The sequence below is a fragment of the Mugil cephalus genome, chromosome 5 (genome assembly GCF_022458985.1).
Source record: "Mugil cephalus isolate CIBA_MC_2020 chromosome 5, CIBA_Mcephalus_1.1, whole genome shotgun sequence".
Classification (NCBI taxonomy): domain Eukaryota; kingdom Metazoa; phylum Chordata; class Actinopteri; order Mugiliformes; family Mugilidae; genus Mugil; species Mugil cephalus.
This window is the reverse complement of record NC_061774.1, coordinates 22,680,069-22,752,157: the sequence shown is the minus strand read 5'-3', so window position 1 is coordinate 22,752,157 and position 72,089 is coordinate 22,680,069. Positions and strand designations below refer to the sequence as shown.

The window sequence follows — 72,089 nt, the reverse complement described above, 5'->3', positions numbered from 1 at the left end:
GGTTTTGGAGGAACTAGAGTCTTATGTGAAATTAGTGATTTAGGCAGTGAATAATAATTAATTTGTGGTTAAACTTTCATCCTTATTTCGTTGTAAATTTCTTGTTCAGCAGACGTGTAATCAGACTTTAAATGGCTTGGTTCTTGGACCACAGGACATTAAACCCAATGGCCCTCATATGACAAGTATGACTGTGTCACTGTTGCTCTTCTGTCCATTGCCATATAGGATTCAATTGGCGTGACCAATCTTTATCTTAATCAGTTCTCAACAAAGGAGTTCCAGAGCAAGTAAAGTCTGACATCATGTATAATATTTATTCAACGTACACTTATCAAAACAATTCATACACACAGAGACATATAACTGCCAGAAACTGCATTACTAGTATGTCCATGTAAAGCACCTTAGGAGGGACTGTGATGTTTTTAGCATTTCTAAGCATAATCTGTGGTATTGAACTGTCATCAAATAAGGTGCAGATGTGTTTTTGTCTTCAGTTGAAATACTAATAGATTCACCCCAATAATCACCTTAAAAATAATAAATAACTTACAGTTAAACTACTTCTGAGTCGGCTTGGATCAGCATCCATTGGAACTACAAATGTGTTGTTCTTTGTCACACAAGGTTGCGTAACCCACATCCATCACAACAAAGTGACCTTTTTCCTAGCCAAAGGTAAAGATGACCAAGTGGCTGGTTTCACAAGCAAAACTTAATTCCACAAAATTAGGTAAGGCAATTTGCACAAAAACTTTGTTGCAGCTTTAAAGCGGAAACACTTTTAAATGTCGCTTGCGCCATTTGCTCTCGGCTGTGTATCTCTGAATGGGTTATCGTTGGCGTCAGTTGCAAACCCCGAAAGTGTCCTTTGGCACTGTTGCATAATCGCCAAAGGACATCTAGCGTGTACATCTGTGAAGCCAGGGGGTTTGACAAAATGTCAGTAATTGACGCCCTGGGAGTGGGAAAGTGTTGGCATTTGGAGCATTTTTGGCTTGTGAGAGCTAAAGATTGAGCTGGAAACTGGAAACCTTCTGAATTCTGCATCATGTTTGACAGAATTCATATTCTACTGAGGCACATCTTTGACCAGCTTTGTCTACACAGCAGCGGTGCTACAGGTAAATGATTACTGTATAGACCTATTCATTAAGACTAAATGTGACATCTCAGTAACATAGCTGAATTAATTAAAGGTTGATGGAATCTGTTTCTTTGTCTATTAACCTTAAAAATATTAATAAAAAGTCTGAATGACAACACAGAGACGGGGAAAACAAACTTTCCCAACTCTATCCTCTCAAGACCTGGTAGTTCATTTTCTTCCCCTGTGCAGGGAATGCATCTCCAATTCATATTGTGGAAAACTATATAAATGTCAGAGCTGAAACCTGTTGCACAATAATACTATGAAGGTGAAATGTAATAGTTTAACTATTTAAATGCAATGTATTGCTTTAAATGTGTTATTGACACTGTATTGTACTGTAAGTATTTAAGATAAATAATTATTGAACCTATAAATTACTATAGATTTTAGTGAAGCAATGTTTTACTGTCTTACTTAATGTCTAACCTAGAATATATTACTACAACTTTCAAAAAAAAAAGGTTTACATTCAAAGAGGTTTTATTCATATGCATAAGATTCTAACCACTTACCAATATACTTTTTGTTTATGTCCCTGTGGAGGACATGTGGACTTTATACATCTGTTTTTATTTAAAATGTGTGGTATCAGAGGTGACAGTTATTTAAAAGAAGCGAAGAGGGTTTTACTCAGAATTGCAGATGGAAATTGAATCTTGCCCCATGTGACTTGATGCTCTACACATGAAAAGCCAAAGACTTGGAAAAGTTGGAACTTGGTTTCTGTACGGGACACATTCTGCCATTCGAAGCAGCTACTGCATTTCCTCCGAGAGTAACTTCTTCCTGTGAGTGACAAATCCAGAAAACTGCTTTTTGGGCCCACTACTCAGAACCAGACATTGTTACAACTCTTAATTAGCTTCATAATTGCAGAATGGATTGGTGGTTAGCATGGACGCATCACAGAGAGAATATCTGTGTTTGAATCCGACTAGGGCCTTTCTGTGTGGAGATTGCATGATCTCCCTGTATCTGTGTGGGTTTTCTCCAGGTACTCCGGCTTCCTCCCATCATCCAAAGACGTGCTTGTTAGGTTAATTGGTGAGTCCGTGAGTGTGAATGGTTGTCTGTATTTCTGTGTTAGCCCTGCATTAGACAGCTGGGACAGGCTCCAGCTCCCCTGGCAACCCTCCAGAGGACATGTGGAAATCACAAAAAATCTTAAAGTTAATCAAAGTCCTGCTGTCCATCATGCATCAGTTTCTGCATCCAAATACTTTGAAATCAAATCTCCACCAAGCATTGTACACTGTACTTTAGCAGGTGTTGTCACACTGAACTCCCCAATCAAGACACAAATGAATTGTTTGTGTCACATAATGTCACAGCTCCGAGTTCATGGTTGAGTCTATCACGCTATGTTTTTTGGGCATTTCCTGTTTTACTTTGAAAGTTACATACTTCATTTTAGATGACTTCACTTCCAGCCACCTTGTGGGTTGCCGCCCCTGATCGTTAGCCCCGCCCTGATGTATTTCACCTGTGCCTCATTGTTCCCCTGGTACCTAGCCTTTGTGTGCCCTTCCCACTTTGTCAGTTCATCTTTCTTCTTTGTATCAGAAACATACCAGCCTGTTCCAAGTCTGCTTATGTGCTTTTTTACCTGTTCCTTGTGGCTTTTGGACTTTGTCTTTGCCAGTGTTTTTTTTTTTTTTTGTTGTATTTTTCCACCAACTGTGTCTTGGATTGTGCTTTTGAGCCCTGATCCACCAGTTCTTTCTTTTAGTTATACGTCCAAAAACATAACCTCACAGAGCACCTAACTTAGCTCCAGACAGACATTCCTCTTTCAGTCAGACAACTTCCTTGTCCTCTAGAGTCGCACGATCTCATGACATGAAATTATGAACACTAGGTGGTTGTGTCTACTTCATAGGAGCAGTGTGGGGGAGAAAAAAGAACAATGGGTGCTTCTTGGCCCCTTTGACCCGCACTAGTTTTACTTTGAGATTTACTTTTAATGAAAGACGAATTCGATTATATTCGTTCTTGTGTAATAGAGTGAACAAACAAGACAATTCAGCTGAATAAAGGCTACTGGTTGAGTCTTACAAGCATCAGCAATCACCAATAAAAAGTGTCTGACTCACAATTGTTTGCTTATTATGAATCTAATGGGCTGCACACAGAGTTCAGAGCTCACTCTCATGTGAATGTCATTCTTGTTTTATTTACCCATAAAGCACTTGGGCTGGCGTTCTCATTTCCTCGCTGCTAACTGGCCCTAACTGTCTTAATGTAATAGACCATACTGACACAATGCTCTTCAAGACACTGTGTATACATGGTGTCTAAATGCCAGCCATGTGTGGCAGTATTTTCCAAAACACACACACATGGCTAAACACACTTCTCTGCAGCGTCGCGCTCCAGGAACCATCTGCTCTAATGATTTCTGATGTGATTGGATTTCTTTTCATAGCCACTGGCCTGGGTGTCCAATTCTGCCTGTCTCTGATTTGGTTTCCATTGAAGACCCAGCAACCACATAGAGGTTGGGAAGCACTCTGTGGGCCAAATCCCTATTTCTGACCCTCACCATCCCCTTGATTTCTCTCTCTTTCCCATCATGCTCCTCTTCCCTTCATGCACTGAATGATCTCCTCATGCATATCTTTCTATTCGGATGGGTTTAGTTTGCCAGGGAGGCCTTTTCTTTTTATCCCATTCTCATGTTTTCCCTTGTTCTTACTTTCCTAACTTTTCACGTGTTCTTTCTCTACTTTTCCCTGTGCGTCTTTTATTTTCCAGACTTCAGCTAAATTATGAACCTGTCATCAGAAATTACTGAACAATCATGGAGACATTTATGCATTGGCTTCCTCTGTGCTTGATGTCATTATATTACATTCCTGCAGTGAATGTAATATAATGTAAATTGGGTATGGAGTCAAAGTGAATGGAGTCATTGATGCTTGTCCCAATCCTTCCCATAAAAAAATACATTTATACAGCGAATTAGCAACAACACATAGATATTAAAGGATTGTGAATTCCGGTTGTACAATATTTATCATTAAGATACTGGAGAAAAAAAATGTTCTGTTCCAAAAACCTTGGTTGAATGAAACAATAACATGTTCAGGAGAGAGTATTTGATATCTTACCATACAGTATACACCATCCCAACCACGGCTCAACAGCTGCATTAAATCTTCATTACGCTCAAATGAAAGGCTTATCAAATTGTAAAACAGCACCGGAAAGCTCCATTTCTACGACCGTTTTTACATCATTTAAAAAATACGCATATACTGAGCAATTCATTATTCACTTACTCGATAAAGTAAATTAAACTGAAGCGGAGAAGGGTCGGGTATGTGCAGACATGAATTTCAGACAGGATTTTATCCAGTCTGTCGAGTCTTCTTTTTCCATTTTTTATGCACTTTTTATGTGTACATTAGTATGCAACCCCCACGGACGACAAGAGAATCTATGCTATTGCACTAGGTTTGCAAGGATGTGCAAAAGACACAGATCTCGGAGAGGACTGGAGAAATGGCATGAAGATATTGAGAAAAGGCTGTGAAAGCCCTTAAAGTTCGTATTACACAGAAAGTTTTTTTTGCTACAAGTGACACTTAATGGGACTGTGGGTCAAGCAAAAATGACAATCAGAACTAAACTAAATGAGTAACCAACATAAAAAGGAAACCAAATAACACTGTGTTCTGTGCATGTTACTCACAAACAAAGGCCCCAATTTGATCAGTTGATGAATTCAAATCAAGTAGCATCTTACTGTGGAAGGGCAGGGGGAACTGTTAAGCCATTCTACCTCACTGTACAAGTTACATTTTTAATGCCTTCATCAAAGTTGGTTATGCCACCAGGAAAACTATAGCTTTATTTAGTTCATTTCAATTTTCAACTATTAATTAGAACTTCTTCTAAAAACTGACTGCATATAAGTCATATTGGATTCCGTTAGAAGTGTGCAGCCAAAAAGTTGAGTCCAGGACTGATTCTGGAGCCATCAGGAGAGACTTGAGTTTTCAAATTGGATTTATGACTGTAAAACCTGCATCTCAGCCGCCATAAATCCCAGGAACTCAAATCATCCTGAATTATGGACAGCCAGGCCGGTGAGGGGTACTGGCTAAATGTTGAGACAGTCAGAGGAAGGAAAGAGGTGGATGATAGGAAAATGATTGGAAAGACTTAAATGAGTGACTAACATGAAAAGACGATATGAGCTTTCTTTGCTACAAAATGTTTTCCAACATTATTTGGCTGTGTTGGATGATGCTTCCCTAATGAATCCCAACACTGTTACGGACACCCTGCTGTGAGTGCACTAAAACACCCCCAGCACAGCAGACATATTTCATACGGCACAGTGAAAAACAAAAACACCGAACCAGACCTAATTCACAGATAGCTGGTGTGAGGAAGGAGTGCGTTATAGTTGGTGGCTGGAGTTTTGGAGAACAACAGTCGGACTGCAGGAATAGGAATGCAGTGTTGCAGGTATGCAGGTATATCTATCTATATCTATCCATCTATTTATTTATTTTTACGTACTTACCAATATCAGTTCAGTACAATCAGGAGGAATGCTTTTTTTCTGACAGCCAATTCGGGTCGATCCCTGTCACCCTATGGCACACATGTCAAACCCAAGGCCAATTCATTGTATCTGTAGAGCAGCTTCTGAAGCTCCATCAGTCCATATGGTTAAGCGATAAAAACTCGAGAGTATTACAGCACTAAATGCTAACAAAAAGACATGAAAATGCTGTACCAGTTAGCAGACAACAGGCTAATCGATTAACCTGTTGTCTGTTGTCTAACCCTAACCCTAACCCCACTAGTCTCCCCTTTATTCTGACATTCTGGCTGCAGGTGTGTGTTCACCTGTTTGTTTGTGTGTACATCGGTGCGGAGCTCTGTCCATCGCAAAACAGAGAGCGGAGGAAAAGCGGAGATACAGGTCGATCAAGAAAGTAAAATTAAATAAAATCACCCTAAATTAGATCAGTGGCCTCATTATTTATTAAAAGGACCCTAAGCCAGATGTGTTTTATAGGAAAAGTGACCTGAAATGACTAAACGGCATTTAAAAAAAAATAAGACATTATATTACGTACCTTTATGTCGGGACTTATTCTCCTCCTCTTTTCTTCTCTTTCAGTACTGCACACTCGAGCACTTTGGCGTCTGATCCACCCTCAATAATCATATCACTCAGCAGCACCACAATCAAGAAACATGTCACTGTTTATATATTATATTATATTATATTAGTTGTTATTTTATTTGTTCATTATTTTTAAGGCAAAACACATAGGGAGGGCACCAATCAGCATCGATCTTTGACTGGTGTGGTCTCTCCAACAGATGGCACCCTAGGGGACCGCCTATATTGCCTATGCCAACAGCTGGCCCTGAGGTGGATCATTGTAAAAACATCCCCGCTTCTGCTGACAGTGCACGGTTGTTCTAATGGATTCTCAACAAGTTTAAGGGGAATTGCCAATAAAGTTCAAATAACGCAGCTTGGGGAGAGAAATGTTTGTTTTCAGCAAAAGATTTTCTCTTCTGCAATTGCCCAGGAATCCCAAGCTGCATAATGTATATGTGGTTTTCCTAGTTATGCAGCACCTTGTCTGTGAGGATATATTTGTGCTTCACTCAGGCAATGCCAAAGATCCCAAGGGTATAGAACTGGGGCACTGATCTCAAAAGCACCAGCTCTACACTAGTTGGGACATAAAAAAAAGAGCACTTTTTACAGTATTAGCCCCCAAGGTCCTCTGCAATAGTCGAGTTTCCACCATCAATACATAATGTAGATAAATCATCTCACCTCTTCAATTTTATGTTTTAGATTTTCCTGTTGTGAGTTTCTTTTCTGTTGTTTTGTTTTTTTTTGTAAGTTTCTAATGCAACTGTGGCTCTAACATTACGGTTTCATCTTCCACTTCGTCAAAGCTCTGTCTTTTTGGTATTGCTTTACATTTCAGGCTGTCTCGTCAGCGCTACTTATGTCTAGTCTCTGGCAGAATCCTCTCCTCGAATGCCCTCACAGCGCCCTGACATGTCATGTCCAACGAGGTTAAATCATTAAAGCTTACCCTGAGGTATTACACTGAGCATTCTGACAACCCCCAAAACAACCCCACGCAGGTTGCAAAAACACATCGAAGGACAAATTATCCATGTGCCACCTTAATGGGATACTGCAGTGAAGGTGGCATGAATCTTGTATTTTTGGAAAAAAAAGAGTCTTCCATAAAGTCCTCCCCCTCCCAAAAGTTTTCTCATTTATACCTTCAGCCGAGAAATGCTTGCAAAAGCATTTTACTGCTTCTGGCAGAGACGTTGCAGTTGATGCAGGTATGCTACGTGGGAATGCATAAACAAAGGAAGCGAGGCATTTGTATATAAAAACAAACCAACTGTGTCTACGGTGGTGCAGTTTGGATTTGCTGACTGAAGACAATTATACTGATTACAATTTACCATATGCCACAAATGAACTTGGCAACTGGGCACGGACTGTTACCGTTCATTAGTGAGTACACCTTTGGAGAGCGAGTCTGGGCTTCTGTACTTTGTTTACAGTAGGGGACAATGTCACCGATGTCGAAACACTGGTTCCTGCGTTACAGCAGTGCCCGTACAGAACATTGAGACAATGAGACAAATAGGACCGTGTGTCCATATGCATCCAGATAGAATTAAAGGCAGCATATTGTTAGCCTAATAGCTAGTCACTTTGACTTACTGTTAAAGTATAAATAATAAATAATATAATGGCCTTGCTAAAAAATAACAGCAATTATGTTGTAAGGCTAATGATATGTACTATAAGGCTAATGATATGTACTGTAAGGCTAATGATATGTACTATAAGGCTAATGATATGTACTGTGAAGAGGAAAAGAGAGTATGGCTTCACTCTCAGGCCTCAAATGGCAGGGATCCATGATTACTATCAGCCTTAACATCACTACCATAGTTAAAGCTTGTGGTTTTCTACATAAAATGTCCTTTTCTCCTACTGTACAGGAGCTTTCATAGCTCCTATAGTAGGTAAGGCTTTGGCCTTTTGAAGCAATGGCTTTGCCTTTTTGACTTTTGTCAATCAACATTAATGTATTGAAAGCCAACTCAGGGGCTGTCATCAGGCCTCACACTGTACAGTGGATGCACATGCAGTTTTGTATCTCCGTGTAAAGTGTAAAGTAAGCATTGTCGGGCACATAAAAACAAATCAGGAATTCTCTTGCAGACACAAAGCTGACGGGAAGCTGAAGGTGTCGCTGACTTGTGTCGAAACTGATATAACCCTAAAGAAGAGGTTCACAGTGAAGCCAGTTGGGGAATATTGTGCAAGGTCTACAGACTGCAATGCTGAGGACTGACATGCCAGTGCAAATACACATTCTTTTTGCACCTACGTATCTGTTTTTTCTGGTACCCCAGTTCTGCAAAGCCAGCTTCACACAATCGCAAAAACCTTTGTTAAGGTTAATGTTCAGCCTTTCTCTGAAATACCTGACTGTGTCTCTCTTTCCATTTTGATCCCAAACAGGAAATTTAGACTTCCAATTGTTGGACTATAGCCTGGTACACTGCCACCCATGGATGGGGTGCTCTCAAAATATTTTCATCCTCAAAAAGTAGTTGCACTTAAATCTAAGAACTCCTGCATCAGACAAAAAAATATGAAAATCCTAAAGTTGTGAAACGTCAGTCAGAAAAAATCAACGTCTGCGCATTTCCTGCTGGTATTCATTGTGCCCACACAAAAAAGGTAATGACAAACCATATTATGGCTGTAGAGATATTGTTCAGACCACAGTGTTGGACTGCCATGCCAGCATAGCTAATGAATGCATAAATGTAGTTATGTGCCATATGATGAGAATAAAAGACAGAGCTACTTACTTAAGTTGCTTAAATGGATGCATAGGTATAATAATGCAGCAGCTGGCTGGCGTGACAGTCATAATTCACAGGCATAATTCCTAGATAGCAGAGGGCAAAAGATTATACAGGAGAATTTTGGTTGGGGGAAATGAACGTAAGACATACATGTCACAGAGGAGAAGTAAGTAGTGTTACAGTTAAGTGACACCCACTCAAGACTGGGACTGGGTTGACAACACACTGGGGATCAAGGAAGAGGAATGAGAGACGGCGTAAGGAAGGGTTTGACAGGAGGGACTAAGGAGGAAAAAAAGCACAGTTGTGAGTCCTCCCACTCAACAGCGGGACCCTGCTGAATACATCAAACAGAAAGGAGGAAGATTCAGGAGCAAGAAAACTGACTGACATTCATTTTTCCCTTTGTGGTGATCACGTGAACTGTGTCTCTTACATTTCAGATTGGAAGGTTGTCACTGGTATATATATATATATATATATATATATATATATATATACATATATATATTTTATATATATAAAAAAAATCAGGTAACACCCTTTCCATGTTTTAGATTTTGAACTCCAGGTTCTTTTCTCAGTGGCAGCTTGGCTCTACTTTGCAATGGCAGTTTTAGCTATAGTGGGTTATACTTCCCTTAAGTTTGTGAAATCCAAATTGAAGGAGAAAAGTGGCATCTGAGCATCCTTGGGAATCTTGAATTTGCTTTCTTTGCTTCTTTCGTCTTGTACTCATGTATTGGACATATTGTAACAGACACTATTGTGGCTAAACTAAGTCAAATGTTGACCTGATCTGTCTTAGGCCTTGGTTCCTCAGAATCGAGAAGACCAGTTGTCAGGTACCAAGCAGTCAACCGGGGTTTTAATTTAGCAGAAACTACAAATGAATCATCAAACAAGCAGTAATTGGACCCTTTTTTAAAAAAGAGTTCAACTAAATAGAACTAGACTCAAAATTCAACCAACAGAACAACATCTTGACTTCCTAACTGATCTATCAAAATGAGACTAAGGGGGAACATCTATATATCCTGACCTGTCAGTTCAACACAAACACTCCCCAGTTAATTATGATGATACAGCTGATGGTCTGGTCCATTTTCTGGGCCCCTTTCAACAAGTCTTTTGGCCAGACAGTTCCTCAAAGGGACCATGCATCAAGATCCGTTCTGGGCAATCAGATCACAATGACTACCTTTACATACATGTGTTCAGACCCGGTATTGCCACATGTCTCCGCATCTGATCTCGGTTTGTCTCAGGAGAAAAGAGCTGCAGAAAACTCAGATTATAACTCCAACCCTGTAAATTTCCATATTCACCATAATCTCTGGTAAATTACATCAGTAAATGAGGAAATGTGCAACTTATTTAAACGGAAAATGACAAAACAGTGTAAACCAAATGTGCACACCTCATTCAGAATACAGCATAGTGTCAAATGCACCATTGAGTTAATTCCAAACAAAACCACGTCTGTACATTTACTGTACAATTAAAAACCATAAACTTGTATATTATTACTGCACTGAATGCACACTGAAAATAATGTTGCTATATAGACATTAAAAAGTCAAAGGATGTGTTTGTACCATTGTCTTAAGGCAGTCTTAAAAAAAAAGTTCATGAAAGTTGTCCCTGTGACACATACTGTATTTCACGGTGAAATCACTTTCAGGGTAAGTGCTGTTGTGACCAAATCTCTGCGCAGGAAACATCCGACCACTGCAGGTAATTGGAAAATGTGGCCTAGCTTCCCCTCGATGTACTTGAAACCTGAGAGCCTGACCCTACGTGTCTCTCATTTTACGGGAGAAAATTCCCTTTTAACAATTGTGTTCAAGGGTGACAGCCTCCTCTTTTATCTGTCAGTACTTGCCCTCCAATATTTAATCCACCAAACTGCAACTCTTGCCAATATCTTAACATATGTTAAAACCTGTTCATTTGTGTAGCACTTGTAAAAGTAAAGGGACAGGGACCTGATTGGTATGATAAGCACTAGCCTTAATGATGTGCCTCTCGCTCGTGTCACTCATCATCTCCAACAAGTATCTGTAACTCTGTGGATGTCATGGCAGGATGATAAGTCACACTTGCGGAGCAGGAGACGACAGAAAGTGTCTCACAGGCACTTCAGTATTTAAAGCCGGTGCTTGATTCGTCATTTCAGTTTCTGATACATCGGAACAGGGAGAGCGATAGGAGAGTGGGGGGAATTATGTGCGTTGGCTTTCACTCTCCCTCTCCATCACTGTCAGCGGTTTTCTGAAGCATCATAGTTTAATATAGCAAATAATTAAATTGTGAAACTTTGTGAAACAGACAGTTTCTCCAAACTTGCCGCACTGTCGCCGCCGTCGCTCTCACTTCTTGGAAGCGCTGTTTGAATGATTCAGTGTGTTGTGTGTTCTTTTCAGACTGAACAGTGGTGCAGATAATAACCTGAGGGCTAATGCACACATGCTACGAGCGTATGTGCTCCCTGAGTATGTAAGAGAATGTATGCAAATGTTTAATATTGTGTGCCTCAAAATGGGTTTAAAAGCATATACAGGTTGACTGCTTGTCTGCATACGCACTTTAATCCCTTTATTTTCACCAAGGCTGGACAGAAAATGTCAGCAAGTCAAAGCTATTAGAGCGCGGAGCTGACCTTTCATTCATCTAGTTTTACTGCTGTGTTTGTGTGTGTGTGTGTGTGTGTGTGTGTGTGTGTAATCTTTGCTCCCTCATAAGAAAATGCGTGCTGTACTTACACCGTGCACGGGGGTAGATAAAAGCAGCGCTGACATCAGAAATGCCGAGTAGGAAAGGGAAATTACTTCAAAGACAAAATGCACAGTCGAGTTCCTCATTACATGCATGCATAACCCTCAGCAGGACAATACATCAACGAAATCTGCAAAAACATGGCTTGCTATTAAGGAAATATGCACAAAACGCCAGCGCTTCAACAGGTTAGGAGGACAATCCCTTTTTTGTGATGGTGAAAGAATCTATAAGCTATGTGGAAAGATGCAGTGTTGTCTCTCAACCTTGCCAACTTAGTTGAATCCTTCTTTTTCAAGACAGCAGAACAAATTTTTAATAGTACGGTGAGATTTATTCAGTTTAAATGGTCTTGCTTTTGTATGGCGACTTTCCCATTCTACCTATTGGTCCTCAAAGCTATACAGTCACAGACACATCTACTCATTCACTCACACAAGCACACGCACTGGGAGCAACTGGGAGTAGTCACTGTCACTGTCAGGAAGTGTCACTGAACAAGTGCCGCTCTGCCTACTGAGCCATAGCCGCCACCAAGTTCAGCATTTCAGCAACTAGCCTGGAGTCTGGGTGCAGCGCTACCAAGCTAGTGCAGGTACCCCCCTCCCATTTTCCAGCTCGTCTCAGGTGATCCCTAAGGTGTTAACAGGCCAGATGATGGATATATCGAAATGTCTCGACTTCTGGGCCTACCAACTGGAAAGGAACTGAAAACCATCAGTAGAAATCCTCCTGACCAGGTGCCCAAACCAACTTATTCGTTTCAATGCAGAGGAGCATTCAAGTGCAGGCCAATCTTCCTTCTAATGTCTGAGTTTATGTCTAATTGTAACCTCAGTCACTACGCGAAGCCCCAGCACAAGCAACTTTGTTCACAGTGCATGCAAAATGGGGCAGCATAGTGCTGGTGCCTCACAGCAAAAACATTCTATGTCCGTACCCATATGTCGACTGGAGCCTTTCCATGTTGAGTTTGCGTGTCTGTGTGGTTTCACTTCGGGTACTACGGCTTCCCCCCACCATCCGAAGACGTGCTTGTTAGGTTGATTGGTGATTCGAAATTAGCAGTAGGTCTCAGTGTGGTTGTCTGTCGCTCTGCGTTAACCTTGTGATAGACTGGTGACCTGTCCAGGCTGTACCCTGCCTCTCACCCAGTGACAGCTGGAATAGGCTCAAGCCCCCTGGTGACCCTCCAGACAAAAGTGGAAATCACAAAAAACTCTTAAAATTAGATTTAGAGTGAACATTGAGAAACATTCACTCTAATTTGAGAAAACGTCACATTTTTCCTCATATCAGTGTAATTTTTAAGGGCGGATTTGTCACAGAGACAATTATTACAGTTTGTCTTTGGTCTTACCATCCAGACAAAAATTGTTTGTGTATTGTTTGGCTTGCACAGGGCCAACAGCGACCTTACAGACCCCAAGCTTCCCGAAATTTCCCATTGGAATGCTAATCAGTGCTAGTCAGCATGTCATTTTTAGAAAAGGACGTGATGTGTTGAAGCCATTGTGTGTGGGTGGGTAGAGAAGAGTTCAACCACTTGAGCAGAACAGCTTGTTGCGCAAGAAGGGGGGCAATGGCCAAAATTAGTTTCTTTTCTGTGGTGTTTGGCTCCAGTTTGGCATTTAACAGCTGAGATAGTGTGCAGATTTCCCTCCAGTATCTGATCAAGCTACGACAGGACCAGTATATATAAATAAGAGAAGCTTTAGGAACATTACATCTGGCACATTAGTGCAGGGCACATGGATATTTTTGATATATGTGCAACACTTTGAATTGAGTTTACCAGTCTGAGTATGTTAGCCCAAGCATCCACTGATATGGAAGAACCCATTTAGCTTTGAAGTGATTGGTAAGGGGGCATCTACAGTCAAGCATTATGTTATACAGATTTGAAATAAGCATTCTCTTAAAGGGGACTAGGGAATGAATTCTGTCAAACATAATCAGTTGGTGTCGAAAGGCTGGACCATTGGGAGAGAACAAAATGCCTTGCTTGGAGGTACCTAAAGAAATCTGATCCAGACTTAGTCTTAATCCCAGCCTATTTAAAAGACATCTTCATCTTTCTTACATTCCAGGCTACACTAACGCCATCCTAAGCCTCTAATTAGCATTTTGCGCGCTAATGGGGAAATCCAGAAGCCAGCTTGACAAGAATCGCATGTCAGAATACACGATGAAGCTTTTCTTGATTCCCTAAGGCACCATTAGCTTACCATGTTGGATTTCTTGAATAACCTCGCAAATCTGACATGATTCTTGAAGCCCTTTTTACTTCCACTGACACGAGTTTGAACAAATCCCAGATCGAATCCCACGGGGAACCTCATACTGGAAAAACACTTAACGGATCCCGCTTGATTCCCCGTGCTGCTTTGCAAATCTTGGGATTTCTTTTCTTCCGGCCTCCAATGCCAATTGAGAGTTATGGAATATATATGTTCTTTATCTCAACAAAGCCATGATCTCTACTCAAATGCCAAGTCCATCACGATTGTTCTGCATCCGAGCATTCCCATGATACTCCCTATTTTGCTTGTGTTCCCATGCAAGTGCCTGGGACTTAACTCACCATATCTCATGGGTCATACCTGGCATTTGAAGATTGCTGTTAAGGCAGTGAGGCTGTTCAGTGAGACTGCCAAGGAGTCAGCAGCGATAAGTGAGGTTTAAGCTAATTCCCCACTGCATGAAATTTCCCATTGTGATGGTCTTATTTACTCGGAAACCTTTTTTGTTTCAGGAAATAACACTTAGTGAAAAACAAGAGCAATATGGATTTCATGCTTGTGTGTTAAGCACAGAATGGTAATCCAGAGAGCGTAGCTCTGCGGCTGGAAGCAGAGGAAGACAACCAGGATGCGTTCATCCTGAGTAAAAACGAAAAACTGCCGATAAAACATAACATCTGTCTCACTTTTTAGCTTCTGTTTTGTTTGTTTTGGTAAATCAATACAACATTTGCATTCACATCTCTCCTTGCATTCATAGGACTTAAATAATTTTATGATATTTTTGATGTCTCAGTTGATTGTGATTGAGTATGTGCACTTTGCAAGCTTCATTTTTTATTTAAATCTCTCACACTTTAACAAGACTTTAACAAGAAAAAAAAGCCCACACAGTCACTATAGCAAGCTGTGAAAAAAACTGTTTATAGGTGAAACATCTTGTTCCCCAAATGAAAGCAAAAGCATTGAAAACATTCATTGAAAAGCAGCACCACATCTGTTGTTGTTTTTTACAGGCATAGACGTTATTAAGCCCAGACAAAGAGGAGGCAATGTAAATTTTTTCAGGAAGCAGAGAGAAGATTTTGAATTTTCTCTAAAGGCTTATCTCCAGAGGATATGAATGAGCACTTTCAATTAATGGGACGTCTCATAGTGTGTGGTTTTATAGTGATTTAGATTATGCAGTTTTATATATGTATTCATTTGATATATTAAATTTTGTTTCTTACACTTATTTCTTTTCCTGTTTTACTGCTTATTATTACTCTGTGTTATTTTACTTAATGTATTTATTTTATGTAGTTATTACGTATGTGGATACATTCATCAGCCACAACATTAAAACCACTTGCTGGAGAAGTAAATCATCATCTTGAGACCATACAATGTTCTGCTGGTGTCGTCGTGTGGATGTTACTTAGACATGTACCACACACCCCCACAACCATAGTAATGACGCTCCATTGTTTAGGAGCAACTAAATACACCCGATCCCAAACTGATCAAGTATTTGTAGGATGATCCACAGAGGCCCCTCCTCTCCGAAGACCTCCCAATTAACAATATTGTACTGCCAGATACCTTAAGACACCCTTAGAAGGCCGATGTCCATTCTCTGATGAGTCACAACTGTTTTGGAGACCGACACAATATTAGGAAGGTGGTCATAATGTTATGCGTGACTGGTGATTGTGATTGGTCGACCTGATACCCTATGACCAAGCCCACTTTGCAGGTGCCTAAATGTGCGCATGTAATATGACTGGTTGTTTTCATTTAAAATGTTCAGTGTGTTTCTCATGCTAGTAAAGTTTCATATGCAGCAAGCGTTGCTGGAGCTCAGTTAAGCTGGACATGTATTGCCTCTACTGAAACTATATCTGTATTTTAAAATATTTTGATTAGTTTACACTTAACTATTCACTTCACGTCCTAATACCCCTTGATACCTTCCAGGTTAAAGATGTAATTAACAACAGTATTGGTTGACCAAGGCCTTTCTGTTCTATATGCAGTCCTTACAGCTTATTTGATTTTAAGTATAAACCTCTTTGCCAGCTGCCAGCTCGTTCTCGTTAACCCTACCTCTCATTTTTTTTTTTTTTTTTTTTTTTACCTGCCTTGCTCAGGATGTCTCTCCAGATGAATCTCTCCCTCCTCCAATCCACTTCAAATGAATGCTGTCTACCACGCCTGCAGGGATTTCCATTGGAACTGACATTTGGTACAGATGCATGCCAGGGTTTTAAGGAGAGAATGGGAGTCAAGTGTAAATAATGAACGAATCAACACCTTGTCCTTTAATATATGTTTGATGTACTCTACAACAAATCACAGAGGCACCTGGGACAGGCCGGTGAGAGACGGGAATAAAAAAGAAGGAGTGTGTATACGTAGGTGTGAATATTTCTTTGAATTTGCATAAATGTTTTAAGATGAGCGAGTGCGGATTTGACGCATTCAAGCCTGCGATTCCCCATGCATGCAGTGGAGAGCCGGTGAGTTGCTATGATTAAAGCAGACTTGATTGATTTTATTCGTATGTGAGTGGGCGGGTTGGATGTCTGCATACTGTATGTGTATGCACATTTATTCATTTTTCCATATCTCTTGAGGAGTGAGCTATAGGAAATTGTTCTCTGCAAGAATCTCAGTTCCTCCTTCTAAGGTAGATTTAAAGCCACAAAGCCTTCATTTGGACAATGTGGTCACTTTGGAGCCGGTCGTGTTGTAACAGCTGTTATATATTACAACAAAGAATATCAAAAGCCCAGACCATTCATTGATTTCCACGGTGTGTGCCATTATTCCAGGTAACAAAAATTAAGGATTCCATAGATTTTCCCCTGAAATTGCTCTCTCAGATTTTATATGTGGAGACTTAAATTCTAGTAAAACTCTTGGGTAAAGTCAATCAGTGTGGTGACTTCATGGACAAAATCCCAAATCAATAAAACCACTGCAAGAAGAGAATCCCATAGAACTGCCTTCCTTTTATTGTTCGACGTCCCATTGAAACTGGTTTAAATCGAATAATAATTCAAATAATATACAATGTTAACAATTATGGAAGAGTATTATGGAGAAGCATTTCCACACACTTAATAAACCGCTGTTAGCACGCTGCATTGACCCACTGGGATCACCAGCTGTGTTTCCATTACAATATTTGCTAAACCAAAGGATATTTCTAAAATTGTAATAAAGTACTCTGTGTTTCCATTGAAAGGTGTAAAGTCTCATCTCATGATATCCAATAATTCTCTTAAATTCATATGAGATACATTTGAAACTTTTTGATCTGAAAAAACACCTCACAAGAGCCTAGAAATGTCTTTGTGATAATTGAGAGGTTTTTTGAAATGTGGGCGTTTCCATTACCATTTTTTCCTTGCGATATTTCTAAAGTTAATGGAAATGCAGCGACTGACTAGTCGTCAGTCAATCACATTGTGTACAATCCCTATCCATTACAAAACAGAATATAAAAGTTCAAAACTGGTTCTCCCATCATCAATCTGGTGTAAAAGCCTTCTCTCAAAGACCAGGGATGTTACTGAGCCTCCAAAGCAAATTACCAGTGAAGTGTTGGGTCCATTCTGCTCTACAAATGCAAAATTGTAACAATTTTGCATTTGTAGACCTAAATATAGCTGTGAAAGCAACCTTACACTCTGTGCTTACATACTGTCCTTAATAGAATGGTCACTCAGACAGAAATGTACAGTGAACACTCTGGGACCAAAGCCATACAAGTGGAAAAGAAATCTACCCACTACTATACTCCAAATGCCAAATATCTTTTTTTTTTTTTTTTTGTACTGCTTGCCTCTGTGTCTGTGTTTTCTCAAAGCACGGTGGGTGTTTTCTTCCTTGGCTGTGTAATGTGAGCCACTCAGACACCTGCAATCTACTCCTTTATGCATGTATGCCATGCAAAATATACCCACTCACCTCGCCCCACTGGACTTCTGAAGCCAAATTCAATTACGCTTGTGTTCATCTCTGCGGTTTTCATCATCCAACTTCATCATTTGTTACTTAACACAATCACGGGGGAGTGTAAACAAGCACAGGAGCCCCTGTCCAACTGAAATCATCAGCAGAAGCACCCAGACAGCGGGGCACTTCTCTAACCGTGCTCACGTTTGTTTATATCTGGCATCAGTTTCTGGAGAACGCACCTGGACTGAAGTCTGTGCTCATTGCACATCTTGGTGGAAGGTTTTCCTTTTCAAATAAAAGTATTACTTCTTTCCCCATTTTGGAATCAGGCTCAGCCAGATCAAACGACTGATTTGTAGATCCAATTATCGTACATTTGCACAATTTTTAAGCGTGTATACTTCAAGGTTTTTATTTCATCTGTTGGGATTCAATATGTGCACACAGATAAATGATTTAATACAGCTTGTACCACAACATACATACAAATTATAAGAAAACAACTTATTTTCTTTAAGAGGGTACTTGTTAGGTGTGTATGATAGGACACATGATAGGAGGCTAGAAATTTATGGAACTGTTTTATCTATCAGGCTTTTTGTTTCAACGGGCCAAGGTAGGGCTTTACAGTAGCATGAAGGCCCTTCTTTGTATCCTTCATGAGAGATGAACGTGTGTAGGCCACAAAGCATGCTACGCTGGTTCACAACATTTTTTATTGATAGTGGTTGTTTTTGTGTGAAAGTCTACCTAGAAATAACATAGTCACATATGTTGATAATAAAATCAATTGCTCTCAACCCTTTTGGGTTTGTGGGCCCTTCCAAAATAAAGGGCCTTTCGCCTTGTGTCAAACCAGTAAGGGCAGCGAGGATGGCTGCAGACTTGCCCTGCTAGTTGCAGCAGATTTGTAAAATCTGAGGGAAGGAAGATGTCCTTCTACACTCTTCTAAGGGCATTACTTAATTCGTGTTTCCTTTAGCATGCTTTGGATGACCTGTAATTTTCTACTTTTAAACTCAGACAAAACAGAAGTCATCTCAGAGATTTATTATCTAATCACCTGGTTTCTTTGGATTGTATCACCATGGCCTCCAGTACTGATGTGAAAAACCTCAGTGTTATATTTGACCAGGACATGTAATTTAATTCTCACATGAAGCAGAAAACCTAGTTCATGCATTTGTGTCTTCCAGGCTAGATTATTGTAACTCATTACTGTCTGGCTGTCCATATAGCTCCTTAAAAAACCTCCAATTGATTCAAAATGTTGAAGCAAGAGCACAGACAGGAATTAGCAAGAGAGATCATATCACTCCAGTTTTAGCTTCTCTTGACTGGCTCCTTTTAAAATCTTGAATTGAATTTAAAGTGCTCCTCCTTATATACAAAGCCCTGAAAGGCCTAGCTCCATCATATCTGAAAGACCTCATAGTACCATATTGTCTCAATAGATCACTATGATCTCTAAGTGCAGGACTACTTTTGGTTCCTAGAGTTTCTAAAAGTAGAATGGGAGGTAGAGCCTTAAACTATCAGGCTCCTCTCCTATGGAACCAGCTCCCAGTTTGGGTTCGGGAGGCAGACGCCGTCTCTACGTTTAAGGTCGACTCTTAGTTATGCTGCTATAGGCCTAGTTTGCTGGGGGACTATCACTGAGGACATGACCTCTACTTCCATATGAGCTGGGTTCTGCTCAAGGTTTCTTCCTGTTAAAAGTTTTCTTGCCACCTCTGGAGATTTCAGGCCGGTTTTTGTGAAGCTTCTTGATACAATTTGTATTGTTCTTGATGCAATATAAATAAAATTAAATTGAATTGACTCTATTAAATTAGAACTACTTTATATGTAGCACTTGAATGTAGACGTGATGGTCCAACCCTACAGCTCAATGTGATGGATGATCCACCCCTGGAGTTTATCTCACCCAAATGAACCCAGACACTGATTACAAGCCCCCTCCATGCAGAAGATGGCGACGCTTCGAACTCATTTTCCTCACAAGCGTTGTCAAATTGCCACAAACTGTGGCACTCCCCTACAGCGGGGTACGTTGTAAATATTTGATGCGACACACTACTTCTTACGAATAAAAGCGGGACACCGCCATTGTTTCATCTGGTATAGAAGCTCTGCAGCTGTTTAGATTAACAGCGTAACGGCCTGATTAAGAATGTGGCAGATGCGGTTAAATAAGACACTTGGGGGCGATATAAATCTCATTCACACATAATGTGAACTGTTCAAAAGGAGAGGGTGCAGCGAAGAGATCAGTCTGATTAAGACGGGCGTCGTGCACTTAAATGAGACAGTTACAGCTATGGAAGTTTTACAGGTAACGTAAAATTCATTTTAATACAATGGGGCTGGATAAGGTACCGAAAGGACACGGGGGAGGGGGAGACTGATGGCGTAATTAACACGTGACAGTGATGCTTGACTCAGAAATATAGGTTGTAAGCACTTTATTGACATATTCAGGACATTGTTGGATGATGATGAGCAAGGGAGAGCCAGAGATAAAGAGGGGAGTGTACTTAATGGAAGCATTTAGGGCAATTTTATTTTCATGGCTATAATTAACTATTTCTAATTCCAAGACAGACTGAGAGGAATGGAACAGCAGCAGAGACTGTCCCCAATGAGGCAGTTACCAAGCAGCAAACTAGTATTTTAATATTATTAAAGGTGGATGTAAAACACAAACAGTTATGACAACTTAGATGCAGAAAGTTATAGTGCTGTGCAATGTATCTGTAAAGGTTCTCAGTTCTCAGATCATGGTATGTCCAAAAAATGTGAAAAAAAAAAGCAACTTGTATAGTTTCTTGAAGTTGTTTTGTCACTCATTTAAGGAGGTTCTTCAGTCCAAAAGAACTGTTGATGCACTCCCCAAATCCGGTTACTGTTCTTTGACTAATATTTAGTAATCGGAGGGCTTGGTCACACATAAGTGTTTTCCTTTATTAGTTTGGTTTTGCAGTGGACATTTGTTTAAGAGTGTTTTGGGTTCGGATTTTCATTTGGACTCTAATTTTGGGGAGGAAACACTAGGATCACACCTTTGGATTGTATATAGACTGCATATGCTATTGGGAGCCATTGGCTACAGCTCTTGGACTTTGGAGTAACTGATTCCATACTGCTGGATGCAGCCTTGGCCAGCCGTACTGCAAGAAGAGGCTGACTTGCTGGTGGACTGTGTTTTAGATTAGAGAGTTTTATTCCTGGACTATTCGACAAATGTTCTATTTTTTATTTTATTTTATTTTATTATTTTTTTAAATAAACTCTTTATAAAAACCTTACTCAGTGTGCTGATTGACAGTCCACTCCCCAGTAGAACTACTAATTGAACAATTAGGGGTCCCAACTCAAGTGTTACATACATAGAGTTACATACTCAAGTGTCAAATGTTTTGTTACGTTTTGTTTTAGTTGTTTCATGCTATAGAAATGGGATGAGACATCATAATGACTACCAGTTGTCATGTGGTGAAGCTGCCCCATTGGACTGTGAGAGTTGGGAGTATATCTCTGGGAAAATAGATACAGTTTGTATATGTAATATGTATAACTTGGATTACTTGCATTGGCCAGTCAATAGTTATAATTAAACAGAAGAAAGGCTAAGTGCAAGGTTCAGCCAGTTTGATTTAACTCTCATTAAGGGCTGTAACTGATTTACCAGCTGCAATTGTCAAAAAAACATTTCACACTCAATGTTCATGATGTGTACAATGGGACTGTCTTCATGGATTTACACTCACCGGTCAGTTCATTAGTTACAAATTGCTTAAATCTAGGGTTACCCTAACCCTAGACCCCTTTTTGTCTTCAGTTCTGCTTCCTTACATCGCATCTATTCACCAATGTGCTGAATACATTGCCTTTTGAAGTCCAAAAGGGTTCAAGGAAATATACCCCATAAAAAAAGGGTTATTAATCAACTGAGAATGACTTTTCATCGACAAACCACCTCTGCAGTGATTCAGCTTCAATATTAGGCTCACAATTTAAGGGTTAATCAAGTGGAACCATTTCACTTTATTGGATGGAGGGTTTTCTCTATGAATTTATGTGTCAGTTAAATTCTTTCAGCACCCCCCTGCAGGCACAGACAATTGTAAACTTTCCCTAAAGTTTAAGGATTATGGGGGCTTTGATCTAGCCTGTAATAATGAGAACCTTAAACCATAGATTCACTTCACTCATCTGGGGCACTGGTGCGCTGTTGTATTCGGTTCTAGGAGGATGTCGAGTTTTATATTTTGTCTCATATTATTTCTGCAGCACAGTGCTTCCAGGCCGAATCTGTAACCCCATCTCACATAGGCAGCAGATAATCTTCTCAGACCATCGACCCCAGCCAAACCTCAGATCAGGATTTCCCTTCCAAATGTCAGGACATAAAACGGCCTCATAATCTTATAGTGTGTCCTCAGTCCGAGAAGAATAAATGAGATGGCCCTTGGGTCAGATACAGTAGAATAGATGGTGCTGCTACCAGAAAGGCTGTGAAAATGCCAGCTGCTCCAAAGACGTTGACTGTGCTTCGTATTCATTTTTCCGTCATATTTTAAAATAAATAGACGTATAGTAAAGAGATAAACCTTGTGGAATCTAAAAACACACCTAACGCAGTGAGTCAGTATGGGAGCAATGCTATCATTTATGTATTGGCCTGAATAATTGGGATTTCAAGGCATTGACGTAAAGGTTCACAGAAAAGGAGCATCGGTAGTTGAAATGTTGCGAGCCGAATGCTCGGTCTCAACGGCTGAAATTTAGTTAGGCTTTTTGGCTTTCTACCAGTATTCTTTATGGATTGATACAAGTTAAGGTTATACCAGTCTTTATCTTCTACCTCCATTAAATATACATACCTCCATATTCATTGCAGTCCATTTTTTTATTATGGTCTGCAGTGCTGTTGCCATATTTCTGCTTAACTTATTAATTATTGACTTAGCTGATATTTTATGAAGGTTTTTATTACATTTTAATACTTCTCATTCATTTTATTAGATCAATATTCATTTATTTCAATTACAGTTAGTGATGTGTGGATCGATACTGAAATATTAATACTTCAGATACCAGGACTTTATGCTTTAAAATGGATTCTCGAAGAAAAATATCAATGCTTTCGATAATTCAATCATCTGAGGTAATGTAGGAACAAAGTGGAAAGTAACTAAACTATTGAGTTGTGGCAACACCAAAAACTTTGTGAAATACCTCAGGTTAAACCACAACACAGAATATGAGGCATTTATGATGAGGAGGACAGAAGAGGAGAACATAGGGTCAGAATTAAGATGTAAGATTTCATTTTATAGTAGTTCTTAATAGTGAAAAAAAATAAGACCAATAAAATAAATCATAGTTTAAGTATTTAAAACTGAAAATGAACTGAAAATGCGGTTTTTCTATTGTTGTTTAAGCTCGGCTACATAGTAAATGAGGCCGCCAACTCAATATACTTCAGAGTTTGAAATAAATAAATAAATTACTCTGATGTCTTGTGTTCTTTATGAAGCTATGATTTGAAATACAATACTTTTTTTGGGTTTAGCTAAAAAGGAAATTGGTGATATCAAACATCACCAGTTGTAATTTACATAGTATCTATCTATTTCTGCCTACCTGCTCAGCTTTTATACTCTGTGGTACCAGGCTCTATGGTATCAACAGCCAGCTGTGTGGGAACATGTGAAACTGAAGAGTGTCAAACCTCACTGAAGCACTGTTTGACATTGTTGAGTTCAAACAGCGCAGGTGTTGACAGACTGATAAAGGTTTTTTCCCCCCATGGCATTCTACTACAGCTGTACGTGAGACGGTTCGGTACAGCAAACCTGCACAAACCCCCTTAGCTTGAGTTGGCTGATTCCCTACCAGTACATGCCAAAGCAGGCTGATTGGCAAAAACTACCCAGCAGACCTCTTTGGACCGTGAGGCCTCGAGAGATTTGTTCATCTACCAAAGTCAGATGGTAGATTCTGGTGCTGGTAAATTTTTTCACCCAAGAAACTGGTGCTTGAGTCCAATTTGGTACCATAATGTTTTAATTTGGTTTTCACTAGCTGTTCTCTTTTGCTTTATGTGGCTCCTTTCTCTAGCTTTCACTCACTGGTTGGGTTAAGGTTACCAAAACACACCATTAGCTAAGGTAAAGGTTACAGTTTGTTTTAAAGTACAATCTTTCAGATACATGGTGCACTCCAATTCAAATAAACTACTCTCAAATTCATATTCTGTGTGTAATAAATCATACTTTCTCTCTCTTTAATCCTTAGATTTGTTCATGGATCCCATGAAATACATTCTGTGTTTGTTACCTGACCTACAAGATCAGGCTGTACTGGTCATTCCATACAAAAGGGTGTGAATAAAAGGCAAAACGAAAATGTTATTTGGTCTTTTTGAAACTAACATAGTCTTGCTTCACGTTGATCAAAAAGAATACAAAATCAAGCTTACACCAAACCAAAGATGTGATTAAATAATGGAGTCATGCGTTACTGCGATCAAAACAGACAAGCATTAGAAGATATTATGTTCACAAAATAGTGTGACTCTTTTGAGGACCCTGCCGACGAGAACATCTTTTTCAGGGTCTTTAAATACAAGCATGTCTAGAAAGCGGCAGTCGAAAGCGGCACTTATCAGACACTCGCTGGGCTGGGACCCAACGAGTGGGTTGTGGGAAGATTAAACTGAATCCTTTAAATAATTCTGCAGAAACAGTTGAAGGTTTTTAACCATAGAAAAAAAAGAAGTCTAATTTAGTTTGAAGCTACAGGCTGTGCGGTGCTGCCAAAAAAAAAAGCTGAAAACATTACCAGTAGGTTAGTAGCTCCGGCAAATGGGTCAATTTAACGGCATCACTTTATCTGCACCGAAACGCAAAAATCTTAGAGGCTGAAACAAGCGATTTGAAATGTGTTTGACTCAGTGAATATATATGTATTCAGGGCCTGTAGATTGTAGTAGTGTGCCAGTCTGAACGAAATTTCCACCTCTTCCTGCTTTCAAATCACTGTACTCATGTCTTTCGTGTTACCCAAGCTGACTTGGTGTTGGGATTACTTGGCTTCCGGAATGAAGGTAATAGAAAACAAACTGCCCTTTCTTTTCTGCTGTGCTGTGATTATTGAGCTTCCACAGAATAGCCCGCTGTCTGTCTGTTCCCCCGCACGCTATCACCGTTCCACATCACTTTGCTGTAGCCCTCAGGGCAAGAAAGCAAACAACCACAATATTTGACTGCTTTTCCTGCAAGGAAATTGGTTTGGATGACTGAAATTGTACTTTCTTCAGACAACGTGTGCACATCTGCTCCGCTGCTGTATTACACATCCAGTGCACTGAGTCATGGCAAATGAGTCACAATTTGTCTGATTTCTTACACACACACACATTTTTCCCCCCTTCCCCAACACTGGTGAGGGATAGTGAATGGATGATTATTACCACTCAGTTTGTTGAGTGTTGATTGGAGAGGTATTAACTGAATTCCAGTTGAAAAAGATCTATTGTATTTCTGTCAATCTTGCAGATATCACTGTTGTGTTGTTTATTTCTTCTCATGTGTCATTTGTCAATCAAAAATGTATTAATTTTTCAGATTTGTTTTAAATTACATTAAATTAAAATCAAGACTTTTTGACTTTTTGAGTATGAATGTATTCCTATTTTCATTGTGCATAAAAAAAACCCCAAAAAAAACAAAGAAAAAAAACATTCAACATTATCCCCTGAAAACAATGGAAATAAATCACTGGTGTCAGGATAAAAGCAGCGTGCATGAGGGTCTACTCTGGCCCGCTGGATGAAGAATATGTTATCTGCAAATTACATAGAATATGTTATCTGCATTTTTTTCCCAATAAAAGTGACTACTGTTCCCAATTTTAGTAAGAGCAGTTGACATAACACAATACTGAGACCTGGAACTATACAGAAATTGCACTTCTTTTTCTTATGAAATGTTTTGCAATAGTGCAGTTCATTAAATGTTCATAATGTTTCTTTGCACTGAAACATTTGGAGTCGTGGTTATTTCTAGGCATATATGCTGTTGTGTTACTGGTCCGTGGGAAATGCGGAAATTACACATAATAATACTGTTTGGAAAGGTTCGTTGAGTGTTTGGAATATCCTATGTTCATCGTGACTCCTGAACGCACCATAGTCTTGGGTTATAAAAAGGTGTGGACAGGTGTCAATCTGTTTGATTGGCCAATTATTGGCAGGAGGGTTGGACCAAGAGGAGAGGGACGGAGCGAGGAAGAAAATCTCCGCCAAAACCTCAATAAGCCATAGTGTTTTAAGTTGTTGTGATTTAGTCACGTGTCCATCTGAAAGATTTATTGTAATTGTTTGCTGGGAGAGACTGGACGTTCAGTAGGAGCCTTTTTCCCGTCAGGAATTCTACTTATTTTTTATTAAACCTGTTGCTAGTTAGCTCCTTGTGCTAGCAGTATCAGCTAGTTGCGCTTGGAAAACACTTCTTGCACCAAGCTGCTGAGAACCTCCCGGATGCTTATGAACGTGGACGGAGCCTGAGGACGACAGTGGTGGGACACTACTGAAGGAGGGTGTTGCCAAACTGTACCTGAAAGCATCCTGCAACCAAGCAACCGTGAGTACTCACTACTGGATTCAAATTAACTCCCAATGTTCACATGCGCCAACGGATTGGTGCCATCCGTTGGCGCATGCGCAACCTATTTACCACAACTTCGTTTACACTGTGATTAACAGGTGTTGATCATTGACTACGTAGCGCGTTCGAAGTTGGGTCAAACCATTCTGGTGGGAGGGACATGGGGGTTTTTGAGGATAATGAGATTTAATATCCTACAGAAAATAAATATAATTTTCGAAACTTACACTTGGAATATTTGATATCTTACAACTGAAATATTTATTAAGTAACTGCTTTAAAATATTGTGGAATTTATGTTATTTCTAAAATATATATGTTTTTAAAAAAAATTCACGTACCCCCTGGTGTGCTTTCAAGTACCACCAGGGCTAGTATATCTGCATTTGAGAACCACTGCTATCGACTAATTGACTTGAGAATCTGCTCAAAACATTTTTATTTTGCGCTCTCATGGGTAGCTGTCCATGAAGCTAGCCAGGTCTCTCTGCGCCCTGGAAAGAGTCATACGTTCTGACTGCTTGTATACACGCATTCCACATTTAATAGTTTAGAACCATCATCCGTTCACCTCCCACGCAAGGAGTGATTCCTCGGATTCGTTTTCCTCCTGCAAAATAAAAGAACAACGTGCTACAAAAGCAACAGCTATTCCTAATTTATAAACTGTTTTAGTAAGAGTAGTGGACGGAGCACAGCATCCAGCAATAAAATAGCAAAAGATAGCTCATTAAGTGTAAACATTCCCACAATGTACTTGTACTACTTTGCACTAAAACAAAGGGAAACATTTGGAGTTGTCCTTATTTATAGGTTATACTGTAATGTTACTAGTCCGGCCTGCTTGAGATCAAATTCACACACAGGAAACATTCAGTACAGTCAGTATATTATGATAAAAATCCAAATAGGCAGGTTATAATTTAAAACTGCTACTAAACTCTACCATGCTATTCCTACCAAGTCAGCCCTCTTAGGATTGTTCATATTTTAATTATTCTAGTGGGATAGCTAGCAGTTGCTAAGGGAACGATGTGCTGCTGTGCTGTTTATTCAAAAGACAGTTATGTTTTACCAGGTGACACTACATTGTCTTGCAGAACCAATTTCTTTCTTTTTTTAGCCCCGCTATTTTTCCCTTGACACTGTGTCTTTGTGAGGTGTAACATACTTGTTTTACAGCTGCCTCTGACAGAAACGTTCCTAATTTAATTTCGCACCGGCTACCGGATGGCTCACGTTTCGTTTGATTGTGGCCCAGTGAAAGGAACGCACGATGCAGCCTTTCGAGGTAAAACACAAATCGTAAAACTCCAAATGAAGCGCATTTTCCTTTATTCATAAAAATGGCGCCCATTAAAAGAACAACAACAAAAAAAGATTGAACGTGTTGGAAGACTGTTGCTGGAATTGAATATCCTGTGCAACATATGCTTTAGCAGCAGTGGACTGACTCACCAGTGTACTTTACAGACTCAGAGAATTGGCCGTGAGCCCACGAGCCACACTTACTCACTCAGACCTTCGCTGCACAATGGCTCCTATCTTTTCCCTCACTCCCTTACCCTGTCTTATATCATTATCGCCATGTACCGAGGAAAGATAATGATATGTACATCTATTCAACCTGGGTGACATGCCTCGTAGGGAGCCGGCGAGCAGACAATCCCCCTCTCTCCTCGCTCAAGCTCTCTCCTCTTTCTTTTCATCCTGCTCCCTCCCTCGGCGGACACGGGGCATTTGTTATTTGTCCCCTAACCCACTATGTTTTCTCTGGCAATGATTTATAAATAGGGTGCTGCTTAGCATATCAAAAGACGCCCAGGCAGAAAGAGAAGGAGGGAAGAGTCGAAAAGATGTTGGGAAGATGGAGACAGAGGAAGGAGACAATAAAAGAGTTTATGAGCTCAACTCAGGTGTCTGACAGTGTCACTCAACAGTGTGTGTTGTTATAATGGACAGCTGTGGTGCTCAGCAGGGACTTTTAAATTGCTGCTTAAGGAGGGAGCAAATGTTTCCTGTTCTCCAGGTGTGTGTGCGTGTGCGTGTGTGTGTGTGTGTGTGTGTGTGTGTGTATATGAAATACAGTCTTATCTCCAGTAGCATTTACTCCATATACTGTATGACAGTTCTGTCCTGGTGTAGCCAAACTCAATTCTCATCAGAATATGAATCTGATAACACGCCATTAGCTGTCTGAAAATGGGGCATGTTTCAGCCAGTACAGAGAGAAAAAGGACCACTGTAGGCAACTGGATAGTCCTCCAACCAAGCTCCACAGAGCTCAGATGACGAGAATGACTATGACGCTGTTCCTGTTCTGTCCCATTGCTGCATAAGTTGTCACAAGTTGTGTGTGCATTCACTGAGATTGGAAAAACTATGAGTAGCAATACAAGTGAAAATGGGAGGTTTACATCTGCCCATGATATGTGTACACGCGTACAATACTTCATAATAGCACTGTTCATTTCTTAAAATATGGATTTCTAATGCGGGTTGCAGGACATTTGACCCTCATCGTGACTAATAGGCACTTTTGGTGATGTAGAAGCTATAGTGAAAGCGATTGTGGTCCACTTGGTAGTATCATGTTTCTGCTTTAGTATTTCTGGCTTCTTCTCAATCTTTGCATCTTTCGAATTGTTTGTTTTGGGTCAATAAAGATGGAACACACCGAAGAAAGGTGAACTGAGGAAGTTCAGAGAAATGTATGACTAGTCTTTGGTGAAAGTTTGGCCAAAGTTTCAGTTGCCATTGTTGAAAGCAAAGTAGGAAGTAGAAAGAAAGATTAACCTGACTGTGGCTCACACCAGTTCAAGATGCGTGCGTTAGTTACGGCATCTATTTCACACAGTCTTCTAAAAGAGCCTTAACACTGCCTTCCAACTGTTTTGAACTCTCTGAGTGCGAGCCACCCACCACATGCTTACAAAGACCTAGGTGTACCTGCTTCCCACCCATGATAGCTGAGATAGGCTCCAGCCCCCTGTGACCCTGCAGAGGACAAGCGGTTACAGAAAATTGATGAATACTATTTATTTAACCAATCAGAAAAAAGTGCATGAGCTCACGTACCACATGTTGAAGGCAAGATTCAAAAGCAATAGTGGGAGTGGTCTTTTTTTTTTTTTTTTTCGTGGTAGCTTAATCTAGCAGAGGCCAGGAATCTTGATCTGGGGTTTATCTCAGACATAACACATTTTATTCCAAGCATTCATCCTGTTTTGTTGTGGTTTATCATAGTCCTTTATCAAAAGTCATTCATTTGTTAGTTCAATGGCATGTGTGTAAAAAAACAAAAACTCACTGAATAGAGTTTTGAGGGTTTGTTCCAAAATAATCGGGGAGCAGCAGGAAGACTTGCCCTCCCTCTGGGACTAAAGGGTGGTGAAGAAAGCTAAGGGTATGGCAACACAACCACATCCTAGCTGCAAACTTTCCACTTATGCCCTCAGGGAGGCGGTTTAAAGCTCCACCTAGGAAAACAAATCGTTATTCTAGATGTTTTATCTCCTCCTCTGTTAGATTTTTAAATCGAGATCAGTCCATGTGGGAATCAAGCCCTGATTTCTTTTCTTTTCTTTTTTTTTTTTTTTTACATTATTGTTCACTTTCTTTTTACGCACCTAGCAGCTGTACTTGTGCATCCTTGGAAGACATAGGGGGATACCTGTGTGTTTTCCCTGACAGTGTTATTGTCGATTATTGTTGAATGATGAGTGTTGGCTGCTGTCTGTGTAGGCATGGGCACTGCTTATTGCTGTCAAACTGAATTGGCTTCGGGACAAATAAAGTTGTATTGAATTGAATTAAATAAGAAAACTGAAGGAACAGAGAAGCCAAGTTTAAAACATCATCCACGTTTAATAGTTTCTCCTGGAAAAAAAAAAAAAAAAGTACAATTCAGCAGTTTGCAAAATTGAATTCTCTGCTTTCTTACTGAATTCTACACCGAGGGAGCAGCACATTGTCCGTTCCATGCACGGTAGATGGTTCGATCCTAAGCTCCTCCTGATCATATGTCAGTGTCCTCGGGGAAATCACTAAACCCTAAATTGCGGCAAGTGGTCTGCAAGCAGTGTGTGGAAGCGGGTGTCTCAGAGGCAACACTTTTGTTACATCCCTCCACATCTCCACTGGCAGTGCTAGTGTGTTTGAGTGGTTGATGGGCTTAATTGGTCTGATCAGCCACAGCTCTGGTCTGGAGGTGTGGATAAAAGGCATGGCCGAAGAGGATTAAAGGAAGACAACACTTTTCAGCCGTAGAGGCTCGCTGTGTCTCACTTGTTGCCTTTTTGTCCTTTTTTTTAATGAAATAAACCCTCTATTTTTGATACTCTGTCGGCATGTCTCCACTTTATGTTGTGGCCCTCGAGCTAGACCGTAACAACTTTGTGGACTAGATGATAAAAATGTTATATAAAGGCAGTGCATTTACCCTCATACCGGTGTGGAAAAATATGAAGGTTCAACAAGCAGACTTAGTTTAGAAGCTTAGTGCTTTGTTCTTCCTTCCACCAAACTAACCAAACTGCAGATAATATTCAAAACATCTTGCCTTATACAGTTCCATTTATAAATCTAATAAAATAAATCTCATTTTACATGCTTCCCTTGCTTCATAAAAGAAAGTCCTCATTTCAAAAGGTTATTAACCTTTGATTAATTAAATAAATCTCGTCTTGCATTAGTACAGAAACTGACAACTGGAGGAAATAATTAGCTCTACCAGCCCCTCAGATGCTCACTAATACAGATGGTGTAGCTTGTTTAATCTGGATAAAATTGAAGAGTATAAACTGTTTTACAGGAAGGTATACATAGGACTGATTTTAGGGCTGGGAGCAGTGACTTCCCAAAATGGTTTGAAATTGGATACAAGTATTTAACATCGTCACTGTGCATCCAGATATTGTTGGCTTTGTAGCACCAGACTTGTTAAAAGTGAGAATACATATTTTCTTACTTGTCTGACACACACAGTGTCATATATGCATATTAACAGGCTTTAATCAAAGCCTTAAACAGACCCAAAAGCAGAGTACAGTGCTCATGTGAACAGCCTGCGCCTGTGACTTCATGTGGAAAGCAGGGCCAGGAGTGAGTGTTAGCTGAGCGGCAGGCCGAGCCCACCGGGACGCCGAGGTGCATCTGAGCCCAATTAACCTCTGTCTCTTTCTCTGCGTGTCTCGGTGGACGTGGAAGATGAGCTCTGGACTGAACCTTACACGGTGAGCACAGCAAGATGGAATGGATGGATAAAAAGTAGGATACAAAAAAAAAACAACAACTAAAAAAAAAACAAATATGCAAACAGTTTGTGTGATATTAAGTCGAGCTCACTTCGCTTGTCTCTCTCCACCTCCAGGATATTTAACATTTCCTGTCTCCCCACGAATGTCTCCACAAGCCTGTGTTTGCATATTTCCTCGCACTCTCTGTACACTTCAGCTGTTTGTAATAAATAGTGGAGTACCTCATGCCACGATGCATGCTGCTAAATAAATAAAGAGCCATCAAACGCTTCAGATTTATGGAAAACTAGCCGGCGTTGTAAGCATTTATTTTCCTTTCATCGCTAGTTGAGAGAGTAATGGGCTGCACACGCTGCTCAGAACAGGGTGTCACTATCGGTGTTAAAGCTGTCCCGCAGTGCTGATAACAAGCTATAATTCTGACTGCTTTATTACGCCCAACATGTCACACTTTATTTTGGCTCACCCAAAACTGGTAATCTAAATAATATTATGACTTGTCAGAATCCTGTTGATATGCTAATCTTATTTTTAGGATTTGTGTTTCACAGTCTGTACAGTGTAAACATCCCATTTCAGTCACCTAATGCAAACAACACACTTGACAAATTGAATTACGAGTCTCAACACTTCCTTGGATTTTCTAGCGTTTCGAGTTCTGTTTTTACCCTGAGGCTGACCCTAGGCCCAAAGTCAGACTCTTTCTGAATTCACAGAAGAATCTAGACCACTTGTTTCCAATCTAGTTCTCTAAGAAGCATAATTTAAAACCCTTAATGTGTTTTGCTTGCGTGAGTGAGTCTGTAGAAAAGTTACTATATTTACTCAAGAATACTGTCCTTGAGTAAAAACCGTGGCCAGGCCACATTGTCTTTTAGTACTTCATGTCTCTCTGCCTTCATGCTCCGTGTCTCGTCTCTCTTTTGATTTATCTCCCCGCCTGTGAACCTCTTCCAATAAATATGGCCGACCATGAAAGTGAAATGACTTGCTACTTTCTTTATAGTGGTCAGCAAACTGCCTGCTCTAGGAGGCTAATTTTAGCGTTTATGTTTGGTCTGACTTAAAATGATTCATGTAAAAATCAGTGTTTATATATTTTTTTAAGCTGAAAGGAACTTGAGCTACTCCTACCAATATAAACTGGTGTGGGTGCCCTTAGACGTATATAAATATGGACTATCCATCCCCACTTTCTTGCACTGGCCGAACTGACACTAGGTATATACCATCTTACCTGATCTGAGTAAGATTCTGTGCAGTAGTGCATTTAGACAGTGGAGCAACGTGGATGACGCCCACACTTTGTCCAAACTCACTCAAAATAAATTAATACTGTGCTCTGCTCTGCCTCCTTCGTTACGACTACCAGTTGCCATGCAAATCGTTCTGTGATGTCATATCCTGTTTCTATAGCATCAAATAACTAACTAATGCAAAACTAACACACTTGGGTCTGCATCAGTATTGTATTATCTACCTACCGTTTGTTTTGAAATGGAATAGACATTCAACATTTTGAAGCATTTTATGAAGTATTTACTCCAGTGCTGGATTTCCAGAAGAATTTACCTGAAAAACCTGCTAAAATCTCAATGATAACACAAGCAGAGGAAAACAAAAACACAAAAACCCAGATTAGGATTTTAGATTTAGTTTCTTTAGAAAGAAATCCGTCTGAAGCAAAGTGATATTTCTTTTTGCCTTCTTCCCGGTCCCATTAATCACCTCACAGTCTCTCAGATTTATCTTGCGACCCCTGACCCCAAGACGGGCAGTAAGCAAACACGGAGGACAGATGTGATAGAGGGCTTAGAACGAGCGACAGAAAAGATGTTACATCAAGTTTATGCTTTTCTGTCGAGGCATTGCAGAAAATCCGTCAGAGTGTCAGGACCCACCTCTCATAGCCGTCACTCATCCAACATGTAGCTACACATCAGAGTCGCCAGGAGTTTTGTTGGTGACAACAGCTACTGTAATCACTGCTTGCTCTGGTCATATTTAATTTTTCATTAAGAGTTGAAGGCTAAAATGTGTCTGCCCACTTTGCTGTGACTTCATCCTTGTTAAAAATGAATGGAATTTAATTGGCTAAATGATGGATGCCACAACCACCTTCTATTAAAAATGCTGTTTAGAGAAACGAACGATGGGAACTGAGTCTTAGCTGCAAGCTGTTCTGAACACGCAAGTTCTTCAACCATATCGTTGTTCCCAGATAAAATGATACCCCCAGGCTGGCTTCTGAAAAATAAATAAATATAAAAATTGTGTTTTTATGGAGGGAGGGAGCTGGAACTTGTGCATCCGTACCTTTCAGAAAAAAACTGTAAATCCCATCCCTAATCCTGTTGAAAGTATCGCTGACTGAACCAATGAGTTGAGACAACATTATCCTCTGAATACCAAGAGTTTAAGTTCCATTTTGACAAAAACAAGAACCACTTCTTTGGATTATTTGCCATTTTAATTAATAATTTCATAATTTTATCCCCACTGTGGGATAAATTAAAGAATTGTCTTTGTAAATCGTCGCATTTCCACATGATTAGATTAACAAATAAATCATATTCCACAGTTAATAAGTAATCAAATACAAAATTACAAAATACAAAATTCCCAAATAAAGGGATTCAGTGATTTTCGATCCAGTTTGTCTTCATAGAAAACAGAGGGATGTTGGCATCGGTTTATCAAAAATTTAATAAATTATCCAGATTTTCTTGACATTTTATACATTAAACTGTAATATTAGTAACTTTCTTGGAAATGTCCTTTGTAATTTATAACTACGTACCAGCTATTTTCTTCTTCTTCTTGGGGGTGTCATATTTAAGCAACATCCACATGAATAACGGGTGCAAACGTTTTCCAGCAGAACACTGAATCACAAGATGGGCGATGTTGTATGTTTGCATTTTTATATTCAAAGCAAGACGAGTGAAATAAGGTCTGTTGCTGTAATTAAAAATAAGCCACTTCCCGTTATTCATATTCAATTAGAACACTTTTAGGAAGTTTAAATCTGCCATCAGCTTATAATTACCTTGTTACTGTCACCGTAATTTATCTGCATACGGGTGACACCACTGAAATCTGCCAGATCGTTGTGCTTCCTTATAAAATGACGGTTATCTGTCTTTGGTCTCCATGGTTTGCATGAGCAGGTGTTGTCCCTGTGCACATGTAGGTCAGTTCAGAGTGGTGACAGCCTGGTATTAAATGGCGGCCGCAGAGCTCGCTGTGCGTGACAATCAATCAGGAGTGAGCACCGAGGCTTCAGCGCAGGCATTTTCCTGTGATTAGTGCTGACCCAGACACTGAATATGTTTAGCAGCGCCCCTCCATCCTCATGACTCAGAACCCTGCTGCTAGTCCTTCTAGCTTTCCAAACGGGGACGGATTTACATTTCCTGGGGCATCTGGCGAATGTTGTATAGGAATCCAGCAGAGCTGAGTGGCTGTAATGTGTCAGGAAACGGCACAATTACTGCAAGTGTATCCAAATAAACCCCAAACATGTGTCTGTCGTCATCCTGGCTGTGGGCCGCTCACATATTAAAGCTCGCATTAATTTACAGCCTGCTTGTAAAGTCTGATGTCTTCATGAATGAATAATGGGGTTTTGCAGTTCTTCCTCCGGGCCATACGTACAACTTCACTGTTCTCCAAAAATGACTCGAGACACAGCAGTGAGCCACGCTGTTGCTCTGCATGACATGTTCTTCTATTACCATGAGCAGAGTGTAGTTTACTGGGTGTCACTGCTACATGCACCATCCTATCGGATTTTCAACTGGATATGATTTAATATAATTTCTATAAAAAATAATTCCTGGAGTACTTGTTGCCTTGTTCGGAATCTGCTGCACTCGAGACAGATGTGTGAATCCATGACTGAAAGCAATAGTCCAGCAATATTTACTGTTGTTTGAGAAGTTTTCTAAAAAGTAAAGGAACTAGCTGTTCTATGGTCCTGAAACAATGAATTTTAGATTAGTGAATTTATGAGGATGTACATCTTTTGAAGGGAAGGTGCCAGGTGGTGGAGAAATTGGACAGCACTGGGAGATGTTGATGCTCCTTCCTCGAGCAGCTGATGCAATATCATTGCAATAGTGCGTTTACTGTAGCTTTGGTTCGTTGGTGAAAAAAAGACAAAGTTCTGACACATCCTATGTGCTTGCAAACCGCTTCGTGATTGGTCATTTCAGGAAATCATGAAATAATTGCTTTGAAAATTTTGCATCTGCACCAGTTTACTGTATTAGAAATGAAAGACTCGCTCTAGAGGCATACAATGACCTGTTCTGCAGAAAGTAAACTGCTAGATTCTGCAAACAAATCGTTATGCAGAGTGTTTCTAATCGGGCTAAGGCCACCTTCTCTATCCGGTCTCCTCTAGGTTAATTTGTTCTGGATGGAGTGCTGTGGCTGTGATCCCAAACAAACCAACCTGGACGGGAAACACTCGTGGTTTTGGAACAAGCTTAGGTGTAAAAACGCCTTCAACAGAACATTTATTTAGGTACTTCAGCTTAATCTTCAGGCACTTGTATTGCCATTTTCCTCTATTTTCCGGAACAGAACAGACAGAAAACAGGACAAGATTCATAATAAATATACAGAATCAGAACGCTTTATTTATCCTTCAAGGAAGTTGTGTTGCTGTTGCTCCTATAAAGCGTCGGTTACATGTAGACCGAGTCATATACAAATAAAGTAACTTTTAAAATATATATTTTAAAAATGTAAGATGCATTCTGTGGTGCATTTTGGTTTGATAAATCCATTACTAAAGGTAATCCTTACATAATAAACATAATTAACAAGCAAAAAAATACAAAAAAGTTTAAAATTAATTATCAGAAAGCATTAATAAATACACAGATGATAATATCAAATTATGGATTAAGAAAATACAGTAATTGAATGAAATTAATATTCTATGAGCAGCATGCAAGGTAATAGCAATGTTCATATTAACGCATCAGTAGTTTTATCATTTTATGTAATTTGCATAATGAACTGTGCTTTTGTTGGTTTTATACTTTACTGTAAAACATTAGCATTCAGAGATGATCTAATCTGAGTTAATGTTGTCGTGTATCTTCACTCACACCACATCACCTCTGTAGCATTTCTAACGCTGAACAGTGAAACTCTGTGTTACACTTGGCCCATTTGTACAGTTTACACAAGGCTTTACTAAACTGCAGACCAGGACCCATAGTGACACACTGCAGGCCTCACTTTGTGCTCACATGGTGTGTCTCACATAAAGATGCGATTTAAAGCGAGGTGAGCGGATTGTCGAGGAAGCCTTCTTCAGGGTTCCCTTCGTTTTCTTTCCTATTTTTTATTATTATTATGTTTTTTATTTATTTATGTCTGTAATCCACTTAATTATTCTTGCTGCAGAGTAAACTCTATTCACAGTCACTGATTGTCCTTTTCTTATCTTATCTTTAAAATAACTAAATCTCCGCTTTTTCCTCTATTACGGAAAAAGGGAGACAATCTTAATATAAGCCTTGAATGGAAAAAAAAGGGGAGAGGAATTGGCTTTGTGCTAATATCAGATTTGCATCGATATTAGTTTTGCATCAGAGCCGCTGCTGGCAAACAGCAGCAAGGCAACAGGTGTCTGTGATAGAACCAGGCCGCAGCATTTGATCAGACATCGTGGCAACGTGCCACACAGCTAGAAAAATCCATAGAGCACTTTTAAAAAACCGAGAGAACAGGCCTCACCTGAGCAACACGACAGGTCCTGACTCATGAATGGGGGTGCAGTTACATTTATGGCCAGATGAGGGCGACACATCAAATGCTATACACCCTGCAGCACAGGGAGCGTCCCCAGCAGTCACAGAGGCTGTGAGAAACGGAGCACCAGTAAATGAGTTGCGCAGCATATTTAAAAGCCCTTTTAAAAGACGTATCAGATTGCTTAATGTTTATCCAAGAAATTGGATTAGACAACACAGGATTCAAGGTTTTTCCAGTGTTTGGACACAGGAAGCAGCGTCTCGGCCACATGGCCAGACTACCAACGACAGCTGAGACGGAAGCAGGAGGCTTTGCCAACTGTCTGGCTCATTCCCTAGTAGGCCTGCTTTCCTCAGGCCACTCACAGCCAGTGTAGGAACATGTCCAAGACTGTCAAATATCAGTGTACTCATACGGGCTCGCTTTGAGTATCATGTGTTAATCTGCACACACACACACACACACTGAGGAAGGAGCGCTTGATTTGCGCTGTTTTGTGTATAGGTGAAATCAACCACTCCCCAGTATTCAGTAGGCTCTCTTTCACAAATACTGAGAAACAACCGAGACGGCAAAATATTCTATCAAAGCGTGATAACATAACAATCTGAAGGGTCCTTAATTAGCAGCTGGCTTTGTGCGGTGGAGGGGGATCGTTTCAAAAGGACTGTCAAAGCATCGTAAACGCATGTACGATTCGCTCTTCAACCATTACGACAATCCCTCAATGTGTGTACTCTCTTACTGTGGAATATTGTCTGTCATAATATGTCTGTCAGACAAGAAAGATGTTGTAGTTTTATTTAAAGGCAATCATTGTGTGCAGTTATGCTCTTTCCAGAACATACATTTTCTGTAGCAGTTTTTAATTTTAATTTGTGAATATTAATGATCATAACTCCTAATATTAACACTAGGAGACGACTGAAAGTAACAAGTTCGAAATGACTATGACCTCTACACTGAATGATGAAAATCATGGATCTGACAATGAATGCATTGGAACACTTTTTTTTTTAGATTTTAAAAACAAAAAAAAGAAAAGGGAGCGATAAGAAACAAGAAGACAATATCAAACACTCGTGGTCTCTTTTATTTTGAGTCGTGACGGACACCGTTTTAAACACACAGGGGGATTCTGCACCCACACCCACTGCTTTATCTTCATCATCATCATCCTCATCATCCCCGTCACCGTAAGCATCAAAAGTTAAACGCATCCAGTCCAGCTGCGCAATCCACACTTTCTTCCCCGTCTTCCCTTTCCGCAGCCTGGTTTTATTCGCGCGTCTCTTTGGCTCCGGCACCTGTTGCAAGAGGAAACCAGAGGCGAGGCTTCCGGTGAGGCCGAAACACTGTCAGGTTTCAGGTCCGATTCCCCTGTCAGCTGGGCGCTCGAGGACTGCGCCACGCTGCCACTCCACTCAGCCCCGGGCTCATCTCACATAGATAGATAGATAGATAGATAGATAGATAGATAGACAGATAGACAGATAGATAGATGGATAGACAGATAGATAGATGGATAGACAGATAGATAGATATTTCCCACTGTTCTAATGAGAGATCTAGTATTTATATAATTGGGGGATATTTAAAGTAGCGGTGTTGCCATACCCTGCGCTTTTCTCCTCTCCATCTTCCTCCTCTCATCCGCTCCATCCATCCCCACATCTTCTCTCCCCTCTTTGCTGCGTTCCCTCCTGCGAAAACACAAGTGGAGTGGAAAAAACGTGAACCGCACAAGCCTCTGATTGACTGATTTCCCACCTCCTTCTCCGTTTTCCTCTTGCAGCCCTTCTGACTGCAGCACTCTTGAATAATAACACCCTCTCCTCTCTCGCTCTCGCTCCCTCTCTCTCTCTCTCCTATTTAAAATGCCGCTCACATGCGCGCTCCCGTGCCCGATTTTTAGGCACACGCACACACCCTCTCTGTCCAATCGCACCTCGGGGACGCGCTCGGCCCACGTCGTGCAAGTCAACCCCCGTGCGACTACTTGGCAGGTAAAGCCCTTTTTTTCCCTCCTTCTACTTCTTAAATTTTTTATTTTTTCACCACAAAATCAGAACACACACTCCCTTCCTCGCTTCTCATCAGCTTTGATCTCGATCTCCTTGGAGGTTACACGAGAGGAAGAGATAGAAAACAGGTGAGAGCCTCCTCGTATTGTTTTTAGAGAATAATTAGTAAATCATAATTCGTAATGGAGACATGTAGACATCAATAGTGCGCGCTCAACATAATGGATCTGTTTCAAGGACTGAAGTTTTCCTTTTTTTCTGTTTTTTTCGGTCTATGTGAGAGAGACCCCCCTCCTTCTTTCTGTCGCTCGCTCTCTCCCTCTCTCTCCTCTCCCTCCCTCCCCTTCTCTCTCTCTACATCTCTGCATTCTCCTCTTTTAGTCGTGTGGGAAGCTCAGTGAATGCGGCTGCAGAAGGAGCCAGCATACTTACGCGCCTGACACGGATACTGCTCTGTCTTTACAGGAGGGGGGGATACCACAAGCTTGCTCTCCTCCAACTCCACGACCTGGATATTCTTTTCTCTTTTTTGGTTGATTTGGATAGGAACGATTTCAACACTTCCTCGTTAAGTTTATTTTGATTCTATTTTTTTTCCGGGGCCGATGGGAGCGAGGGAAAGCGCTCCTCACTTGCACCACCGCGGACTAAAGACTGAATAACTGCATTATTCATTTTTACGCACCGGTTTCTGTTGCCCTGACTTATTTCTCTTGTTTCTCTCCGCTTTTCTGTGTTTTGTCCCCCTTTTTTCGGGGAAAGGGGAAGCCCTACAGACACAGCCCTGTTTTTTTTTTTTTAATTCGTCTTTTTTAAAAAAAAAAAAAAAATCCTCCTATTCCCGAGACAAGCATATATTCTGCATGCAAACATCTAATCACTGACAAAATAACTGGACTGGATGTATGCTTTCAGGATGGAAAATAATCTACGGATTCGCGTAACCTGATGGGAAGCTTTTGGCCGCTCTCGCCCTCTGAAGCATTATCCCGGTGCGCAACTTCGCTCGAAACAAACCAGTATTTATTCACCGGATCGCTAGGGGTTCCTGAGCCGAGCTGAAGCCAGGCGCGCAGCGGTGGTCATCCCCTCGCCCTAATTTTCTTCACTTCTTTGCCCCTCTTCATTATCCGGTTTCCCCTTAAAAAAAACTCCAAGAATGACGGACTTATTTCACCGCATCGCCGTTCACCTTGCGCTTTTTTTCACACCTTGGAGTAGCCGGACGCGCCGCCAAGATCTCTAAAAGCTGTCAGCCTCTCCCTTCCTCTCTCTCCTTTTCCCTGAGCCTATCTGTCTCTATCTCACCCGCAAGCAAATGCATTTTCTCCCATGGAGGTAGTACAACCACCCTGGGGACCGAACGACCAGAGGGGTGATTGTTCCAAGCAAGAGGAGCCCGTCAGCAAGAGACGCATCGGGTGAAATCGGACCCCCCTCCCCTCCTCCTCCTCTGTTTCTCCTTCTCCTCCGCTCCCCCCTCCAGTTTGCTTGGCTCGGGTTGATCTACATAAGCCTAGACTGGGATGTAGGGACTGGAGAAACCTTGTTGCACCCCCGTAACTGTCTGCGATCTACTTCAGCTGGGAGGACCGTTTGCGCACGTCTCCATCCATGTCTCACCAATGCTGCCCCGCGTCTCCAGAGGGAGCTGCATTAATTACCTCCACAGCTTCGGGTAAGTCTTATTTATTTTAATTTCACCCGTGCTCCAAAAAAAGACTATATATTTTACATTTTCAATACCATTTTAATTTATTCTTCTATTCGGTGTCAGAGGTGGGGGGCGGGGGGCGCTTCTCCTCGTGATTAATGGGTGCCGCTTAAAACCCTCTCAATATGTCAGCAATGGGCACAGTCCCAGTTCTTCCTCTTCCCTGTGCTCTCACAGTTGCTTTTCTAAATAACCCGAATGTGCTGCTTATTCATGATGGTGGTGGTGGCGGCTTTCAAATGAGACCCCCGTGAAAAAAGAAAGCTGCAGCTGCTTGACTTTGATTATGTGACAGGGGTGAAGAACATAGTCATGCTTCTGTATTTGACATTTCCAAGATGATGCCCCATGATTTGGATGGCAGAAGGCGGTGTGGCAGTTCACATGTCGTTTCTAGAGCATGTGGTACTTTTCCAGCAGTGTTAAATAATCTGCATCAGAATATTTATGCTGTCCAGTGATTAGGGGAGAGTCATTGTGCTGCCACTCACTGCATTTCTAAAATGAGTGGAAAAAGTGCAAAAATGTGTCTCATAAATGTAGTATTTTGAATATATCTCTTACAGTAAAATATAAAAATGATCTAGCTGAACAATGAAAATGGATTACATATTGGAATGCAGTAAAATCAATCTCAAATATGTATTTTGACGTTTTGCTTTCTGTGTGTGCGTTTCTGTGTGTGTGCACGCATGCGTCTCTGGTTTTGATGCGCGAATGTTTGTGCATGCACCTGTCTCTTTTTTCTCTTTCCAAAGGTTACTAAATGGTTTTCTGGGGGAGGATTTATAACCGGCGAGATGCTGCTCGTACTCCTGCTGGCAGCCTTTTCTTCCTCCTTCTCCGGCTCCCTCTCCTCCTCTCTCTCCTCCCCTTCCATGTCGGACGGACCCCCGATGGTGGACCCGTCCGCCTCGGACTTGATGGCCGAGACCTGCAGCGCCTGCTCCTGCATGTCAGTGGAAAACGTGCTGTACGTCAACTGTGAGAAGATCACCGTCTATCGACCCACACAGCTCATCCCTCCGGCCTCCTCCCTGTATCACATGAACTTCCAGAACAACTTCTTAATCATACTCTACCCAAACTCGTTCCTCAACTTCACCCACGCTGTGTCACTGCAGCTGGGCAACAACAAACTGCAGAACATCGAAGGTGGAGCATTCATGGGGATGAGTGCGTTGAAGCAGCTGCACCTGAACAATAATGAGTTAAAGGTGCTGCGAGCAGACACTTTTCAAGGCATAGAAAACCTGGAATACCTACAGGCTGACTACAACTTGATAAAATACATTGAAAAGGGAGCATTCAACAAACTGCACAAACTAAAAGTGCTTATCCTCAATGATAATCTGATACAGGCACTTCCTGATAACATATTTCGCTTTGCCTCACTCACACACCTGGATATAAGGGGGAACAGGATCCAGAAACTTCCTTATTTGGGGGTTCTGGAGCACATCGGGCGCATTGTAGAGCTGCAGCTGGACGACAACCCCTGGAATTGTACCTGTGATTTAGCGCCTCTCAAGGCATGGCTTGAAAACATGCCTTATAACATTTTTATCGGCGAGGCCATATGTGAAACCCCAAGTGACCTGTATGGGAGGCTCCTGAAAGAAACCAACAAACAGGAGCTGTGTCCCATGGGGACAGGAAGTGACTTCGATGTTAGGATGCCGCCTGCACCACCTGAGAATGGGCAGTTTCCCTCCAAAATGTCCCCGACCACCATGGCTCCCCTAGCCACAAAAGCGCCAAAAACTACTGACTCATCAAAGATTTATGGCAATGGTATTGTGGCTGGTTTACCCCCTTTTGGAAGAAATAGCCAGATTGTTTCCTTTCAGACACGGACCCCTCCATTATTGTGTCCACAGCCCTGCAGCTGTAAAGCGCACCCCTCTGATTTTGGCATCAGCGTCAGCTGTCAAGAGAGGAATATTAAAAACCTTGCTGATCTCATTCCTAAACCCCCAAACGCCAAGAAGCTTCACCTGAGTGGGAATTATATCCGTGATATCAGCCCGAGCGATTTCCAAGGGTTCGAGGGCTTAGATTTACTACATCTTGGCAGCAATCAAATTGTCTCTGTGCAGAAAAGCGTGTTTGCTAACCTCACTAATCTGAGGAGACTGTACCTGAATGGAAACCAGCTTGAACAGTTACACCCAGAGATGTTTTTGGGCCTGACAAACCTACAGTACCTATATTTGGAATACAATGCCATAAAGGAAATCTTAGCGGGCACGTTTGACTCCATGCCGAACCTACAACTCCTGTATCTCAACAACAATGTGCTGCGGAGTCTCCCTGCTTACGTCTTTGCAGGTGTCTCTTTAGCCAGACTGAATCTGAAAAACAACCACTTCATGACCCTGCCGGTGAGTGGTGTCTTGGACCAGCTGCGGTCGTTGACCCAGATAGACCTGGAAGGGAACCCATGGGAGTGTTCCTGCGATCTGGTCGCCCTCAAACTCTGGCTACAGAAGCTGAATGATGGAGTGGCTGCCAAAGAGGTGAAATGTTCCTCCCCTGTACAGTTCGCCAACATTGAGCTCCGCCTCTTAAAAAATGAGATTCTGTGTCCTAGGATGGCGAGACCACCGTTTATTCTGACTAGCGCCACCCCTGTTTTGACATCAGTGTCGCCTGCTGGAGTTGGCAAAGCACCACCCGGAGGGCCTGTGCCTCTCTCAATTATGATCCTCAGCATCCTCGTGGTGCTCATCCTCACTGTGTTTGTGGCCTTCTGCCTTTTAGTCTTCGTCCTGAGGCGGAATAAAAAACCAGTGGGCAGGCAGGAGGGGCTGGGGAATCAGGAGTGTGGGTCCATGTCGTTGCACCTTCGACGCCACAACCACAAGTCTGGCAAAAAAGGCTCCATCCCAGGAGACGACTTGGGAGGCGAGACGTTCATCCCGCAGACCATCGAGCACATTGGCAAGAGCCACACCTGTGGGATCGGACGCTCCTCAGACATGGACGCCGGCTTCAAGTTCGCAGACTCGCAGAGGCAGAAAATCATCCTCCGGAACAGCGCCGACAAGGATAAAGACTCACTTTCCACCCTGGAGCGCAACAAACGCCTCAGCACCATAGATGAACTCGAGGAGTTCCTCCCCAACCGAGAGCCCAGCTTGTTCATCCACAACTTCCTGGACAGCAAAAGAGATTTCAACAGTATAGGGATGGGCGGGTACGAGATCCGCTACCCGGAGAAAACGCTGGATAAAAAGATGAAGAAGTCATCGCTGATAGGCGGGAACCACAGTAAGATCGTGGTGGAGCAGAGGAAAAGTGAGTATTACGAGCTAAAAGCAAAGCTCCAAGGAACGCCTGATTACCTGCAGGTGCTCGAGGAGCAGACTGCACTGAGTAAAATGTAGGGATTGTTTTGTTTGATTTTGTGCATTGATTATACATGCATAGACAAGGAAGTCAGACACATGTACAGGCAGACAGACAGCCAAACACATCTGCCTTCCCCTGGCTCTTTGTTCTCCTCAAGCCTCACGCACATCATTCAATCCTCTCCTGCCCTGTCCCCATCTCTCTCTCTCTCTCTCTCTCTCTCTTTCTCTTTCCCTCCCTCCCTCCATGCCTCTCTTCTCTCTCACTCTCACTCTCTTTCTCTATGTCTGTCCCTCTCTGCAGCCACACACACACACACACACACACACACACACAAAGCAAAAAAGTGCCTTCTGGAAATCCTTAATGACCAATGCAGAGATGGACAAAATGGCTCCACACTACAAAGCTATTACTAGAATCAGCGTGGATGTATTTCACAGTAAAAGACCTTTTTGGATTATCCACGCCACCACATGTATGATTCCTGCAAACATACAGGACACCCTTAAAAGCAACCAGACAGTCATAGTATTTTTTGCTGCTATTGAAATGGGTACTTATCTCCTTATTTTTTTGTTGTTCTTGTTGTTCCTTTTCTCCTCCTTTTGTTTTTTTTTTTCCAACCAAATTCAAGGGTCTTGAAAACTGTGCTTGAGAATATACCTCGCCGTCTTCAGCCCCGGTTTAAAAAAAAAAAAAAAAGAGAAAAGAAAAAGGAGGGAGCGTTGGTTGTTGTTCTTTTGCTTTGGAAAATATCCAAAATTGGTACTTCTGGAATGAGATTAACAGAATCATTGACTCAATGGATGCTACTTTGCTTCAGTTTTATTTTTGAAATGATTATTTTTTTCCATTTGCGGGGCTGTCTGTTTGTTCTCGGGGATGCTCTCTGGAGTCGGCTGCAGACTCTCTGCCATCTTGTCTGGATTACACACCAGTAGCAGTACACCTGCTCTTTGCCGGGAGGCTAAGCGGCTCCTGTTTTCCATTCATGGGAATCGGAGGCACTGCGAAACTCTATTGGGGAATGATTTCATGACTTCTTTTTTGTTTTTGTTTTTCTTTTTGTGTAAAGAGCCATGTTAAATATAGTGTCTTCTGAATGGAGTTGTGTTTCTCTTCAAAATTGCTACTTACAGTAACTGTATGTTTTGGGTGAAATCTAACGGCACATACACTGTCAGAGGACAATGTTTCTGGAAAATGGGGGGGTAAAAAAAAAAGAAAACCAAGGATGAAAAAAAAAAATTACAAAGCTGCTTGCCATGTAAGCGTAACCAGGAATTTATTTTGTAAGTCTTACATTATTTGTATCTGTGGGACTGGTTTGTAAATTACAAGGAAAGACGCATCTACACAGGAACACACTCACACTCATGCTGTACGACGGAGCGTCATCATCAAGAGACTACAAGTCAGAATTGTCAAACAAACCGCTATGATTCAATCGGTGATCCACCTTCCCCTTGTCAGCTCTCAATTCGTAGTAAAAGAAATTTAACAACATAGTTAATTTATTTTTCTATGCAGGATTATTTAAAGAGTTATTGGTATTATTTAAAAAGGATAATACATACAGAGCGGAAAGGACTTGATAGAACGATGCATCAGAGCTTATTCAGGCCACCAGAAGTGACTGTTGAGTTGATTCAAGGGTTTTTTTGTGTCTCTCGGTTTACTGAGGAACTCGACCCGCCGGATAAAGGGTTGTGAAATGTGATCTGTGATGTTTCCTTTTTATTGTGTCGCACGATGAGCCGAGGCCTGACCGAGTCTGTGAAGTTTCAAGCGGTTTCCTTATTCTTATATCTCCCACAGTATCATGTAAAAGGTTTCTTATTAACATTATGCAACCAAAATAAATGTGCATTAAACTTGACATGCTTCAATGGAGTTGTTGGGGGTCGGGAAAGGAGACGTGTCAAGAGGAGAGAGGGATGGGTTTCCAGCGAATCGAGGCTCTAAAATTGTTAGATCTGAACGGAGGCGTATCTTAAAAACACCATGTGCAATATTAGTAAAAGAAAATGCTCAGTCATGATGGCTTCGAATAATTCTGTTTAATTTATTTAGTTTGAGGTTATATTGTCAAGGCAGGTTCTATTTCAAAATTCTTCTTTTTTTCTCAACTCTATCCGGTCCTTATTTAAAAAAAAAAGAAAAAAAGTATTGTTAAGTTAAAATTATGAGTGTTTATTGACATTACAAATGAATAGAATGTATCTTGGAAAGTATAATAAATACAATTTTCTATCGGTCATAAATCTCCTGTATATTGGTTAATTTTCTCTTGTATAATCATGTTGAAATCAAGGTATTAAAATCGGCACCTATTTGCTACTGTGTCCCCCTATTTCTTTTGCTCTTAGCTTCTCCGGGCTCCTCCGCTCTGAAGCTGCCAGCTCCCTCATCCCCTCCTGCTTTGAGTTTTTCACAGAACAAGTTGGATTGTCTGACAGCTCGGTGTTGGACTGACTGCAGCTCAAGTGACAGGCTGTTGTGCTTGTTTTGTTCATGTACAAACACTGGCTGCCCTTCAAGCATAATATATGATTGCTAAGTCTGTTTCGGTGCGCGGGATGGGGCCGTGGGAGCTGAGAGAAACCGCTGTTGGTTACACTTAAGGTCGTAAAAACCGCATCTTAGGTGTTGACAGTCAACACCAAATTTATCTTTGCCTTTGAGCTTAACTTTGAGCTTAAACAGCTTGTACTGCCACACCAAACATTTCAGATGTCATTCAAACACTGGTATGTGCTCCGATCGTCTTGTGATCCTCTCAGGAAGATGTTGCCAAACAGTGAATCCATGAATACAACTTGATTTCCCATTCTTTCAATCATTCCCAAATTATTGTCTTGCAGGTATCTCATCTGTTCTCATTCGCCTATCAAACTTTCATGTCTTTCCTTTTTAGGGTTAAAAATTCAGTTTTCCCATTTCTGCGTTAATCCAACCTTTTGGGCTTTTGGGAAAGGCAAGTAGCAAGAAAGCATGACTCATCCGGACGCCGGAGAATTGTCCTCATTAATTATTAATACGCACGGCAGTTATGAACTAAAAAAGGGATGCGGGGGGGAGGGAGGTGGGGAATGAGAATCTGATATGTCCGCCCCCTCCGAGCTCTCACTCTTCCCCCATTCTTCCTCCCGTCTCTGTCGGTTACAGAGAGATTCAAAATAAAATAAAAGGGACGTGAAATTGGCTGGAAAAAAAAAAAAGAAGTGTCTTTTCAGTCCAACATTTTACTGCAGTGACTTGGCTCGTGTGCAGTGTTCTGTTCCTGGAAGCTCCGGGGGTCCTTGAGGGGCCACAGTGGTATCACTAGAAAACAGAAAAAAATGTTTATTTTCCTTGTAATTTAAGTCACTAGACATTAGTACAAAAAAAACAATGCACAAATGCCTCATGGTTGTTTTCTCGCTCCCTTTTTCTCTCTCCTCTGTGCTGTTATCATCCCACCTACTGTTGAGACAGTTATGCAATTCTGTGCCGAATCCTAACTGTAGAAACCTTCTCCAATGTGCCACGGAGTGTATTCTCATCTGATGGGGTTGCTGGGAGAAATGCACGTCTATTTGAGGGGAGAGATTTATGGGAGAGGGGAGAAACAGCTGGCAAAGCCCTGCTGCAAATAGAATTGGAGGCTGCGTTAAATATGGGGATGACCACAAGGGGCGCTGTGAGCCAGGAACAAGCAGAGACTGAGACGTGGACCACAGGATTACTGATGTTTGAAAGGCTTTTGATTAAAAAGAAATATTTTTTTCTTTTATTATTATTATTATTCCAGGACCTTGGCCTCCTTTTTGTTGGGGAAAATTGAAAGACATTCTGAGGCTCCATGTAATGATAATAACTAAAGAGACGCAAACATTGGCTCAGGATCTCCGCAGAAATGAACTAAACATATAAAAGGAATTCAAGGTTGAATTATTTATATAGAATGAGAAACAATGTTGGAAAAAAAAAATATGTTTTAGTGCAGCGGTCCCCCTTCCATTGTTAGCAAAGACAATCTTTAGCTAAAACACTTGGGAAATGTGTTAGAGTACCTTCATGCTTCAGTATCGCAGCGTATTTACAGCACTCGAAACACAGCCTGAATATTTCAGGAAAAAATGTGGATATTAAAATTAGATAAGGATTAACTGGATTCATTATTACTTGTTCCTTTATCCACATAAAGGAGCTAGATGCGTGTTTAAAAACAAGCTACATTAGGATTGGCAGATACATACATGTCATTTTCTGATTTCTCATTTTGTCCATACATTTCTTCCCACTTTTGCTCAGATGCGAATTCATTCCTTCCATTTTTCATGTTTTTTTTTTTTTTTTTTGAACTAACAGGGATACTGGGTTAGTTTTACTATATTTATAGCCTGTGTTGAAATGTCTCTCCTGTAGAGTAAATTTGCGCACTGTAAAACAAATATTGCCCTCCCCTATAATGGTTCCAGGTGTGTTTGATGTGTCTCTTGGTTACTGAACAGGAGAAAACGTGTGAGGAACCACGTGTTTTACGTTTTATTCCACATACATATGAATTATATACTTTTTATATTACCTCTTATCAGGAAAACCCACATGACTTCAGAATTGACACGTTCCTGAACCTCCTTTGCCATTTTAAGTTTTTACCCTGAACACCTCAAGAGTTACAAAACCTGACTTTCTGAATGCTTTTATTATCACCTACTGGGCAACAATATTTATTTAGCCAAGTTGTGAACAGTAAATGAAATACAACATGCTTTAATAAATGTTAACACTAAGTGAAATATTTTAGCACCAAACAGAAATGTTTCAATTTAATTTCTCTGTCGAAATACTTTTTTTTCAAAGGATATAAACCACTGAGCTTAAAATATGTTGATGCCATTTATTATTGTTTGCTGTTATATTATTGGAGCCCTTAGTTTCCATTCATTTCTGTGATGTATGAACCTACTCTGAAGTGTTGATTGTGTGGGAATTTATGAAGTCTGAATAATTTTTTTATGTTAAAGTGACATAATTATTGTATTTTTGGTGCAGTTTCAAGAGTCTGTTTACAGTTTGTGTCATCATAGTTGTCATACCGATGTCATTGGTGTTATCTCACACTGGGAGTTTAAGCTCCACTTATGAATTTGATTATCTGTGACAGAACCAAATCTTGCTGCTTCCCCCCGACTTGACATGAATGGCTCGCATTCATTCGACCCACATCTGTGTAATAGAGATGGGATCTGGGTTCTTGTGGATTTGTTCCATTTAAAGAACTGTTTTAAAGAGCCGTTCAACGAATTCTGTTTGTTCGCAAACATCACAATTGCACTGTCTAGCTATCACAGAAATATGAGTGCACGCCTGATGCAGTCAGACTTTCATATCAAAATAAACCCACACCAAAAACCACCAGTGGGCTCCTTCAAAATAATAGCTTTCAAACTGCATCTGTGATTATGGCCCCAATGGTTTAGTCCTGCAGAACAAAAAGGTTAAAAACTGCTGTTACTCATCACACTACCAGGACTAAATAACAATATCCTATATAATTAGGCACATTTAATTACAAAACATTTCCCTCTTAATTTTACTTTTTTCATTTAATGGGATCCTTGCTTTAATTACACTGTTCGTTTTTCTTTGACATGTTATTAAGCTGTGGGGGCACATTTGTAGCTGCTGAATTCCAACAATGTGCTCAGGAATGGTACCCGGGCATTTTTGGCATCCTCCACAGTCAGGCGGCCATTTGAAAAGGGATGAAAAGGGAAGGCATCTCCCTGGTTACTGCAAATTACTCAATGCAGCCCCGATGAGAGGGGAAAACAATACCTCGCCTCCCCACCAGCCGCCTCATTAAATGTAGACAAATCCACCAATGCGACTCCGGTGTAGCTGCTCGGCTGCCATTTTCAAACCATTTAGTGGTGTTAATAGCACCTGCAGCACAACTATCTTTGCCCGAGTGGGCCTGGGCCCATCCATTTTTGGCCCAGACCCACCCATTTCCATTCTAGCTGTTCATCCAATAAGCAAACCAACCAACAAGCCAATCAGCGGCTTTTAAGCCCACCCACAAGCTGCATCGTGACCAGCAAGTGATCCAATGAAATGACTGATGTTGGCACGCTAATTTTTCAAGCAAGCTCAATCAATGGGATAGAAACTGAGGATAGCTATTAGCTAATAAAAAAAAGTCTGATTTTATTTAAATTCATGGAAAAATGCTCCGAGGTGTAGGGAACTCCTACCACTTTAAATAAGATGAGTGACAAGTTACCGTCCAATTCAGGTTAGCTCGTGGCTCATAGAGGCTGATCAACTCTAAAACTGTCCCGTCATCTGTCTGTTCAGGTCGTCCCAGTCTCAAAGAGTCAACTTTCCAACCGTTAAAACAAAAGCTGGATTATTTCTTGCGTGCCTTGCTCTAATTACACACAAGTATCTGTGTGTGTTTCATGTGCGCCTAAGGTCATGAAACTGGATCAACATTGTGCAAACTGTCAACACGAGCACAACATTTTATTTATTTTTTTTTCAAAAAGCGGCTTCAAAGTGTTACGTGTTAAATACTCCAGTTTCACCTATTTTCCCTGGCTGTAATTTGGTGCAGATGCATACTAAAGGACGGCGCTCTCAGAGAATATTACAGCATCTCCGGGGCCTAGTTGGCCTCCATGCCGACACTACTATAAATTCATTTCATTTCTCATTCAAATTGTGTCCTTTTATTATTTCTTTTTCTTCTTTTTTTTCCCCCCACGACCGTGGTCTGAAAGAGATAATGAGTTCTTGACCAAAATGAAGTATTCAACTTCTAAAAAAGTGACACCAAGTCTCATGAGATAATTGACTGAACCAAAGTGAAAGTCTGTTCAGTTATACTATTTGCATTGTCTGCGCCTGGAGCTAATACTTCCATTCATAGTTCTTTTAAATTCTTGATATCATTTTATCAGTGTTCTTTATTGTTTGTAAGTTGTTCTGTAAATGCATGGAAAACGCTGCTTTGTCCTTATTTGATCCAGGGTTGTTGTCTTTATTGGGTTTATTGTGTTGAACTGATACCCCCATTGTAACCTTAAAGCACAGTTCATTAATCCTAACCTACGTTTCCACTTGGGTTTCGCGATCAGACCTCTTATCTAGACTTTGGGTGGCACAAGTAATCCTCACTCTTGCTTTTGAAACATGAAACTCGTCCATCTAACAGGTCTGATCAGCACCTATGTGAGTTTAATGCTTCCATCTTGATGCTTTATTTCAAAGTGATTATCCTTAGCCACCCCAGATAAATCAGTTCCTGTGTTTGTGTTGCACATTTGTAGCAGTGTTACCACTTACAAACCCAAGCTATAGCTCCGATATTACTACCACAATGTATTTCATTAGTGTTGATTTGGAATGATTGGATTTTTTGGTCACAAGAACCTTCAGAGAAACATACTGAATGGTCAACCAAAGTGAATGCTGCTAAAACTGCAACAATGGAACATTTCGAAACCATGGCATCTGGTTTTACGCCGTTCTGTTTGGCACCTTGGCAAGTTACTGTTTACAAGGAGATCTCATAAACCAGTTCCCCAGTATCACCATCTTCCCTCTGACTGCAGCAGCACTGCTGTTGAGCAATGTGACGCACAAACACTAAAACCAGTCCGTTATGGTTTTGTCAATTTTACAGTGCAAGAACTGTATATGCTCTTAACCTACATGGGATTTGTGTGTTGTACGAAAACGAAAATGTATTTGAAAGTGTGACACAGACCTATTGGCAATTAAGTGTTCTCCTTTTTGCTAAGCTACTGTCATTCTTCTAAGTTGTGATCATCTCACCCAGTTGCTTTCACGAAACAGCTCAAAAAATTTCTCCGTAAGAGTACTGATATTGTGTAATTTTTTTATACTCGTTTGAAAGATAATAATGCTTTCCTTCCCAATCAACCTTAAAAAAAAATGTCATTTCTTTTTGCTGGCCTGCTGAGCTAAAACCTACCAAACATATCTAACATATTTTGCATAATATGTTTCCCAACTCACTGTTATGTAGCTATGTTAACTTTTTGGAAAAGAAAATTATGTTAAAGTTTAATTTCACTGAACAGATACTTGATGCACATATTCTAGGTAACTTTTTTTCCTTAATGTGTGTATTTCCTTCGAGTATTGTTGTTTTATGGTCTAATTCCTTCAAAATGGCTATTTAATTCAGTTTAGCTCAGTTTAGCTCAAAGCTAACATGTCAAGCTAACCTCAAGTATTCAGCTAAACATTGTTAAGTTTGCAGTGTTTTGAAGAAGTTTCATATAGATAGATAGATACTTTATTTTCCATGGACATAGAAGTACATGAAGTTGAAATTAGGTAACATAGCTAATTAAATGCATTTAGCTACTTTACACGTCTTTGGCTCCAAATAACCGTCAATTTAAATCATCACATTCAAGCAGCCGGAAGCCTCGGAAGTCATTAAAACTCTACTAATTTGACGGATGAGGCCTAAAAATCATTGTTAAACCAATTGGCGTTGGCTGGGGAGCAGGATGCATGTGTATCAGGACGCAGGGCTGTGATTAATGTGCTGCCGTTTCCTCTGGGTGCAGAGCTACACCTGTTTCTATTTTATTACATTGATCTATGAAGGATCAATGAAGGCGAGGGAACAATTGCAGACAAGTAGAGGAGACATACTTAGACCTCTGGGATCACCCCCAGAGGTTATTTGTACATGTCTATGTGTATGCGTGAGAATGTTTCCCTGCGCTCACGTCCCAGGGGAGCGCATCAGAAGCCTTCCTTTAGCTCTTGCTCTCACTAATCAATAGCTCATATCTTATCATGGATCCGAAGCCCCCACGACCATAGAGCTGTGAAAGAATTAATGTGAAGACAGGCTAAAATAAAATAGATGTGCGTTTTGCTGCTTGTTATCAGCATTAACTGATAAAAAACTGACCTTGCAGCCAGGTCGTCACAGCAATGTGTAAAGCTTCTACAGTGTTTCCAGTCCTTGGTGCATATTCCTTACTATATTTTACCATAGTTGGCTCTTAAAATAGGTTTTCATTTCAAGAAAACCAAAAAAATATATAAATCTCTGAGACCTTGAGGTGAAAATAAAATGTACTGCAAGATTTGTAATTGACAGGTGACTTCTAATGACGGCAACACCGAGCAAGTTTAAGGGTTACTGCCGCAGCCATCCCTCTTCCTTTCTCCCTGCCTGCCAATCTGTCTTGTTCGCCTGCTTCTCCATCCATCCATCGTCTCTTTCCCCCCTGTCTTTTCTCTTTGCTGTACCTGAGCTGAATTATGATCCAGAGTCTTACCAGATACATTGTGATTGATTGGGCTTTCCGGCTAACTAATGAATTGGCCCCTCAAGGACACGTAGCGGTCCAGCTTTGGTAATAATGTGGAGTCTGCTGAAGGCAGCTCAAAGACTCCTGACACCACAGATTTAGCGCTTACAGTGTTTATTTGGATTTGGCTTTAGCAAGGGGGGTGGAGTGGGGGGGTTAATTTTCAAATTGCTACCAATTGCTTTTCTAATGGCTTTTTGCAAATTGTCTCATAGTGACATGCTTCGGGGGAATTAAGTTTTTAGTTAATTTGTGATGATATGGCAAATGACATTCACACACAGTGAACTGCAACAGCAAATTGTTGGACAATCAATTAAAAACTATTTCCCAGGCTTAAACGGTGAAATGGTTTGCCGCTGGGTTTATTTCCTTGGTGTACGATACATGTAAAATCGAACTCTCAGAGTTTAGACTTTTGCACCAATGAATATTTTTGTATATTAACGTTAGATCAAATGGCTGTGTGCACTATATAAGGTGTCACTGGCAGCGATGAAGCTCCCAAAGCTTTTTAACAATCTTAGCAAGAAAACTGACACTAAACACAGTTACGAAGTTAAGAACTTGCTCGTGAACAAATTATTTGCTAACAAGACTGGCCTTATAGTACTTGATATGTTCAAGGCTATCTAGTGGCCTGCAAACTGTTAATGCATCATTAAATAACAATAATATTTTAGTATAACAAGCTTGTGCACAAGGGTTAGCTTGGATACCTTAACCAGTAGTTATGGGCAAACAATGGCCAGTTGGAGAATCTCCAAACTGCTGCTTTTTCTGCATTAATGTTATTAACAGTGAGGTAACCTCTGCAGTTATGCTTTAATTGTGTTGCTTTATAAGTTTCCCATAGAAAATATCCTGCATACAGTTAGGCTCTTATGATCTCTAAGATCAGCGCCTGCAGCTTTGGATCCTGGACTAAGTTTCAAAGTTTTTAGATGCTTGCAGAGGGTATAAGAGATTTCATTTCTAAGCTATTAGCAGACTTTACCATTTATGATTATGTGCTGTCATGTGCTGTCAATTACCTTCAGTATGTAAGATGATAAATGTCACTGCCAGGAGATTATACTAGCTCTCGCTAATTAATGTTAGCTCCCCTACAGCGTCCCCGGCAACACAGGTGATTACAGATCATTAGCCATTTTTAACTTATGTTACTATATATCTAGATTCATAAGGGATTCAGATGGTTTCTAAAAATACTTTCATACCCAACTCTGTTATCTTATTCAGGCCTGATCTAACTCCTACCAGATACCTTGGATGTCTAGATGTACACACGTATAGGTGCAATATAAAAAAAAAATTGCATCACTAGCTTTTCTCTGGACATATGTCAAATTTGAGTGAAAGCAGAGAACATAATGAGCCTTTGGGTGTTTGGGCCACTGTTTATCGTACTGAACTTGTGGCAAGAGAGTCAGCTCCTATTGGCTGCTCTATGCAGTATGAGTAGCTAACGGCAATCTAAACCGACTCCTGCCAGTCTTCTGTCAATATTGATCTTTGAAATGAATGAACTTATTAGCCTTTGGCGTAGTCCTTTTGTCACACGTTGGGTATGAGTGATAGGACAAAACACCAAAAGATGATGTTGGGTCACCATGACTTCAAGTGTAATAGACATGAGCCCCCACTTTGTTGGATGTAGCTTTATTGAAATGTCTGTGAAGGTTCACAGTCATCCAGGTCATTGCATATCCAAAAATGTTAAAGAAAGGCAAATGGACTTGTGGAGTTAAGCAGGTTTCTGATGGGTTACACCTACAAATGTTGTGATTTAAACATCAACTCCCCACCAATCCATTAGAACTGAAGGAGCTTCTCAAATGAAACGTCTTCAAGAATCTCTACACGACCAGTTGCCTTTCTTTAGCGTTTTTGGATTAGCTTTATAGAACTGTCTGTTCAGTCCTATGCTGCTGGGATACATGAAATTACTTTCTGCATTCATCCAATGCTTCTGTGTGTTTATCTCATTTGCAGAGCCCAAGCAGAATCAGCACCTGCTGTGATGATTGGTCATGCAAGAACAAGTGTGTGGATGTGAAATTTCAGGCTAAATGCATTTCAGTCATTTAAATGAGCCTTTACTGTGTAAATGGAGAACATGCAAACACATTTGGACCGTCATCTACATTGTAAGAGTTTATTTATTCTGTGTCAAACAGGATGGTAGTCTTAACTAAGGCTTTTACGAGTATCAAAGTTTTACAAATTGTGCTATTAAAGGCCGTGATGTGTTGTGAACCAATATCTAGAATATGCACATAAACATTATTGAGAATTACTAATGTATGTATGTATGTATTCTTAGAACTCAAAAGATCTAGGTGCCGAAATCCCTGGGGGCCTTTAGGTGTAAATGAGATGCATTAGCCCACATTACTACAACCATCTCAAAGGAGTGAACAGAGTTGCTATAGGGGCCACATAATAATACTGACTAAAAATGTAATAATGATTTAAGATTGGGGAAATAATACAACAAAAAAGGGTAAAATTAACTTTTCCTAAACTCCTCCTTGTCAACGTCAGAGGTCCTTTAGAGGTGGGTTCTGAGCGACTGTTCTGTCCAAGACCTGAAAGTGTCACAACCACAACATGAATACAACCGTATTTTGACATTATTTGTGTCTCTATCTTGGTTCTCATTGCTGTTTTTCCAATTAATTCACTGCGCGTCATTTGTCCGGAGCTGCCATATTTCTGATTGGGCATATTATGGTCTGGCTACATTCAAACCCACCACCTTTTTTTTTTTTTTTTGAAAATGAATTTGTATCCATCCGCTTCGGGTTGATTGTTTACTCAACCTACTGTAAGCCCTTTGAATAATTTTGAAACCAGAAGTAATAGAACAAATGGTCTTCCATCTGTGACTCTTGGATGAAAAATGTAATCTCCTCTACGCAGTGACAGATTAAAATGTTTGGCGGCGAAAGCAGGATTCAGTATTCCGAAAGGCGCCTTCATGAGCACACAGAGTTTTGGGAATTTTGACAAAGCTACAACAATTACAACCAAGTGTCCTTTCACTCAACATGCAGGCTATGGTTCAGAATGATTTACAGAAACTTTGAAGCACGATGGTCATTTGGATTAATTAGTTGGCAGTCACTGAGTCTTCATCACACAGAGTAGCCAGAAGACAACTAAATGTCTGGGTTTCACAAATGTGCAAACATGCCACTTACAGTAATTGTGGCCTGCACGCTGTGTGTAAGTAAGTGTAGTGTAAGTGAGGCTTTCTCAAGAAATGATTGGTATGCACTGTTCACAACAACACAGAGAGAATCGATGGCTGCTCTGGTTACGCATTCTTCAATGAAAATGGTTGAGACTTCAATGAATCGCTTCCTAATGATGTCACACTAGGTTGTGGACAATGATCAGCATGAAATTAGACAAGTCAATGATTTAGCTTTACTTGACTAAAAGCTACTTTCAGTCTATTATAGCACAAGATCGCTGTACGATCATAGTGGCTGTCAGTTGCCCCAAAAACCTCACTGACTCCGCTGATTTCTCCCGTCCCTGTTCCCTGATTAGACTTCAGAATTTCAATAAAACACCCCATGCAAGAGAAAAGTCTACGTCGACCGAGTCAGTCTGGCTTCAAAGTCTTTATCAGGACACCTCGGCGGGGAGCGGAACCTGCGAATGTTCTGCAACAGATCGCTCCACCCAGAAGGATGCAGACTTCTGTTGTTTATTCAGCTAGGGCTTTGGGATGACGGTGTCACATGTGCGTTCGCCTTTTCAGTCGCACAATGTGGCCTGCTTTGTGCTGCGCTGTGCAATAATGTTTCTCACACAACACTCAAACTAGTTTGACAGTGTAGTTCTGTGCTGAGTTTGCCTGTGGCACACTGCTGTTTGTTCAGTATGATATGTTCAGAGGACACCATGATCATATAGAATAGACACACACACACATATATATATAATCACACACCGATCAGCCACAACATTAAAACCACTGACAGGAGAAGTAAACGACACTGATTAACTTCAAGTGATAATTCAATGCTCTGGTGGGAAAATCAACCTGGTGGATGTTACAGCATTTTTTGACCTAGTCTCTAAATTCACTAGATCCCAAACTGATCAAGTATCTGTGGGATGAGCCACAGAGGCCCCTCCCCTCAACCCTTATAAGGCCCCACATTCTGTTGCAAGACTTGCAATATATATGCAATATAACCATGTATATATATGTGTATGTATTGTGATGACCTGTGGGTGAAGATGGAGTATTTTCTTTTGAGTGTGTGTGGAGGGGTGATTTGATACCTTTGCATTTCTTATCTAGGTTATAGCTCATTTGCCAGTGTCAGCACTGCCCTGTGCAGCTCTGAGACCCAGAAAATACATGAAATAAGACCAATGTGTGTGAGCGCATGTGACCGCAGTGTTTCCTTACCTGCAGTGCTTTCATGCTCTCACATTACCTGCTCTCCGTCTCTTATCTGTCTTTCTCTCTTTCTCTGCAACGCATCTTCTCTCCCCTCTTTCTCTCGCAGTCCTCCTTTTTTTTTTTTTCTTTCCTCTCTCTCGCTTGCCAAGCCAGCCGGTGTTGACGAAGCACTAGCTGTTGAAAGAGAATTTGTGTGCGTGTGTGTGTTTGTGTGTGCTGTTGACAGAGCTGAAAGATTTAATTGACACCCACAGAGAGAATTATACAAGCTTCCAAATGCTCTGTCTCTGTGTACGTGTTTAATGTTTTTTTTTTTTTTCCTGCATCTATGTGCACACGCCTTGATGTCATTCCATAAAAGCCATGCTGTTATGGAATTTTGAATTTCATTTTGATTTTAATTTTGACTTGTTTTGATGCACGTATGAGCAGCGTCTGTTTTACTATGCGTACAGGTCATGTTTGCATTTCTTCTCCCCACCTCTGTCACCTGGAGTTCCCAATTTCTTTCTTTTTTTTTTTTTTTTTTTTACTTTTTTCCTCTTCATATTCCATTCCCATTCATCCCGCATTCTCTTTCCTCTTGTTCCCTCTGAGCTTCTGAGAAGCGGTTTGTCCTCCCGTGTGTTGTATAATCACGATCATTAATCCATCCTTTTTTTCATACACCATGCCTCAACACAAACACATGCAATCACAACAAATCCTGCAAGCTGTTATCTCCCTGTTATCAGCCCCTGAGATTTGATATGTATCTGCATTCACGCGCAAGCACGCATTACTACACTTGTGAGGGCCATTTGCCATTTTTATTGTTTCAGACCACTGGAAGGCACAGAGTGAAAGCCCTTCAGTAGTCTAATCAGCACTGTTGCAGTAGGCCTATAAAACACAGAATTACCAAAAATCGTGCATTAAATATTTTATATGTAGATGCTTTAAAATATGATAATGGTTTCGGCTGATATAGCGAAAGAAATACCTTGGCGCAGAATTGGATACTCCTACGTTCAATCAAAGCTTCTTTGCGCCTCCGTTGCTCGTCTGTCCATCACTGCTTCAAGTCCCATCCAAAGTCTGGCTCCGGATGTTCCAGAATATTCATACCTTCTTTTTTACTCAATTTATGCAGAAATAGTGTAAGAAGGGGGTAATTCAGCTGGGTGATTATTTTGTAAGATGTACTTTGTGCTGTTGAACTGGATCTAATTAAAGTGTTCTGTTTTTTGGCTTAACCAATCCTTAAAATAGTAGAAACGGTGCTAGGCGATACAATTCAATAGTGTAGTGCTGGTAAGTTTAAGCAGAAAGTATTATCATGGGAAAATCCAGGGGGAGCTTTGTATCTACACCAGGGGTCCAACAAGGACCAACAAACTGAAGGAGAGACTAAGTAGGGACCCCCTACCTACTATATGTGTTCTATATTAAACTCGGCCTAGCGATATTGAAAAATATACATTATTATTATCATTTTACATTCAATATTAAGCTATTCAAATAACATACGGATTCATTTTTTTTTATTTCAAACATGTGCAACAGTAAGGTAGCGGTGCAACTACCGTAAACATAAGCATACCTGCCTGGTAAACACAATTGACAGACAAAGAAAATAACTGACAGATTCAAGTTTTAATTTTACTGAATAGGCTCTTTTAGGTAATTGTGGGGAATTTGACAAGAGTCGGTGTGTAATATGCAGCCTCGTGACTGGCTCAGAAGCAAAAGGGGCGGGGTCTGTTGTGTACAGGAGGCTTCTAGATTGACAGGTGTCATGTATCGCTGAATGAGTGAAGTGCTGACTGAAAGATAATGTCTTCTACTAAAATATATTGGATTCATGTTAGTATGTAGTATTTAAATAAAGAAACACCCCCTGTTGAAGACCCATCTATACCATGCTTTCAAGGGCAAGTATACTCAGCCTTAAATGATTTATCAGTGAATAATCTAAAAACTCCTCTAAACTCGTCACACCTTTCTAAACTTCTGAAAACCTCCAATCCAACAAGCCTGCTTCATGCTGTGTTTGGCCGGGCCTGCAGGGTTTCCCCCTGTGCCGTTGACTGGTGTCTGATTTGATCGGAGCAGCCATATGTACACATTAGGTCGAACGAGTCATGGTCCAAACCGCTTCTATTCCATTACAACTTTTCGTAATGGGGACTAACCTTAGTGTCCTACAGAAACCGTTGACGAGCCCGTGGCAAAGAACCTAGGATCTGCTCAGTACGCTCCAGATAAAAAAGAAATCAGAGGAAGGATTACCATGTAAGAATGAAAGTGACCGTCGGCGAGGACAAACGCGGATTAGCACTGATGTGGCTTCTCAGAATTGAAGGGAACTGACACAAGAGACGGAAGGACTGTCGGCGTACAGCACGTCATTCCCATGAGTTGACCGCGTTTATGAGATTGCTATGTGGTGACTGCCAGAAGGGTAACACAAAGGTTCCACATGGTGGCCTTAAGTTTATTCACAGCGTACTAGGCAGTGTTGCCCATAAATCATCATATAATAATCAAACAAATAAAATACGCTTGATTAAATGCACTTCGGGCTCACATTTAATCATTTAATTAACAGTCCTACCGGGAATCCCTCTTTACAGTCTCATAGAAGCTCAAAAGAACATTGTACATTTGTGTCAACTTTTTTATTTACCCTATAGATACGTGATATTTCCCTTGTCATGTCTTTACTCTTGAGGCAATGCGAGAATTAATGCCACTTTGAACGATCTTGCATTCCCTTTAACTGAAGTGAAATGAATGCTCCCAGTGTGTTCAAGTCTCCTACATTGGCATCTGCGGAAGCTGAAACGTGTTGCCTTGCTTATAGACATCCAAAAGTCACTTTACTCCTTGTCCTTTTTAAGCGCACACTGGGACAAAAATCAACCAGCGTCTCTTTTTCAACTTTAAAGGGCACATATACTGACTTTGAACCTTAATTACTTTGCTGCTGAAATGTATACGATGCTGAGTTGCCCGCAAGCCATCTCCACAAATACCACTTCACTGCTGAGAGAGGCTGGAGTCATTTCCACTGAGCGCAGTCTGTTTATGTAGTCTAATGGGCATCGAGATGAATCACCATGTGTTGACTTTCGGACTGAGTGCGGAGCATTAATTTATATGGAAATTTGTCATTTAGATTGCTGTCCATATGGTGTCACACTACTGAACGCACTCTTTTTATCTTTCCATGCTCAAAACACATATTTCCCCCTTTTGATATGATCCTTATCCATATGAAGAAAAAAACCCAATACATTTTATCATACGCTTAGTTGCACAGACCAGACACACACACACACACTATTCGAGCATTTTGTCAATTATTTTTCCCCCTCTGCTTTGGCACTCAACATGTACACAAACAACAAATTTGTAGTGACTCGTGTATGAGTCAGAGCTTCGATGTTCATTCACCCACATTTTTTTTTCATGTAAAGACAACCACATGTACATACGTATTTACTCAACCGAGGTTCATGCAACCCCTATGCGGACCCCTATGTGAATAAACACAAACATGACTATACAAGCGTGCGCTGCAAAGCAAACATATATCCGCCGGATTGGCTAATGCCCTGCTTCTCCCAATCAGCTGCGTATTTGAGGATGAAAAATCACAAAGGCCGTGATGGAAAATTGCTCATCGTGGAACTGCTTCTCCGGGCTACAGAAAAATGATGTCTATTACAGTTTATGTACGTACAGTACATGCCACTGTGATTAATATGTGTGTACAGAGAGGACATATTGCTGTGTTTCCTGCAGGTTTATTTTTGGGTAATGAAATGTCAAGTTTGAGCTCATTCCTATTTATTAGTTTCATGCCATTTGACACAGTCACATTTTTGCTTTTTAATGATCTACATTCATCCAACAACTGCACTGACTGAACAAATACAGTTTCATTTCAGCGCCGCTTTTTTTATACAGTTTAGTGATGGCAGGTGGCAGGTATACTTTTTATCCTCCATCATGGTGTTCATAATAAATAAATGGACTCAAGTGACTGCAGCGGGCTGTGACTACAAGCCTGCGTTCTGCTGACACACCATTTCTACTGGCATGTGGGCAAATTGCATGGACACGCTTGGATTAGTGTGTTGGAATGCTCATTTTGTATGACTGACTCACAACCAGAGTTGTGACGTTTGCGAACAAACCGAATCTGTTGACCGGCTCTTTAAAACATATGATGGAAAGCGAGTCACAGCTGCGACTTGTTCCCTTTTTTTTGTTTGTATTTTCTTGACATTTTTCACGCAGATGCACACGTGAAGTTCCTGCTTTGAGGCGGCGTTGCTGGCGGAGCTGATGTCGTGGTAAGCATTGGACCGCAGTGGACTCTACAACTCCCAAAAAAACGACCACCTCCAAACAGGCATCTTAGAAATGAATACATCTCAAAATGAGACGTTCTTTTGAACAGCTCTCTGAAAAGAACAGATCACAGAGTCATAAACCTCTGAATGGAACTTCGTCCAGGCATTCATGGTCCCCACTGGATGAGTCCGAATGACTGTCTCACTTTTCATCTCACACCTCTTAGTTACTAGCAACTCAGCATTTTCACTAGCCACAATTTTGTTGTTGGGAAATTATGTTTAATGTGATTAAAGGTGACTATGGCATGTTAAAGTTAACTTACATTCTTTTTGGGCCCATCCCCCCCCCTCTCTCTCATCTCCTTCCTGTCTGTCTTCAGCTGTCTCTATCCAATACAGGTGCAAAAGCCCCAAAAAATATCTTAAAAAAAAAAAAGGTTTACTAACTTTTTAAATGTAAATGACTCAATTACTCATATCAAGAAATGTTTAATGTTTAACACTGCAGGTCATTATCAAGTATTCAGCTCAGATAAGGTTCTGCGTTGGCCTAAAGCTCCTCCATATGAAAATGCAGTCTATAGTTATAAAAAGTGTGGTTTCTTATTAAAAGCCCACTTAGAACACAGCTTACAGCTAAATTATTCAGTAATGTGACACAAAATAATGATTCAGATCAGGAGATTTTATTCATGTAAAATTAGCTTGCTAGTTATTTTTGCCTCTTTTACCCGTCCTGTGCTGTAAGAGACGCCGAGGACATGTTATTCTTCAGCCATGTATCCGGTGTTTTATCCTCTACAAATAAATGAAATGTTATACAGTATGTGGAAAATACTCAATTTTCCTAGTTATTAAGTGAGTTAACGTTGGGTGTTATTGGTTGCCAGGGGCAGCAGTGGTCCATTGAGAAATAATCGCCGCTGAATATTGGCAATTGACCAATCAGAATCAAGTATTCAAGAGAGCCGTGTCACAATTTTCGTTGAACAGTCTTTTCTTTTCCTTTGTCTCCCCATCCTGTGTTTCATCTTCAGCTTTTCTTTCGCTTGTCTCCTCCCCAGGTTTTCTGACACCATCAATACGCCTCCGCACTATCGCTCCACCGCTTTGCAACGCCTGTCACGAATGGACCAAAGAGGAAACGCTGTGCACATGCAGTGCTTATGGGACTTGTAGTGCCGTAGTCTCACTGTGCATTTCGTTTATTATTTCAGATGCCGTTTGAGAAAATCTGCATTAGGCGGGTCAGCGGGTGTTAATGTCAAGCCCCGCTCCTCCTTGAGGAAACCACCTTGACAACTACCGGATAGAACATCTTAAAATCCAAAGCTAGAGGATTAATTATACCAATGTTGATCAGTTGACAGCCTCGGCTGGAGTGTTTGATGCTAGAAGCAAATGCACAGTAACACGCCTAAGAAGATAACAAATGGTAAGCATTAGTTCTGCTAAACATCACCATGGGGCCATGGTGCCATCTTGAAATTAGCATTTAGCTCAAGCACGGCCTCAGTGTCTATAACGTGACAGATGATATTTGTTTTCTTACTCTCAAAATCTATCTGTCCTCTTTTGCTCGAGTGTGAAGAATAAAGATGTTCAGTTCAAATTCATGCAGAATGTCCCGCTTTGACAGCTCACAATATATTTGTTCTGTGGGTTTTTAACAACGCTCTTCACAGGTCTCCTTTTCTGGTCCTCAGTGCTGGAGCAGCCTGCCAGCCTGCCTGTGGAGAGTGTGGATCCCCTCCCCGTGCAAGGTGATTAAGGTGCCCAGAATAGGGAAGGCTAATTTGCCAGATCCAACAGCTCTCTAAAATTCTGCATGTGCTGTTACTTGGTGAATAGCAGGCTTCACTCGCCGTTGTCACAATGGCAACCTAGAGTTGGAATCAATGTAATTTGTCTAAACACCCCCTACAAAATCAGATTTTCAATGGCTGCAGCTTCGCAAGCTACATACCTGCCAGACGGAGAGGGGCAAACTCGCAATTTGAAGCTCTTTGTTGTAAATGTACTTGTCGAATCTATGGCAATTAACTTGAAAAGGGGTTCTTAGAATGATAAATCCAACAGCTTCAAATAAAGTTCTTGTTCTTGTGCAAAACCAAAATCTCCTAATCTAGAATCAAGCCTTAAACTAAGGAAGGCAGTAGGTGACATTGTTTTGGAGCAGCTCCATGACGTCATATTCCTGACGGTGCAGTATGTATGAGCTAAGGGCCTCCAGTTGTGAATTACAAAATGTACCTGTATGCCACTGAAGTCAGTGTGGGTGCAGCCAGTATGACAGCAGTTGTTTCATTATTCAAAGTCTGTGGAGAAGTTCCAGGCTTTATCTATTCGACACCATCGCTGCAGTCTCTGCTGTTCAGCTTAGAGGACAAACTCCAATTCCCAAATTACAGCCGAGCTGAAACTGTATTTTAGTAAAGCATGATCGTGTGTTCTTAGCTCTAAGATGAACTGTTTATGTTAGAATCAGAATCAGAGTTTATCCATATGCAAGTATGTTATATATGTGCATGTAAAGTCATGCAGATAGACTGTATGTAGAAGGTCTAAAATGGAAGACATATGAGGCTTTGTTACAGACAAGCATGCAGTGTTTGACACACATTTTTAAAACGTAATGAATTCAGATGAGTTCATAGATGCCATCGTTTGACATCGTTCGCAGTCATCGTGGTGCAACTCGTGTTCCGGGCTAATCTTTGCTTTCTGCTGGATTCTGCTCTTTCATCTGCCTCTCACTGGCACTTGAAGAGGCCTTTGGCTTTCACACCTCTCTGCAGTGCTGCATCTAAAATTATAACTCTGAAAGTGGGCCAAAGAGATTTAGATTTCACCGCTCTGATGTGTAGGTGCTTCTGACGCCGAGTTGGAAAGGTCCTCACGATACGCTGCACACGCTGTGAGGCTGTTTCGCTTAAATCTGCTCAGTTTCTGATCACCGCAGATCTGACTGAGATGCAATGTGTGCAGTAATAGCCAACGGTTTGCTCTCCAGCATTCCCACTATTGTCTTCAATTCATACATGGTAGCAACTGGAAATTGTTTAACTCTAATTCGACTGTCCCTACTTTGTTTTTTTAATAGCAGTGGCACATTCTGTATTTGCTCTGCTGTCTGTCATTCAGCAAGCTGCAAAAAGGAAACATGGAAGTCTGGTGTTGGCTGAGAAACTTGATTTTCTTGGCACCACTTTGCTCCACGCTTGATTTGACTGTAATAAACTATTAGTGGTATTGTAAATCCATATGAATTGTCCTTCAGCTGTAAAAGAGCTTCTTCATAAAGATAGGGAATGAGGGTTGCTGGGTTATAATTTTATTATTGTTTCAACAGCATCGGTGTTGGTGGGAGCTCGCCGTTTGCTATTTGCCTGCCGCGAAATAGGGTGAGCTGGCAGAGACAGATTTTGAAAGTAATTGCTCAAATTGGTAGAGCAGAGGTAGAGAGATATCTTCTCAGAGATGTGGCTTTATACACTTCACTGGGTGGGTGAAGCTCCACACACACTGATCCTACACTTTACCATAAATCACGCTGATACTGTCTTTTATTAGAGGTGGTAATATTTCCCCTGCCAAGTGAATGTCCACATATTCCAGACTCCCTGTGCCAAACTTGGGACACCGGCTTTCTGTTTCTGTCTCCGAGCCCAAGCTGATGGCCATCAGAGGGGTTATTTTCTTTACTTTACTTTACAAAGTTCCTCCAGAGCCACCTAAAACCACTATTTTCAGAGTCTGATTAGAACTGCATTGAGGCTGGATTGCCAACTGTGCAAAGACGGCAATTGCCCTGGAGGCCGGGGGCTTATATTGGGCCGAGACCGCCGGAGCTGAGCTCAGATATCCAGGGTTGCGACTCCGACACTCTTGGGAAGACATTCCTATTTTCAAAAAAGAAACTCCTTTATGTGAAGAAATAGTTTTTCGATTGTTTTCAGTCGCATAAAAGCTTCACTGGGATCCTGAGCTGATTCTTACCGATGCCGTTGTTCATATCACTGTATATGGATTTTTTGAAAAAAAAAAAAAAATATCAATACAGATGTTCTCTTTGGTTAGGGAGATGCCAAACTATTAGTAGAATTTAAGATTTTCCCCTTTCAACGGATTAACGTCTTGAAGTCTTCGCACAGTAGCGGGGTCGATATAGTACAGAATGAGCATTTTGCGCACAGTTTGGTTTCTGATCCCACTTCTGCCTTGACTTTTATCTAGAAGGTCGGCAAAGATATTATGTCAGAGATGGTTTGTGGCGCGCCGTCATATCACTGTCTTTCCGGCACTGACATGGACAACGCACCGGGGGCTTTTCCAAGTGGCTCACAGATCCGTTGCTTTGCATCTCTTGGGCCTTGAACAGTAGTAGCAGTCAAGTTGTGTGAACAGTGAAGCCAGGTGCCAGATTTGAACTAAAGTTAGATTTCAACTAAAGTCAAAACTCAGATTTCAAGGCATCCTCCCCTGTAGTGACGAATGGACTCCACAGGGCAGGTGAGAGATTCCACACAGGTAGGTTAGAAGTTTCCGTTGTGGCTCAAAGACTCTCACTAATGATGAGGGAAGGTGCAATGTACATGGATCACACCAAATTGAATGTAATTAACACACACATGCAGTAGTTTATTGTCATGATATTGTCTGGTTTATTTGGTTTGGTTTCCTGCTTTATTTTGTTTTATTCAGCTTTCTCTTTGCGCTTAAGTAAGTTTTCCCTTACTGTCTTTTCCCGCCCCTATGATTACACTTACATTGTTTGCCTTGTGTCTTTTTTTCTGTGTGCTCCTGCCCTCATTGGTTTCACCTGCTTCTCGTCAATCCATCAACCCCTGCGTGTGCATATAACCCCGCCTTTCCCTCGTCATCTGCCGAGTTACCACCTTGTTCATGCACTCTTGTGTTTCCTCATGTTTCTGTTCAGGTCCTCGTGTTTTCTGTTTTCTTTAGTTTTATCTTTCCTTTTGTTTTTTTTTGGATTCCCTTGATTCATGCTGCAGCACCTCTTACGTCAGCGTCTTAACGCTTTAGTCAGATGTATGTATCTATGAAAGATGTATGTTTATCTTGTTCCTCCTGCTGCTCTCCTCTCTTTATCTGCCCCTGCTCGGCCAACCTTAGGCAGATGGATCCCTCCATACAACCTAGGTGTAAAAGGGAGTCTTTCCTTGCCACTGTCACCTTTGTGCTTGCCGTAGGGTTTTCTGGCCTGGTATTGTAAAGCATCCTGAGAGTACTTGACACTATACAAATTGAATTAAGTCTTCATGAACTGTAAAAAGGTTTCATCCAGTCTTAACTATTCATGTGTGTGTCCTGGATTTGGGTTCTATCTCCCTGCTATACATCATAACAGTGTTCTTGTTATACATGGGTTTTCTAAAGGTATTTTTCTATCTGCCAAATGAAAAACTGTCATCACGTTGTGGTGTTTCCTGCGTGTCCTTCCACCCCTCTCTGCCTCCCATTCCATTAAAGTCTAAAAAGCCCAAAAAATATATTTAAACATTTTTTTTTAAAAAAACTCGTCGTTGCCCTGTAACTGCAGACCTATGATCTTGAAGTAATGAAGTCGTCCTACTTTTGAGTCCTGATCTCAGTCCCAGCAGTCAAACATTTTTCTCCTCATCTAAAATCCAAACAGGATCACTATTAATATTTATGTTCCCCCTCATGCCCAAGAACTAATACGGAGACTTTTTAGTTTTGCTATAATGAACTGTACAATATTTCTCAATATCATTGTACATATTTTCACTGATGAGACGTTCAGATTTGAAAGCGCAGTCTCTGGAGGGCAGGAGGACGTAGGAAGGTAAATTGGCAATATGGAAGAGCAGTGTACTGGACGACGCCTGCAAAACACATTTGGGGAATACCTTGCTTTCCCAAGTTGGCATAATTTACCTCATACTCAAGAAAGCTGCTCGGGTTAAAAATGCATCCAGGTTTTTGGACTCTACTTGTCAGGTGCACATTGTGAATTGGGCAGCAAGTGATTACGACAAAGTGCATACAAGAATGGAGTAATTGTTTCCCACTGTTTACGAGAAAATGACTCTGAATGGCTGTAGGACTATCCAATTGTGTGCAGATTTCTTTTTTCTCTTTGTGCCCCATAATGAAATTCAAATGACGCGTTACCAGAATTACACTCTGATTTGGCCTGAGTCTGTTTTATGCATGGATAGATATTTTTACATGTACTTCAAATACAGTACTTGTAAAGAGTAATGTAGCTTAAGTACAAAAAGATATCACCATAAAAAAAAAACAGTGAGCATGCAAAAGGTTGGAAGAACCAGAATTTGTGACATTCTGCAATCCTCACCATTCTTTTTATTTTCTTCTTCTGCTCCAGCAAAATATGGCCTTCCATCAACCTCCCAGTGAGAGGTCAAACATATAAACCTATAAGTTTGTAACGTGACAGCGTGGTTATCTCTCCAAAGTGATGGATATTCTTTACACCCATTTGTCCGTTCACAGGAAGAAAAAAAGATACTTTCCAGGAGATCGCTGACCGGTTTGACGGCTGAAACTTGGCTTTTCGAACATTTTTCCTCTACTGTTTCTTGTCATTCTCTTATTTACCTTATAAAAGCCTGGCGGTGGAGTTCACGTTAACTACCGGTCACATTGCACTACTTAATGCACCGGCGTCTCAGTAACGGTCGCCCACTTTATTCATTTTATTCTTGGAATTTCTGTGAGACAACCAAATTTCATCTTAAATTTTGATGTAACCTTTAATCTGGTCTTGTCAGGGTGCACGAAAAACCACAATCACAGACTTATGAATATTTGAAATTGGCGCACCAAGAATGTAATAACTGTAATAGTTCTCACTGAGCTTCCTGAGGAGAGCGTAAAGCTTTGCTTTTGTAGGTGTCCGCCACTCTCCCTTTTTTGTCTAATAAATTCCTCATATTTCATTTCTTTATTTTAAAATGCCCATCCTCCTACCAACTGATTTGAAAGTCAGGTTGGTTCTCTTATAAGCATAAGAGGCGTAAGTCACATGGGAGGATATGAATAAATAAAAGACACTGTTTGGACTGTGTATCCCTGCTGATTTCTTGGTATTGTCGGAACAAACAGTTCATTTGGTGAGTGACACACAGCATCATATTTGCATAGTCAACACAACAGGGGACGGTGGACTTGTTTTTTTGTTTTTTCTTTGTTTTGGTTCAGACATCCTGTCCCTAAGGCTGGTGACATACTCGTCTACAAAATATTTGCTTTCCTAAAGTCAAGACCAAAATGTTTTAGTGCATATGTTAAGTGTTAATTAACATCCAGGTTAAAAGGCTGCTTTGAGTTCACTGACACCGTTGTTTCCAGCCTTGCAGGTATGGCAGACTCTGCAGAATGTCAGTCTGAGTTTCTCTCAATTTTCCTCCAGAATATTAACGTTAATAGGGTCAAACTTCGTCTAGTTTTTCTTTATGAAACGTCGGTAACCTTCAACACTTTGTATCTGCATTAGATTTTAACTCCTGATCAATATTGCGTCTCATAAAATGTAACCTGGGCTATGTCTGAACACACATTTAGACTGCAGATCAGTCACAGGAAGTAACCAAGGAGGTGGGTAGTGTGCATCCTGTGCCTCATGCATTTTAAGCCACTGAGGTTTCAGAAACATCGTGGTTTGAATTTAGTTTACACATGTACACTAATAAACCTTCCAGTTCATTAGGAATGCATTTTAATGTGCCGTTCTTGCACTAAATGCCCCATCAGGACTTTTTTTTATTTCACTTTTATTTAACCGGGATGATCCCATTGAGATTAAACAACCTCTTTTTCGAGGGATTTATGGCCAAGATAGGGAGCAGCAAACACAGAACACCGTTAGCAAATGACACAGTTAAAACATGGAAAAACAAAGACAAGAATTGACAAGTGGATTAAAATAAAAAACAAGTGCATATGATGGAGTTGGCTGATGTTTAGTCTATGTTGAAGCGGAGTCAGAAAGGTGGTAATTCAACTAGAGCTAGAAACGCAACAGCTCTCTCAGTTATTTGAAACCAATGTTGAACGGCATGGCCTTCATGTAGCCAAGCAATATGTTGCATACTTCGAGTCTGCATTGGCTTTTCAATAGCCAAACCAATGCAAGGCCACCATCTTTCAGATTCAAACTTTAAACATATATATATTATTCAGAATTGATGAATATCGTGACCAAGAAAAAAAATGAAAAATGTTGTGTATTTCAAGGAAATGAGCAGCAACAAGGATTTAACTTTGAATGAAGTACATGAAGGGAGCTGTGGCAGCAAACATTATTAGCATAACTGGGTCAAGTCAGGAAGGCAAAAAAACAAACAAACTGTGCAGTCATGAAACTTTTCAGGTTAGTGGTTGGAATCAAAATAAAGGAGTTTTTACGAGTGTGGTCTAAACAATGAGTACTGTGTGTGTGTGTGTATTTGTCTTAATGTCATCAAGGCAGTATATGGTCCCGGAGACGCCGAGTCTAACTAACTGTTAGTACTTGGACAGGTATTGGTGATCTCCTGTCTGTTGACAGATTGTGTCAATGCAAAGAAACAAGATGTAAGTTTACAGGTGCACACAAAGATGGACATAGGCTGAGACCACGTTCACATCGCGGCTGGTGTGATCCCATCCCACTGCAAGAGGGTTTAGAGGTAGAGTAACTCTGGCAAAGACCTTCTAACCTTAAAGGAAGTATTAAGCCCTCCAAAATTATCTACATCTAACCAAATGTGTCCTATGTTTGTCCGTATCAATATCAGATCATAAAAAGAAATGTTATTCATTTAGTTGTCGATAGTTTAGCTATGGCATGGATCTTCAACAGGGGGTCTGTGACCCCATAGGGGGTCCCAGAGGTACTGCAGTGGGGGTTGATTAGACATGTTTTGTGTATTTTTTTAGAGATACCTCCATGAATTTAGATTTCTTTAATTACAAATTAACATGAATCCAACATAATTAATCTCTCCATCAGTCTGGGGGTCCTTAGCCTGAAAAACATTGAAGACTCCTGACCTATGGCATAAAAGTATGACCACCTGTCATAATAGTTTGGGATCTAGTGAATCTGGAGGCCAGGTCAACACATTGTGTTGTTCTTC

At 40.8% G+C, this 72,089-nt stretch overlaps 1 protein-coding gene and 1 long non-coding RNA gene across 4 annotated transcripts; one reads left to right on the top strand and one right to left on the bottom strand.

The window, feature by feature from the left end:
• Positions 1-26,279: 26,279 nt before the first annotated feature.
• On the top strand, positions 26,280-57,258 carry slitrk4 (SLIT and NTRK-like family, member 4). Of its 3 annotated transcripts, none has more exons than XM_047585433.1 (3): positions 26,280-26,675; positions 40,672-41,434; positions 42,229-47,167. In XM_047585433.1, exon 3 carries the CDS (start codon positions 42,271-42,273, stop codon positions 44,857-44,859), a length of 2,589 nt encoding a protein of 862 aa, XP_047441389.1. In that variant the 5' UTR covers positions 26,280-26,675; positions 40,672-41,434; positions 42,229-42,270; the 3' UTR covers positions 44,860-47,167. The 3 variants fall into 3 exon arrangements, with proteins under 3 accessions (XP_047441389.1, XP_047441390.1, XP_047441392.1); XM_047585434.1 differs by lacking the exon at positions 26,280-26,675 and adding an exon at positions 56,179-57,258 and having other exon boundaries at positions 40,156-41,434; positions 42,229-44,770; XM_047585436.1 differs by lacking the exon at positions 26,280-26,675 and having other exon boundaries at positions 40,156-41,434; positions 42,229-44,770; positions 45,462-47,167.
• LOC125008261 lies at positions 38,798-39,566 on the bottom strand. The gene is made up of 2 exons (XR_007112864.1): positions 39,350-39,566; positions 38,798-39,172 (listed from the first exon to the last, which is right to left on the bottom strand). It is a non-coding gene; the product is annotated as an uncharacterized LOC125008261 (long non-coding RNA).
• Positions 57,259-72,089: the final 14,831 nt, after the last annotated feature.

What these genes read in the sequence shown, in the direction of transcription:
- slitrk4 (XM_047585433.1), top strand. Translation starts at nt 42,271, where the DNA reads ATGCTGCTCGTACTCCTGCTGGCAGCCTTTTCTTCCTCCTTCTCCGGC.